Source organism: Athene cunicularia (assembly GCF_003259725.1).
Source record: "Athene cunicularia isolate RWA chromosome 1 unlocalized genomic scaffold, athCun1 chr1_part2, whole genome shotgun sequence".
NCBI classification, from domain to species: Eukaryota; Metazoa; Chordata; class Aves; order Strigiformes; family Strigidae; genus Athene; species Athene cunicularia.
In genome coordinates, this window is record NW_020799092.1 from 54,807,369 (window position 1) to 54,879,457 (window position 72,089).

The window sequence follows — 72,089 nt, forward strand, 5'->3', positions numbered from 1 at the left end:
TTAAAAATACTGGTAGAACTGACTGAGGTTTGGTTTTATGTTTGTTTCTCCTATGATCTGCATTTTACATGTAATACACAAATGATCATTTGATGCTAAGACTTTAGTCCAGTAATTTATATTGATGTCAAAATGAAAAACAGGAGAATATAATCAGGCAATTAAAGAAAATATTGATTATGAAACAGAACAAAGAGGGTAAAAAATTACCTTATGAAATATTTTATTTTAATTAAACTAGAATTCACAGAATTGTTGCAGTACTGTATATTTTTTTCTTTGTGAGTTGTAAAGATATGGGTGAGAAATGTCTTCAAGATGGCACAGCTGTGATTGAGAAGCATGAGAAAATAACTTCTGCTTGTATGTATAGCAATGACTTTTTATCAGAGATTTGATTGTGCATTCAGTATTATGGGCTCATAATATGCAAATGCATTCCGCTGTTAATACACATTCACAGCATACATGTTAGTCGTTCCAAAGGAGCTGTTACAATATATGCTCTGAATATGTATTAGGAATAATACACAATATGTAAGTAAGAGCATTCTATATTATGACAACATAGCATAGAATGCACAATATTTTTGATACTCATTCATAGTGTTCTCTGGCAGCTCAAAAGGAGCAACTGTACTATGTATGATGAACTTATATTGAAGATGCACAAAATTAACTAAATTTTTACAGATCTCCAGATGTGATACCATTAACTCACACAGCAGTATAACATACAGGCTTCTGTTCCACTGCATTATTTATTCTATTTGTAAAATATGCTTGGTTTAGTATTTTTCATTTTAACATTTTTTGGGAAGGATTGACTAGGTATTCTTTTCATATGGAAATAGTTTTATTTTTGTGGAATTCTAGATACCGTATTTTTGCAAACATCATTTGATACTAGCAATTAGTTTGATACTGCTGAGAAAAGGTAATGTAAATTTCATGAATACTCACAATTGTAAGGAATGTGCATAAAATACTAATGTAGAATAATGCCAGATCTAGATACTGCTCAGGTTTCAGAAGCAAAAGGAGCCTTCTTAACCTGAAAAGTAACAGAAATGTTTGGCTTAAAAATTTTTTTCTTGCTATAAATAGAGCCTCTATGATTATTATGACTGATTCAGCTAAATTCATTAAGTTATTCTAAATTTACTGTCTCTATATAGTTCATGTTACAATATTTTGTGTTCAGTTTTTAAGCAATATCCCCTTAAACTTCCTGTCCTGTTAGCTCAAAAGATGCTGTTGTCTATTGCTTATCTTTGCTGGGGTGACCTGTAATGTCAAGACAAATTCCAAATAATCTTGAACACATTAAAAAATCAGTACACAGTTTGAAACATTCATTTTCGCTGAATTTCAAGTTTCTTCTGAAGTCCTAAATAAGTTTTTTTATTAAGTCCAGTATTAACTGCAAAATGAAAAGCTGAATAACTGAAGGAAATATATGCAAATAAATTAACTGTTGCAATCCAGCACACCTAGTTGTAATTGAATACAGAATATTTCTTCTTGACTTATTTGTAGGAATGTAATGAATTACTAGTTGACATTCTGTTGTGATGAAACGTCAGTTTGCACGCCTCAATATATGATCTGTTACTTTTTCATGTGAGATCTATTACCTGCTTGAGTGAGCTACTTGCTTGAGCTTGCTAAGGAATAGCTGAAACTACCATAAACCATGCCATGTGATGTATTTCACACTAAGTGGGATAAAGTTTGTTGAGCTGAATTCATCTTCATGCAACTCCTTGGACTTCATTGGAGTTACATCAGAAATAATTAATCTAAGAATATTTTATTTTGGTTTACTTCATAATTTATCAATTTGAATGCAAATCTTTGCCACTTGTGTTAGAAAATATTTTACAGAAACAAAATATTTCTTATACTATTTTACTTACTATAAACAGAAAAATAAAATGGAGAAAAATATATTTTAATATTTTAAATTCATGTTTAGTTTAATTCTCAGTTGCCAGTTTGAGCGAGCACAAAGAGTCATTAAGCCTCACGTTCATTTTCTCCCCACTGTGGAGTCTATCCTGTATCAGAAAAACCTGGACAAGAATATGTTAGAAAGACTTCTTGCTCCCAGGGCAATGCACAGCGTTACTTGAACCAATTGCTTCTCTAAAAGAGAATGCATTTCTTTATTCCATTTCTGGTTATGGGAGGAGTTAATTTTGCATGTCTCTAATTTCATTTTAGGCATGCTATTGTTTTTTTTTTTTTGTTTTTTTTTTTCTATGTTTGTGCTCTTTAGAGGCGGGTTTCCTTGGACTAGAAGGAGTTTGTTGCCTTGTTAAGACCAGTTGGTGTGTAAAGCAGTGTCAATCGCACAACACTTCAGTGGTTATGTTTTATAGAGTACAAATTCTGATCTACAACACAGCGGCATCCAGCTCCATTCTGGCACATGACAATTTAAATGGCTTTAAACAGGATGTTTTGGAGAAGGGTAGTATACAAGCTAGGCCGTGAACACCAGTAACCAAAAGTTCTCCAAACCAGGCATGGTAGTGACCTTTAAATTCCTTTTTACTGTGTTTTTATGAATATACAGCATGTATTTCTGCTTTTGTTCTAATTAAAGCAAAACAAAGAAACAACAATTAGTAAGCTTCACTTTAAATACTGTTATTTTATAATATAATCTGGTTTTAACTCCAAGACTTTTATTTAGCCCTTTTAACAGTCTTCCCATTTCAATGTTAACCACACTATAAAATATTTAGGACAGTGATCCTGCCATGATCCTAATACTGAAAAGAGCTATGAAGTTTAGAGTAATACACATGTTAAAAAATGCATATTACAAAGTTGAAAATCATGTTCTTAGACATAGCAGAAGGATAACTTGAACTCACAGGTACTAAGGTGCAAGCAATCAATCACAAAAATATTTACTATGTATTTTTGTCCATCTCTCAGAACCATTTAAGTGATCCAGGGTGTTGAGAAGGATGTAAAATGTTTAGTTTCCTCTGTTCCTGCTGATGGAAGGCAGTCAGCATCAGTTAAAGAGTAGCCTTGAGGAGGGAAAGCTGTGTTAGGATGGGGAGAAAATTTGTGTACCTACATCTGCACTGATCCATAAATAATAGTTATTGATCACTTTTTTCCACTGCATAAGCTGTAATATGTTTAATAATATTATTTATTTGAAGAGTTACACATGAATTTTCTACAACCATTTTTGAGACGAGCAACTCTGCTTTCCAAAACTTCCTCCACAAGAAACTAACTGATATCCAAAAAAACCTCAAAGACTAAAAGTCTGCCTTGGAAAATTCAAGCTAGAAATATAGCTTGAGTTTTTAATAACATAAGTAAATAACCTCTGCAGCAGTTAATTTCAGGATATTGTGGGTTTACTTTAAATAAACAACTTGTGTCTTTCTAAAACACTTCCATTCAGACATGTCTATTTTGTCTGGAGGCAGTATCTATCATACGGTTTGTGTAGGAGTTCAGACTAGAAAATGCTGATGACCAATTTTGTCCTGAAGACATATGATTATATGCTGCATATTGTGTACTTTCAATAGGAATATCTTTTACAGAAATTTTTAATCAGGTAAAAAAACCTTGGAGTTTGGGGGGGTTTTCCTTTTTTTTTTTTTTTTTTTTTTTTTCAGGAAAATTTTACCTGACTGTTTACAAGTGATTTGAGCTTCTATTCACATCCATCCAAAATCTGCCATTAACTGTCTAGAAGACCATACCTGAATTTTATGATCTAGCAATGGAAGAGTATATTGGAATACATATGTGCAACAGCCTGTTACTCAGTTGCTATGGTAAGATATAGCATACCTTATGTTTGTAGCCTGCTTGAAAGGTGGCTGATGTTACTGTCTGAACTGCCCACTTCCTGAGAATTTTCAATAACATTTTAGATTGATACATCTTTTAAATAAAAGTAATGAAACAATTATTTTAGATTAGCTGTGTATCTGTTGGAACTATGTTGTACTGTCAGGAAGTGCTGTATGGTTGGCTTATGCCAATGAACTTTGGCTATCTGTGGTATCTCATTAACAATGACCACATCTGGACCCATCTTTTTACAATCATCACAGTCTTTGGTTTGTAATGTATTATGTATTGCACAGTATTTTGAATGTGCTATTTCAGTGAATTGTGCTTTTTTAAATATTGAATTATCTTACCTTTTTTAAATCTGAATTTGCTTGGTTGTAATATCATCTGAAGATCCTCTTCCATTCACTTAGTTGCTTTAAACTCTATATAGGCTGCCACACAGTTGAACCTTGGCAAGGTAAGCTCATCCCATCATTTTTTTTTAAGAAGATAAACTGAACGCCATGGAGTTTACCATGTGGGTTTCATAGATAAGGTTAAAAAACCCCAACCAAACACCAACCCTGGATGGTATCTGCTCTCACAGGCATTTATTATCCAATGAAATATTTTGAAAGCAGGGTGTGGTTAGCCAAATTATTGCTCCTCCCACTGTTCTCTGCTATGTTTCCAGTTTCAGAGGGGAAAACACAAGCTTGTACGATGAGTATGAGTCATAACTTCTCTTCTGCTACTGACTCATTTGTGAGTTTGAGGTAAGTCATTCTACCTTATGTCTCAGTTGCTTTGACCCCAGGACAGCAAGGAGAGAAAGAACCGTGGAAAGTTATGTAATGTTTTCGTAGATAGAAAGTGTAGATATTGAGACCAATATTGTTGTTATGCAGTATAGTAATAATTTTGTGTGCCCCAAAAGGATTTTTTTACAGAGCTTCTTCCCCACATAATTTTTGTTTTTCCATTTTGCCACGAAAAAGTTTAAAGAAAATTTATGTTGTACCAAAGAACATTTTAGGTTACTGAAATACTTAAAATTTATTGTATTTCTCAGAGGAAAGTATATGCATCTTTCATCACACTGTTGTCTTTTGCACCAATAATGACCCATAATAAAGCTATGCATTGGTGCAAAATTATTGGTGGCTTCTGAAGTACGAGGAGGGCCTGAAATGTGAGGAGTCTCACACAGAACTGGCTCATACTCAGGTACTTACACTCCATCCTGGTTGGTTTGCAAGCATTGCAGGGAAATGCTAAACTTTAAAGTGAACTTTTAATACCTGAGCACATTCCTTAGCACTTATGACCATATCACAGTAAATCTGCATCAGTTATAGTCTCTTACATTAGTATGTAGATAGTCTATAGCTTGGCTATTTTGTATTCCTACTTTTGTGTCTCGAAGTGTAATGACACATACCAGTAAAGTTTATTTACTAAGCCATAATAAAAAAATCTGCTTGTAAGTTTAAAGAAAATTAGAGTTTAAACATGGACATACTACATGCAAGGTGAAGCATGTAGTTTACGGACACCAGCACATACATGAGCAATAATTTCAGTACTCCGTGGTGTGGGCAAGAAGTGTGTGAGGCCACTGACCAAATCAGTCTGTGCCATGGGAAAGAAATGTACTTCCTATATAGAGAAAGCACAGGTAGCACTTCTTGGCAGATGATGTTGGAGGAAGTAGTTTGCACTCTAGGGTTTTACTTTTGAAAAATGCTTGTTCTATCTTTCATGTTCCTTTGAATATTTTTCTATGCCCGTTTTAAAGTCCTTTTTTATACACATATCGGTATGTTACCTGTTAAGGTACACGAGAGGGTTAGGATGCGTTAGAACAGATCCTTCAGAGAGGTGGAAGGACCGGGCGGACCGGCGTGGCGGCCTCCGGGGTTCACGTGCCTGGGCACCCCGCTGTTGGGGCGCAACTGGTTGAAGGCGCACGGTAACCGCAGCGGACAACTTCTGAGCCAGCGGTTGCACCACTGAAAGTGCCCCTGCACCGCTGCCAAGCGCTACAGCTGCAAACCCTGTCCAGGCATGAAAGCCTCCCTTTCAGCTTTGCTTTTTTTTTTTTTTTTTTTTTTTTTTTTCTTATTTCTGGTTAAAACAATAAAGAGATGGAAGTGTTACAGAGTTACACCAAAGAGGGGAGGTCGTGGGGAGGGGAAAGAGAAGAGGGGGTGGGGGGGAAGATCCACTGATGTCAGCACGGTTCTCACTACTTGAAAAACTGCAGTCATTCAGAGGCAGATGCTGGTCCTTAAAAATAGCTTTCTTGTTTCTCAGTTTTGTGTTTAGAATCTCTTTCCAGGTCTTGCAGTAAATTGAGAAAGGTTTATACAGGAGCAGCAGCGTTGTTCAGGTTGGAGGTCACTTTACTGTTTGTTTTCTTAGATTACTCTGTGATGCTGCAGCTAAAACCAGTTTCTGAGAGTATTAACTTGTTTCGTATCAGCTGAAGTTTGTTAAAAAGTACATTTATCTTAAAGAGAAATTCTTTAAGTTATGTCCTATTTGCATTTTCACTAACTAAATTTATATTCTGATCACCTTCATGTAGGGAAGTTTGACAAGGTTCATTGCAGGTTATCCTCAAAATAGGGAGGTATGTTTGCCTCCTGAGTCCTGGTCTATGAAGATGAGAATTTTTTTGTTTGTTTGTTTACAGCTACAGCTTTGTTTTTCAGAATTATGACAGGATTTAAAAAAGTCTCTGAAGAACAGACAAATAAGCTTGTTCAAAAACTGTAACTTTATTCATAACTGGTTAACTGGAGCAGAGCCTGGTAACAGTTGTTGCAACTGTGGATTAAAGATGCAGTCTTGTTTTTGTAACTTGGAAAATCAATAGCTATGTGAAATCAAAGTTGAAGACTCATTTGAGAAACCAGAAAGTATCCATAGCTAAGTTAAAAATGTTCTGGCAGGAAGACATATTAAATTGGCTTATAAAAAAAAAAAAAAAAAAAAAAGATTAGATACAGAAGATCAAGCATGCAGAACTGAACTGTTACAATCATGTTTTTGCCAGAAACATCAGTATCTGTGATGCATGTTTGTTTACAGTGTTTTGTTTTTATCTGTCATGTGTTCACTGGTTAAATTCTGCGTGTAGGCCATACATCAAAGCTACTGAAGTTGTAAGTCAGTGAACTAACTGGCCTGGAAAGTGGTCTCATTCTAACAGTGCCACTTTAAACTGAGTTTTCACTATGAAATAAAGTCTTAAGTGATTCCATTTTGTAAGATTTTCAGTACATGCTACTTTTCATGAAAAGTAAGGAAACAAATACTGATCTGTCCACAGACAATCTATGTGCAGAAAATCTGAATGACACAATTACGGCTCATACCTGTTGAGGTGGATTATCAAGTTATTTTTCTTAGGGATCAGTAAGGTACAAACAAGTGTAATATATTGATTCAGGTTTGCTCACTGGCCAATCCTTTCAAGGCACATGCTCAATTTTAAAGCATATGTATAATTCACAGAAAGACAGGGCTGTTTTTTTACAGAATACAGCATTCAAATACATAATTTTTATTCTAATGAACTTAGACTTAAGGATAACTGTGAATATTTGTTGCTTTTTTTCTAGCCTAAGTCTGTTGGGGAAATGGGGGTGGAAAGAGGAAGAGGTGAGTTCATAACATTTCCAGTCTATATTCCAGCATTTCTGTTGTCAGCTTTGCAGTGTGTGGTTACAGGGTAAGGTAGTCCAGATATTCCAGGACTGAAGATCTAAGATAGTATGTCTGGGACTTTAAACACCCTCTACTCTTTCTATACTCCCCCCAGGACATCCAAAAGTACAGTGACTTCTCTAGAGTTCGGTGGTAATTTAAAAGCTGTGTTTGAAATTCATACTATTTCTGGAAATAGGCTAGAGGTATTTGGAAAATCTGCAATAATTTGAAATAATTACTACTTAGAATCACGTCATCATATTTATGTGATGACTCTATATAGTTACAGTGAGATACTTGAAACCTGTGTCCACCTAGGAATAAAGGTTCCTTAATCAGAAAAAAGTGGCTTATGTTATATGTATAATAAAGAATTTTTGATTGGTAAAAGCATACTTTAATATGCTTTCTATATTTGTTTAACTGGTATAGATACCATATATCCTGAGAACAGACTTGTCTTTTCTGTAGTTCTGTGAGGTATTATCAAAATATCGAGTGCTCCTTTTGCTTGCTATCATATACATTCAGTTGCTGAAGCCAAACTGTATTTTTCCATGAATGGAAAAAAAACTTCAACTGTTTTAAATATTCAACAAATAGCTATCCCACAATGTAATTGAAAACCAGACAAAAGCAGTAAAGCTGAGGTGGGTTGCAAGGGTATGTATCAGTTGTGGACATGGTGAAAACTGCACTGAGGCATAATTTGGCCTACAGATATGGCATGCTCTGGCTTTCACAAATTAAAAGAATATTTGTGTGTTAATTTAACCACCATGCTCTTTCAACATCTCCCCCATCACTGTTCTTCCTTGTTAGTTCATTTTTTAATTAATGCATAAATATTAGTGAGATTATTGGACTTTGCCCCTCCACAATTAGTATGCTATGAGAGAGCATATTAAATCATAGTCATCTTTTGTGGCAATGTCAATACTCAATTTCAGTCTTTAAACCATTATCTGTGCCAACGGAGTCTGCTGGTCTAAGGTATAGACTACAGGATGAAAGGTTTAACCTAATTTCTGCAAACATCTAGTTAATTTTTGCCACATCCTTCCAAAAGAGTACCTCTACTTGTTAAAGATCCTAGTCATGCAGTCTCTCTTCTGTAGCTCCACACACCTTGGAATCAAATTATGATCACTTCTACGTGTGTACTGTGTAATGTAGTCAGCGAGTAGTGTCACCTCTATGCTCAGACCCCTTCAGTTTGACTGTGATCAAGTATTTTTTCCACTGGTAGGTAGCAAAATAATGTCCCTAAACAAAGCATGTGACAATTAGTGACCATTAACCACTCTGCTTTAAGGAAAATGTTTCATAGGTTAGAGGTCATGTTGTGAGTAGTGCCTGGACTATGGGTGGACTTTTTTATTAAATCCTCTGCATTTGAATAAACCGTGGAATACAAGAGAGAAATTCAGTGAACATGGAACTATATTTAGAGAATTAGGACACATTTTAGAAAATGTAGGACCATCATCTATAAAATATTTGGAATGCTTTTACCTTTGCTTGTTGGTATCTAAATGTAACTTAGAATAACAAGTGCATAATATTTAGCTTTCTAAATTTAGAAAGAAAGTAAATAAAATAATAATAATAAAAAGGCTTTTATGAAATTTAGATTGATAATTCCACTTCAACTATATGAACTTTCTAATAACTCTGTAGATGATGGAAATCTACTAGAATTTTTTTTTTTTTTTTTTTTTTTTTTTTTTTTTTTTTTTTTTTTTTTTTGGGGGTAGGGGAGGACAATGGAGAAGTTTAGTAGAAGTATTAACGGACAAGCTCTATAAGTGACCGTTCTCTGGTGCAAATCATCACTGTTGCTGGATGGTGATGCAGTTCTGATTTGATGTCTGAAGAAGCCATATTCAGCAACTACTACTTCTGTTCAGAAAAGTACAAAAAGCATGTGCTCCTTTTCAAGAATGTGATTCAACCTCTTCATGTTTTCTGTGCTTAACTGTTCTCATGATGAGGAGCACTAAAGGAATATTCTAGCTAGTTGAGACAGGGTTACAGAAGACCTACTGCTGGGAATGTTTGGACATTCTTGAGGCAATAACGATTACTATCACCATAATTACTACACTTTACCAGCAGTGCCTCAGTGTTATGAGTAATGGATTTTTATTTTAACGGTTAACCAGTGCACTCAGATTGCTCAAATTTACCAAATATTTCCCCCATATTTGTGTTCCCACTTGCAGTCTGACAAAAGTTGAGTGAATCTGTGTAAATTTGTTTCGTTGCTGCCAGTACTGAGGCATTTATTGAATATTACTGACTAAAAAACATTCATGAGTGTCTAACTCTAGTTTGTCATAAAAATGTAGTTCTGCTTTCAGTTTCACGTGTATGCCATTCCAGTAAAGTGATTCATGTCCACATGGGTGTGATAGACTTGTATTTCATAAAGTTGACTGTAAAGATCTTGCATCAAATTTGAAACACTTTTGTTCCATCTCATAGACTAATTTTATGTTAGAATAATTCTTCTCAGATCTGATTCCAGGCCTTCAGAAGTTAGATTTCTTTTTGGTTTAAACACTCATTTTTTACTAATAAGTAGTATCCAGCAATGGGTGTGTTATGCTAGTGTTTTCATTTGGATCAGCAATCCTGTTTTGAAGTGAACCGCCTGTTCAATCCCTCTTTAGTTTGTGTTGTGGAGTGATCCTGGGTAGTGACCTGGACTGGATTCCTTTAGGACAAAGGAATCTAAAAGATGCACTATGGGAATGTGCCTAATGCCCTCCAGCCACTAATAAACCACCAGTCTTTGAAATTAAATGAGAGCTAGGCCAAAGTAGAAAGTCCCTGGAACATGTATAATATGGAACATGTCCTTAATCATCTCTTTCACTGTACAGGTCCACTTCTATTGGCACATGCTGTTGCTAATACAGCCATAGCCACTGAGTATTGCCTAGCACTTTGGTGAAATGAGTTTTGTACTCATGTGAAATATTGTTGGATGAATAACATAAATTTATAACTGACTGCATGACAATTACTGTGATTATTTGCGAAATGAAGTTTTCATGTATTTGAATTTTTTAATGCCTTTAATAGTGCAGAGTACCTATATGCATGTTGCTATTAATTTTTAATTTATCATGACTGAAATCTGTCCAGGGCTGTCAAACTTGTAGTACATTCATGGTTGTTCCGTATCTTGCACCTGGAAAATTCTGTGTAAGAGCTTTCCAAGAAGTTCAGTTGATTTGCTCTAATTTTAAGGGACTAATTTTTTCAGTGGCATCTCTGAGGGCTATTGAAAGTTGTAATGAGACATTTAAATGAAAGCCACTGAAATGAAATAAAAACAAAAGAGTTATTTTAGTTTTAAAAAAATCAACTATCTAAGTGGAGGATTCCAACTCCATAATTTGTGGATAATCAATATTAATTAGATTGTGCAATCAGTCATTAATGAAATGAGATCATTTCAGGCAAATCATGACCTGGAATAGTCATTCTGTTACACAAATAGCATAGCTGAGCTTGTTATGTGAAATGCCTAAAAGTTTTAGGCTTTTCATGAAGTAGCTCATGGGTGTTACCGTTAATGGTTGTGTTGTGAAACCTGGTATTATCGCAGTTCCTTTGTGTTACTGTTGTGAACAGTGGAATTTTTGGTGGGAAATAGTATCCTCACTGGTTCCTTGCCAGCGAGGATATTAATGAACAAAGGAAGTGTTAGAAATGCAGTGTTTGCCACATGGGATTGAAGAATCCCTCCCCGCCACTGCATGCTTGAGACAGAGAACTGTTTTGTTATCTTTCCTTTTGGAAAGATTCTTCAACTTTTTTGTTCTTCACTTCTGTGTTTGTTTTTTGGGTTTTTTTTGTCCATTTTTATAATTCCTCTTTGCTTTGAAGGACAAAATTCCATTTGGGATGGTTTGAGCTTTGCACATGTATGTTTTAATCTGTGTCTGCTTGTTCAGGGATAACTCAGACCTTCTGAGGATTCATGTTTATATCCCAGCAGCTGGGTCAAATTTAGGTATGTAAGTAAACTTTGCCCTGTGCTTCCATCATTCCTCTGCCCTTAAACAATAAAACTCTTGGACTGTTCCCAACTCTGCACATTTGGAGGTCACAATGACTCCGCTGCGCCAGTCCATTCTGCTTGTGTCTCTCTCCTTGATGAGAATGATGCACTCAGGTTTCCAGAAGCCTTACCCAGCAATTGCTTTTGCTTTACTTGTTATTTGGTGCAGCCCACCACACTGCTGGTGAACAGAAAATGAATGTGTCATAGCAGCAAAGCCTTCTATTGTTGCAGCAACAGGATTTTTAACTCATTTTACATCCACAGTGTCCCTGTCTCAATAGAAAAACTCTAAACCTGTTTTTCAAGTCCAGTTTGTCATGTTGCTAGTCAAGCACTGTTACAGTTCACATGCTTGGAAGAGATGTCTGAGTCGGTATATAGGCTTATGTGTCATCTAATGATAGAAATTAGCTGTCAATCACACTCTGAGGACAGCAACTCACTTAATGTGGGCACTTGTTTCCATTTTTTTCACATGTTCAGAGATTGAATATTGCATACTTACTGATGCATTAAGGTATGATGCCATGTTTGAACACACTGAGACCTATTTTTGAGCAAGCTCAAGAGGCAGAGTTTGGGGGCATGGGGGGGCAGCTGGAGTATGAATGTACAAATGAACAAGCACTTGGAGAAGTGAAGTTGGTTATTTGTCAAAGACTTGAGCCCTTTGAGGTGTGTCCTGCAAGTGTACATCCCATTACCTATCTTTTTAAAATTTTCTATCAGTTTTGTGTATTAATTCAGTGTCCACTCAATATGGTTTACATTATCATAGAGAAAGACAGAATTAATATAGCTCTGAAAAGAGGGATACTTCACTGGGATATTGTAAGAAATTTTCAGAAATTAGTTTGATCTATAACCTGGCAACTTTGTAAAGGCATAGAAGACAGCATTGGAGGGAATCTAGAGATATTGCCTTGTATAGCGTTTTTGCCTAACGATACATAGGTCTTTCTTGACAATTCTGGCTATTTGTTAAATTTTGGTTTTAACAGGACTATTGTAATAGTAGCCTTGTTGCTGACCCAGACCGCTGACACAATTCTGTTCATGGCGTTTTGTAAAATGTATTTGTCATGATATATGTAGCCAGAGGCACATACTCCAAACTAAAACAAGAGTTAACAATCAGTGTTACAGTAGTCTCAATGGTGAAACCAAGTTTTGATTCTATGAAATACATGTATTGCTGTGTAATTTAAAAAATAAATGTAACAAGACTGCCGTAAAATGAATGTGTGTACTATAAAAGGGATTTATATATACTTGAATAATTCCAAATGACAAAAAATTAGTTCAACTTGTTCACTTATTTCACGAAACAGTAATTTTGAGATGTGATTAAAATGTTAAAATTTTTCTCAAAGTGGTTTACTAGTTGTCTGTAATATAGATATGATTTGGGCTGTTAACCATCTCAATTCTGTACTTTGCCAACATGTTGTATCTCTTCCTTATTAAAACCTTAAACTTGCATTAATCTCTACACAAGTAGAGTTTGTGCCCATGCTTACCTTCAGGATACCCAGGACAGGGTACTCTGTGTAGGTGTCACTGTCACTCCTGCAGGGCTTTTGGATAGAAGCCCTTCAGCCCAGAGACTGCTGTTAGTTTAGGAGAAGTACATAGCCACACAGGTTGTTGGTCTGGTGTTTGAAATGTCGTAGGTGAGATGGTTGTTGCTTTTGTGACACATTCTAGAGTAACTTACTGTGGTTTTAAAGAGAGATTGGATTTCTGTCTTAGCACTGACAGAATCAGAACATAATGAGTCTTTTCTTTCCGTTATTTGAACTGCTATGAAGAGCGTCTCCTTCTCGGCTGTCAGTTTCGGAGGTTAGTCACGTGAGAATGGAAAGGTGTACTAAAGGAAGCTGAAGCTAAAATATTAAGGAGGTATTACATAAAAATTCTTAAGGTTAAGCTTGATTGAAACAGGGGAGTGTTATAAATTTATTTGAAGATGCAGTAGAAAAAAGCCGTACTTTTCTATGGCCAGATCCAGCTATTAGTATTTGTGCCAGCTGTAAGCTTTATTAAAGCTGCTCTGCCACAAACATGGCACATCAGAGAAGATTAAGGTCTTTGTGTCTATTCTTACTGGACTCATAAATATGTTATCTTTCATAAACTACTCTTATCACTATTCTTATGCACCAAAAAAAATAATGGCATCAGCAAAACACAGACTCAAGAGTGTTCTGAGTGAGTCTTCATGTGTGATAGATTGTAGCTGGTATGTTGTAGTTGCATCTCTAGAATAAGAAGATTAAAATGTTATGATCCCATTATCAGCTGCTTATTATAAGGGAATAATCAAGAAATTAGTTTGTACTGAAAACTGAGGCATGGTGCACATTCAAGAAAAAAGTAATTAATCAGGACACCAGTGTTTGTCTATTTGCAGTGTTCTGATGCATCAGAAGGGATGTATGAAAAAATCTAAAATAAACTTAGTTTAACATCTACTTTTTTTAAAGCCCCATTATACTAAGTATGGCTAGGAGGGAGTTAATTTTATTCACAGCAGCCCCTGTGGTGCTGTGTTTGGGATTTGTGACCAAAACAAGGTTGATAGGACACCAGTGTTTGGCTATTGATAAGCAGCACTTGCACAGTATCAAGGTTTTCTCCTTTCCCACTCTGACACCCAGTGAGTGGACTGGGGGCAGGCAGGGGGTTGGGAGGGTACAGCTGGCTCAGGTTGGCCAGAGGAATATTCCACACCATATAATGTCATGCTCAGCAATAAAAACAAGGGAGGAGGTGGGGGAGGTAGCCATTGCTTAGAGACTGATGAGCATAGCTATACTTGTGGGAGGTAGTGAGTGATTTTTTCATCACTTGTTTTTTCTTCCTCCTTCCTTCACTTATTAAACTATATCTCAACCGACAAGTTTCTTCACTTGTGCTCTTTCTGTTCTCTCTCTTCATCCTGCTGGGGGCTGGGGAGGGAAGCAGTGGCCATGTGTTCCTTAGCTGCTGCCAAGGGTCAGCCCACCACACTCACAGAGTAGCATCTGCCAGGAGATTTGCTGCTCTGGGGGTTATTTCCGGAGAGCAAAGATACCAAATACATGTTTAATGCTGTAGGTTTCTGTTACGCACGTTCATGGAGAAGTCTTCATGTGAATTCAATAGATCAAAGAACAGATCAATTAATGCAAAGTGTTGTAAACTTCCTATCAAAATTGTTCAATGGTAGTGCCTCTTAACTTCTTTCTTGTTAACTGTTAATATCATTTACATTGTTCTGACTGGCAGTTTACCATATCCAGCTAGAATAATAAAAGTAAACATGAGAATTGGTTTTTTCAGCCTTGAGAAAAGAAGCCATGTTCCAGTATTTAAGGGGTGGCTACAAAGAAGATGGAGACTCCCTTTTTACAAGCAGTCACATGGAAAACATAAGGGGTAATGGATACAGGTTGCTCCTTGTAACAAGTGGAAAAATTTTGACAATGAGAAGAATCAACCACTGGAATAATCTTCCCAGGGAACTGGTGGACTCCCAAATATTGGATACTTTTAAGATTCAGCTGGACAGGTTGCTGGGCCATCTTGTCTAGACTCTGCTTTTGCCATGAAAGGTTGGACCAGACAATCCTTGAGGTCCCTTCCAATCTGGTATTCTATGATTCTATGGTATGAAAAATGCACTTACAACCTACATAGTTAAAAAAAAAAAAAAAAAAAAGGCAAAAAGATACTGAACCAAAAATAAGCAGAGCAATGAAAACTAAATCCTTATGGATAATGCTGACTGTGTTATGCACTCCTTCAGATTTCTTACATAAAAATGTAGTCTAGAACACTGAGGGCCCCATAATATTAACATGAATGTTTCTTAGAGCTGCTCATTGTTTACCACATGAAATAGTGGGGCTCTGCAAAATCTACCCTGTACAAGAAAATTGTGTACAGTAACTGCAGTTTTGTACTACCACTGCCAGGTACATATTGTCGTAATCTTGGTGTTGCTACTGCAGTAAAGTAAATTAAGGGCAAAATCTCTTGAAATAGCTCATTTAATCTTACTCTATGTGGGAATCAGAGTGCTTTTACACTAGCTCTCTCCAGGACACTTGTTCTCATTCAGTCTATTTCAGGGCACTTTTCAAACACTTTTGAAACACATTTGTACTTAATACCTAACTGCACAGGCAAAATCATAATACTTGAAAACAGCTGGATTTGTATCTGATACATATCAAGTAGAAATAATTTCTATCTGATGTCTGTCAAAGGGGTTGAAAAAATCTGGGTTTTTTTTTTGGATAGCATGGGTATCTAAGTGAGATTAATTCATCAGGGCAAGAAGCAAAATTGATTGAAGTCAGTGGATATCTTCCCAATCAAACTTTCCAGTAACTTTACTACAGTCCCAGTGAAATGATTCATCTCAGGATGGGCTTGAGAAAATATTGACAAGTTGTTGATGAGATGGTGATGGGAGGGAGGGCTGAGGGAGAAGTGCCATGGAGGTATCTGGATCGGACATTTCAGAAGCGGAAATTAATAGAAGAGGAGTAGCAGTGCTTGAAGGCACGTACTACTATATGTACAATACGGCATATATTATTTTGAGGTGGCTAACAAAGGCAGAATATTAGGATTTAAAATCAAACTGCTGTTGGTTAAATAAAGAAACTAACTTTTAATATGTTGCAGTAGCAATAAGTGATTTTTCTGTGTCTCAGGCCTGGAATCATTGCTTTACTAAAGGATATGGTATCATTACAATGTCCTAAGTGGTTTATAAACACAGTCTTATTTGAAACAAATAGAGCTAACAGAATTCTCAACAGTTGCTCGTTTGGATTTACTGTAAATATTAAATGTTGTACATATACTCAAAAAATACTCAAGACTGAAAATATTTAGTGTTTCAGAGATCCCTTGAGTAAATGATATAAACTGATAATCTGTCACTGTAAATAAAGAATAAAATAATTCCAGATTTGGAAATGTTTCCTTGAATGCCAGTAGGAAAAACCTGTAGCAATCAGGAATAGAAAGATTTTTGTGTGTGAATTTGACTATAACATTAATGACAGCGAAAATGAAAGCTGTCGGTTTGAGAAAATACAGGTCTGCATGCAACTGGCAAAATCATCAAAACAACAAGGTCTTGTGAAATAAGCTTAAGAATCCCTCAAATATACTTACCATGGGTATTTCCCTGCATCTTGTATATACTCGGAGAGAAGGAATAATTTTTCCTTTCATCATAAGCTAAACATTTGATTTTTATTCAGGAATGGCTTTTAAAAGGCACGTTTGTTTGTTTGTTTGTTTGTTTTCCAATGAAAATTAAGGAATTGTGTTATAATAACATTTCTGAATTTCTGTACTAATAATTTTTGAAGTTTCAGAAATATTTGTCTTCAATTATATGTTAAAATGAAGCAAATAGAGAATAGACTTTTGTGGAATTTTTGTGGCTTTTATATGCCAGAGCCACATGTATGTGGGAAAAAAAATATGGGTTTTTGTGTGATGAAACAATTAAAATTTTTATCTGAAAATTTGTGGAAAGTAACTAAATACAAGTAAAATCAACTTTAACTTGTTACAAAAGCTGCTGAGTGTTATTTTGCATGATTAAACACAATATGACTGAGAGACTTTCTTAAAGAGGAATTATTTTGATCTGAACAAATTGAAAATCAAATTTATTAGGAATTATTTCTAAGGAAACTACATGAGATGCTAAGACAAGTTATATTTTATTCTCTTGTTTTTAGTTTTCAAATACGAGTTTTGCTCACATACAGGAAAAATACCATAGAAACTAATATGTTAAAAATTCTTTTGACTTAGATAAAACTGACCAAGAGAACACAGCGGCAGGAGATAAAGACATAAACCAGCCTTCCAGTAACCAGAGTATACAACCAGAGATACAAGACCAGTCCATCTGGGGAAATCGCACTGATGGTGACCTCATCAGAAGTAAGTATTTCCAGAACAAATTGCTGCCATTTAGGCTTGCTTTTGCAGTGTAACGGGATACTGCCTGTTGACTCAGTTAAATGTGTGTCACATGCGATTGTGTTGCAACTATAATGCAGGTCTACTGAATTTATTTCCTGGAATGACTCCTGTCAGGGTGCATAAGTAATGAGTTTAAAGAAAGGTATGATTTGAGTGGTGCAGTATGATATATACCTCTGTGGCATCTACATTTTAAAGCCTTAATGTTATATTTGTCTCATAATGGGACCTGTATATTTAGTAGGCACATGAGCTGCAGTATGCAACTGTGCTAGGTGTCATCACCCTTGATTTCTCAGGTTATACATTTAAGTGGCAGAGTAAACTGTGCTGAGAGCAGTTGCTTCCAGGTGCATTGAGTACTGGTCAAGTGTAAGTTTATAAACAGTTTTGAATCCTAAAGTAGTTATTCCTTTCAAAGCTAGAAGAATGCTGTAAGGCAAGGGTTTAGACCTATGCGATGGAACTGCGGGGTTTTTTCTAATTACTTTTTACAAGTCCACACTCCTCATGTATGTCTTGGATGCTTTAAAACATAAAAAGGTATGCAAGATTATTCACATGTTTCTGTCTTGAATTGAAGATCATATGCTGTCCAAATTGCACCTTCCTGAGGTGAAAACATTTCTGTCAACTGCCAGAGCTAATACTAGTTTAAAATTCTGTGAATGCTTGAACGTTAGTTACTCAAGGGAGGGGCAGCATGAGGAACTGTTCTCTAATTATGGGGTGTATTCAGAAAGCAAATGGACCAAATGCTGAGTGGTGCTCCAGCTCTGAGATTGTTGCCTGACCACACACTTCAGGGTCAGTTTGGCTTGACACTGCCCATGTAGTACATGATACACAGTGGGGCAAAGTCTTATTTCTGAACCTGCTTTTGCTATGACTGGTGATTTTCTCTGGAGTTATCTGTTTCTTTTTAGTTTTGGTTTTTTGTTGTTTTTGTTTTTTTTTTTTTTTTAATCTTATCTATACAATCAACTTCTCCTGGACTTTGTGTTAACAGTTGAAGTTATTTTCAAACTTTAGTTATTACTTTTTTCTATATAATGAGTCCCAGTCAATATTTATATACTTAATATATTGAATAGTTATCTAGATCATTTACAGGAAAATTTTAATTTAGCATGTCAGATATTTATCTGACAATTTAAAAACAAATCTTAGGGGACTATAAAGAGGAAGAATTTTCTTTCACAGTTTGAGAATTTACCTAATTCCAAAAGATCATTATTTTTAAACCTAATTGTCCCTGGATAAGCAATTGCTTTGTGATTGTGTTGAGGACACGGGAAGGTGTGTCGCATCTGCTGCTTTTGGAGTGGCCTCCTCATTCCCTCTTCCTAGAAGTTTCCTTATTTCCAGACCCATGGGAAAGCAGATTTATTTGGTAGCAGTTAGCAGTGTGCCTAAACTATGGAGGAAAGGACCAAGGACAGTAGGGTGGTGCTGTGCTTCCTTTAATCCATTCACCGCAAGAATATACTGTAGTGGCTACACTGAAGAAGTGGGAGAGAAGAAGGTAAATTTTTCGATGTATAGTAGAAATAGCAGCAGATTCTACAAGTCCCTGGTAATGTGACTTGACAGTTATATGCAGTTACATGTCTCTGTGATCGGATGGTTTTCTGTTGCTGAATTAAAAACGTAACAGGGAAAAGATCAAAGATAGGATAAAGTTCTGAGGTATAATGTACTGCCACAGTGTGCATAACTGTGCTTCTCCTGGAATCACTAGTAGTTTTACCTTTGACTTAGTGAAGAGCAAGTTCCGGTTAAAGCTGGAAGTTTCTAAAATTCCTAGTGTTAATAACAGTTTTGTGTCGTAGTGGCTTTATTATGAGACACATTTGAGTAGCTGCTATGATGCAATCCTTTCTTTGTTTCAAATTAATGATTTTTGTTTAAGTTTTAATGTTAAAGTCTTTTAGATGGAAGAAACAAAAATTATGACCTTCAAGCAGCTTTTTCTCTTTTTTTGGGCTGGGGCTATGTGTAGGGAAGTCTGTTCTAAAAAAGATTGAGAAACAGTTTGGCTCAATTACAAGTACTTCTTGTAGGTTGCAGAAGTTTTACAACTTGATCTACACAGTAACTAAAGTTTGAAAAATAGAACAAGTAGAGCAAAGAGAAGCTTGTTTATCACAAACATGATTTAAGTATTTAGTCTTAAATAATAAGTATCGTAACTCAGAATGGCTGTGTTTCAATCGAATCTGTTACCCCACTAGACTAAAGTTTGCGGAATATTGCATATTGAAAGAAACTTGAGGTTAGAAATAAGTGTTTTGATCATTACAGTGTATTTTTAAACTGTTTCTTTAAAAGTTTTAGACAGGACATACCTCAGTTTTCTCAGGTATTAACAATCATTCGCCGCTATCCTAATGATTCAGTTACTTTTTTTCCCATACAGATTGTTTTCCACTCCCACATCTGATACATACTCCAATTGTATTAACCTTAGTTTTCAGTTATAAATGTTTCCAGTGTTTAATTTCCAACATTTTCCTTGTTTGCAGATGTTTTATCCTGCTGTTATATGGAAGTAGATTAATCAGTCAGTTTTATTGGCACACAAACAACGCAGTCTAGTGTTAGAGACTGTAATGACTTCATTATGTATGATTTCTCATTTGTACTTGTGAACTCAGTTTACCAAGCAACATCAGTAAACTAAAATGCTGCCCCCATTTTCCACAGTAAGACATTTTCACTTCACCTTGCCCTGCCCTTGCAGTTCTTTTCTCAAGCCCCCTTCTTTAATCTTTAGATTATGAGATTTCCCCCACCTCCTTTGGACCATCCCTTCTGCTCAGGAATGAAAACGTTCATAATATCCCGGGTAAATGGGTAATCTTACGGGAAGCTTCCACCAAGGAATTAATCATTTTTGAAGAGAGCTTGAGAGTCAAAAGGTTACTGTATACTGACATAAACAGGGAAGAGCTAAATAAGAAGAAAATGGTTATATTACCTTTTTGTTAATAAGCTTGCGTAACTGTAACTGCAATACTGTGTTCAGTTGGAGAAGGGTCAGGGGAGAACCGCAAATATCTCAGGAATGACTGGACTAGTTGAAAACATGCCTTATTGTGGAAAAACTCCTGGAATTCAATCTGTTTATTGTTAACAAGGGGGTAAAGAGGGGCTTGCCTAATCCCTAAGAAGCATAATACCACAACAAAACCAGAACTTTCGTAAGACAATTCTTCCACTGTAGCAGACAAAGGGACAACTAGGTGTAATGTCTGGAAGTTAATTTAGACTAGAAATAAGGTGTACGTTTTTTAACAAAATATATGAGAACAGGAAGAACTGCCTAATATTTGATGATTTTAGGTGTGTTACATTGGCTTTATTGTTCACAAGGTGGCCATTGCTATCCATATACTACAAGTATACTGAGTAAGGGAGAATCTCTTTGCCATAGCGGTTCCCCCAAATTGGAATAACCTTAATATTTTTTAAGCTCAGGTATTCTTCAAGGCAATGTTAAGACCTATTCCTTTCCCTTCAAAGATGCACACATATTTTGTGTTTTATTTCAGTCTGTAAAGGTTCTGCTTTTCAAAAGAGCTTAGCCTTAGAATAGCTCCATCTGCTTTTCCTTCTTCTTCGGCAGTACATTTTAAATATCTGCAAACACCTTCTGCTTATTTTCATTGTATGATCTGGTGGCCTGTAATGGAGATGTTCTGCTTCTGTTACTGCTCACCTTTGGCAAGTCAGGAAGAGTGGATGTTAAAGCATGCAGCACAGTAACCCGTAGCTATAGGAATGAAGCCATGGGAGTTTTTGCTTCTCCATATTACCACAATGCCTTGCTTTGTTCTTTGGGAAAAGTTGGGCCCCCCCCCCCCCCCCTTAAAAAAAGGCTATAAAGGTGGATTTCAGAATATTTAGGCAGAATTTTTACAGAAGGTACTAGGTTATCATCAATGTGTGCTGTTACGTGTAGGAAGGAATGTTTAGGGGGAAAGAAAATGCCAGTCTTGAACACTATTTGCTTGTGAGGATTTAATCTCCTTTCCAGTTCTCAAGCAGGACCTTAGCTATGTGATATTTAAGAAAACAAAAAACATCTACCATAGATTCAAATTGTCATGAATAATTGATTAATAATAATCCAATTCTCAAGATTAAATACCTAAAATATGCCCATGTTTTACAGATAGAAAGGTCATTGCTATCCATCATTTCCTAGCTTCAATTGCCTCTTTCCCCTCCATGAAACACCCTCCTGATAAGAGTGGTTCTTCAGAGAAAGGAATGCTTCATTCAGCTCTGTGAGGATTAAACAATTTTACATATTCTTGGGTCCGCTATTTTATTTACTACATTCTTTATTGCATTTTGTTTTATTGTGATATAAACCTGGATCTTTTTATCTTTTTGTTTTCTATACTTTTATGTTGACATTTTTACTTTACATGACTATTTAATTTTAACATACGGAGATTCCCTTTTTCTTCTGGTTGAGTAATTTCTGTAGTTTAATTTATGCAGTTTGGGTTTGGGACTTTTTTCCCAACAAGAAGAAGATAATCTGCCATTAGAACTGTTCCTTTTGTTTGATATTAATCCCAATATCTTTTCTTGGCTAATTTATGGTGCACAGTCACCTTACAGTTACTGTGACTTCAGATGATTCTGTTTATTCTGTCTAAAAATAATTCAAAGTGCTTGAGATAATGTAAATAGTTCTTTTCAAAGCGAGAAATTATGATAGCTACAGTCTTCTTGAAGCATAACTCTGTGTGTGAGTACAGAAATCATGCAGAATAGATTAATGGAAATTGTTCAAAATATATTGCTGAGTCTGAAAGGTATATTCTTTTAGTTAAAGAAGAGATTTATGTACAATGTTCCAAATATACACAGGTATAAAAAAGTGTGAGCCTGTGAACGAACAAAACTTTAATCAGTTCAGTACTTAAATACAGGAATGCAATATTTGACATTTAGATCCGTCTTTAAAGATGACAAATCTTTGAGGAATCTGGCCAGTAGGAGTAATAGAGGTATGAAGGTCCTCCCTGAGAACTTCTTTCCCAGGGAGATTTTCTAATCCTGTCCCCAACAGAGAACTAGCCTGTTACTTCTGTTCCTCCCCCGACCTGGCAGATCTCTTACTAATTCTGTTCCAAAAGTCCTCAAAAAACCTTGTCTCATGCCTGTTGAGGAGCCTGATGGGTTTTTAACTTCTTCTCAACTAGCTGTAAGATGGCTGACAACACATGCATTTTAAAAAAAATATTCTTTAAAAATACTGTGTATCACCTAGTTCCCTTAGCATAACATAGGAGGTAAAATGTGATCTTTTATAATAGTTTTGTACTGGTTTTGTCTGGGAAAGAGTTTATTTTCTACATAGCTGCTTACCGGGGTTACACTGTGACAAGTTTTCAGTCACTAATCAGTGAAATATTATTTTGATTTAGAGACACTGGAAGAAAGCTAACTAAGTATGTTGTACAACATATTTGTAGTATTCATGAAAGTCAAGATAATGCATCTCATAAAGGTGGTAGTGAAACTTAAGCTGTTAACAAAGTTTTGGAATTTAGTTGGCATACAGGCAGGCCAGTGTGTTGTTCACCAGAGGTATTAGGTCCTGTGAAGGACCCATGGATTTATTCCTACTGATGACTCACCAGTTGAAGCTGAGAAGAAGAATGAATAATGGTGTTCTTGCAGTAGGCTGAGAAATACAACTGAGAACTTGAAAGCCAGTGCTATCAGGATACCACGGGACCAAAAATTTTCATTATTCTAAATAAACTAATCAGAGTTTGCAGATGGTGCACACATATGCAACTGGAACTCATGTCCGCTACTATTTACCCAAGTCCTGATGATTCTGAAGTTGTTTAGATTTCCTCTCTCCTTTTTTTTTTTTTTTTAATGGATAAATATGGTGCACTCTTTCCAGTCTTTACCTGGAAGACTTCAGCAGAAAGTTAGGCCTTTTCTTGCTGAAAATCCATCTTCTCACCATTTTGATTTCCCCTAGGAATTTCTGGGATCAAACCTCTCAGCCAAGAGAATTTTACATCCAGGGAATTTCACACCTCATCGTTGCACAACCATAGCATTTTCATTTAATTTTCATTTCACCCTCTCCTGGGCAGAGAGGCATTTTCACAGATAGTTGTATCCTTACAGTTGCAGTCTTCAGAGTTTTAGACTGGGTCTTGGGTGTTTACAGAAGTCACCTGTGGAAGGACCTGAGGGCTGCTCAAGTCCCTTACTTGTAGACAGAGCTGCTGTGGGATGCAGATGTGTAGTCTCTTCCCTTTGACTTTAGGCTGAATGTTTTGAAGCAATGCAGTTAATGATAGACTGCAGCAGGTGAGGGATTTGTATACGCTGTGGTGACTCCATGTGGAGAAATAAACTTCTTGCTGTTGTTGCTCCATTTACAGAACAGTAGTCAAACTTCAAAAACTTCAGTGAGAACTTTAAACTGCACCAGATGACCATAAGATAGATGTATGTATTCTGCATATCACTAGTAGCCAGAATTACCTGGAGCCTTTCATTTCCTGTTTTACCTTACTTCTGACTCAGAATATCATCTGAATTTATGGTCTGAGGCTGGGGAAGGTTGGATGGCAGTAATCATCAGTAACAGACAAAGGTGAAATTCTTCAAGTAACATGAAGATTACTGTGCTTGCTGTGTTTGAGCCTGAAGTAAATTGTATCTTAATTTCAGAATATTTTCCTTTGTTGTATTGGTACTGTCTCAGAATTAATGTGCTGTTATGCCTAGATGGGAAAGAATATTTATATTCTTTTCTTGATTAGCTTCTCATATAGGGGAAAAAGCACAATATATTTGTAGTGGTTCCTTAAAGAGGAAGAGTAATAAAACTCTGTGTTCTACATGAAATATCATACTACAAAACCAATGAGTCAGTGTGGTTTCAGTCTGCTATTTTCAGTACTAACGGTATTCAGTTAGCCATTTTTAGCAAAGACACCAAATTACAAAGTGCATGAAAGTATCGTCATTCAAGTTGTACTTTTAGGAACCTGTTTTCTGGAAAAAATGTCTTGAACTTAAACCATAGCAAAAATTCTCATAGTTTTTCTCTTTTTAAATTGTATTTTATATTTGCTTTTGTTTGTGGAATGCTTGGAGTCAGTTTATACACCTGAAAAGTAGTACTGTGTACTGTGTGTACCTTAAAATAGCTAAATGAATTCTTCAAAATTAATTCTTCAAAATTTTAATCTTTTAAATTTTTTATTTACTGATAAAAAAGTGAAAGATGAAGAGGGGCTTATGGTCATAGCAGAAGGCTTAGCTAAGTAAATGGTTAAACATTTTTCTTCTTTAAATAGCTATCCAGAGGAAAGAAAGGTCTGAATACTACTTAATTGTTCTGCATTCTGGTAATATCCACAGTGCAAAAGTACCCACAAGTACCTTTCCCTGAAGGTATTATTGTAAAGGACAAGGAAAAACAGGAGTCCGTGACCTATTTTCGTGTTGTTGTGGTGGTGTTTTTTTGTTTTCCCTTAAAAAAAATCATCTTCATCGTCCAAACCCAAGGGATCCCTTTGAAAAACATTCAAATGTCAAACAGCTGTGGTCACTCAGGCTATTTCTAATACCTGTTTTTTCACTTATTATACTGATGAGGTAGACCTCCAGAAATATTGAGGCTTGATTTAAGAAAATGATGAATTATTTGCCACCTAAGCCATAAATATTTTTAAATTAACTGTAGTGTTTTGACATGTGAAAAACGTGGTTTTGTATGGAGACTGTTCTTGAAATTTGTGATCATGAAATGCAAATCCATGGCATTCTAACACAAGAGCTTTCAAATTCTGAGTCTAGACCCATGAAAATAAAAGGCTTAGCTTTTAAACCTGCTTCCCTCAAATTCTTTGCAGTATCTTGGTTATCATGTTTTTACTCTAATCCAAAGCTATAAATATTATGACACTTCATTGGAGAAAATTGTAAGATTTATCAATGTTAATATTAATTACGGCAGAATTTCAACTAAGAGACTATTTCCTGTTGCAGAGGTTCCTCAAGCTTAAGTGAGTTTTATTGATTTACAGCTCAGATTTAAGGTGGTATAATGTTTGCATAAAATGTTATGAAGTTTGCTTTTGAGACAAGTCAAGTAGAGCAAACTCTTAGGCAAGCCTATAAAATATGTGGCCTATGAGTCAGATTTGACCTTCAGGGCAAGTTTTTGCCCCTGAGACAGCATAAGCCATTTGCCCATTCCTTGGCAGAGCTGGAACAAGCCTGCCTTCAAGTATGGGTAGCTCTGAAATACATCTTTCTTGTAAAAAAAATGTTTTTAAATGTAAAAATGGGCACTTTTCAGTATTGTGAATAAAGTTGACATAGCACAGATTTCACTGCTGTATCTGCACTCCATTTAAAAAAATGTAAATTACATTAGAAGGATTTTAATTTTCTCTTCAAATAAAGGGATGTCTTCTAAATAAGACAAACCAAAAGGTTTTCAGAGGAAAGAGTTGCAAGTAGCACTGATTCAAAGCGTGGGCCTCGTCCAAATTTATATGTTACTTAAAAGCATTTTTAAGCAAAAGGTGAACTAAATAAATTTCAGTGAGCTAAATTACCTAGTTTTATAAGTTGAAAGAAATATTTTTGGTATTTTTAATAGAGAATGAAAATGATTCAATATGTAATGTTGAATGCCTTTAAACATGTTGAAATAAGAATACTCCCTTTCTGTATGTTAGAGATAAAAAACATTGTTCTGCTGCTATTCAGTCAGTTCTGCAGTATAAGGACTTGCAGGTGCTACTGGCCTCTACTATATTGAAATAATTTGGGCACAATAATTTAATACAGATTTATATCTTGTTTCATGAGCAGAGTGGAGAATAAGAATTTTAGCTCAGTTGTGGGATGAAAGAAAAAAGTTTTACAAGTAATTTCATCTCATTAAAACAATTTACCTGTTTCTTCAGATAATCTGGTGCTTTCTTCTTTGTGTTAATGCAGTTGTCTCTCTGAATTTTTGTGCTTGTAGCTGTTGGTCACTGATGTGACACTGTATGTTTCTAGAAGGACAGATTTGTAACTGTGTGGTTCAGAGATCAGAGATTTCTTGTGAATTGTTTGAGCAGCTTATGCTTTGCTTCCTTTCAGGAAACTAAGTGGATCTTTTTTAGAGGAAGTTTGATCTTCACCAGGCACAGTCAGCAATCTGACTTATGCAATGCTGTAAGGGATGTGTGCATGAGCAGCTGGCAAAAACTCATTTAGCTTTTTTTTTATTATTATTATATTGAATTCATATAATGGAGGTTGTGTATGAAAGCTTGGCCAAGCCGGGTTTGTCCAGCTGAGTCAGAAGGAGGACTTCCTAGATCATTTTGGTAGAATACAGTAAATAAGAAGTAAAAAACATTTTCCTTTGTGCTAAGTATTGTGTGTTAAGAATATTCATCTTTGAACTGAACACACAAATCTCTTAGTTGATAAATTTTTACATTCTGAAATATAACATTGCCTTTCCCTTCAGCATAGGAAACTACCATTTTCGTGTAAAGCAAAGTTAAACTGCCTGTGGATTGGGGAAGGGAAAGGGCAGTGAGATGCAGCATTTAGTCCATGATTCCTTGTGGTTTTGAGAAGGAAAAAAGGAGAATTTGGGTTTGTCAAGGACTCTGATAGGAGGATTTTTCAAGGTGTATTCTCAAGAATCTGATTGGTAAAGTGGCACAAAAACATTTTGGGTGGGATTGTGCCATATCTCTTCAAGGCACATGAAAACAGTTAGTTCAAAAAAGGAAAAAGAGCTCTCATTTCTGGGTCATCCTGATGCTGAGCTAGGGCATTAGTGGCATAAAGCGGCCCAAGAGCCACCCACTTTTGGTTATGGTAGCTCTGTCTGGACTTTCTGTGAGTGACTCAAAATCCTTTGGTGACCTGGGGTCCCTGGAGTGCTTTGGGATGGGGAAGCCCTGCTTCTCCAGCCCATGGGCATAGCAGCCAGATGGATTGGTGACCAGGGACCTTTGCCCATCTCCTAGACCCTGCTGCCCATAAGGGAATTCCCATAGCTGAAGGATATCCATAGCAGAGACTAACCCATCTCTATGTTTAATGTCTGTGTGGATACATGTTGCTTCTCTCTCTCCTCACGTTTTGCTTTTTCAGGATCAGGAAATAGATGGACACTTACTGCACTCTCTGCTACCTTTCCACATCTTTTTTATCCTGCTGACAATCATGCTATTAACTATCCAGTCTGTATTAATGACAACCTGGGTCATGAAGAGTTATTGTTGTGGACCTTAAGCCCTCGCCCTACTTTCTGACACAGAATTTCCATTTTCCATCATGCTGCTATTGCTGAATGTGGCTGATTTTTGGCGTGGGCTCCAGAAGCCTCTCTGACCTTGAGTAGAAGGGGAACTATTGCTTCAATGCTAGATCACTGTATAAGTATGATGTGCTTATCTTAATTTTATTTCATTGCTTATCAACTAGTGCTTTGTCATTTAATTCTCTTCTTACTTGTAAAATTTGTAGCAAATACTTCGGCTCTAGTGGGATTTTACTTGTGAATTTTTTTGTTTCTCCTTCCCTATTCTTCTCTGCCCTCACAGACTGAAGTGGCTCAGATCACTATGTATTTTTTGCCTTTCTGTCTCCTTCCCCTCCAGTGCTGTCTTCTGCTTCTATGTGGTTGCTATCTGCTCTTTTTTCTTTTGATGTTTTTGCCCTACTATTGTTTTAATAATGTAAAATCCCCAGTTTTAGCCTGTTCCTCATAGTTACTGCCCATTTGTTTCTCCTGTTCCATTTTCCTTGCAGCTGTACTTTCTCTCTTTCTTCCTTTGGATTTCTGGTTCTTGATATTAGCTGATGCCAAACTTAGCATCAGCTCTAGGTTGGAAGAAAGAATAGCGGAGAGAAAATAAGTGCAGCAAAGGGCTCAGAAACTCAGTTATCATTGTGTATGTTACTGGTTTTGTACTGATATTTTGTTTTCCTGAAATCTTTTTACATTACCCTCTCATAGTTGCTTTCATTCTGATTTTGCTTCTAGTTTTTATTTCTGCATATGATTAGTTTTGTTAATAGTAGCATTGGGTCTGTCACTTAATGTGAGTGGAGGTCTAAGAAATCAAGGCAGCAGTGAACATTAAGGGAATTGCTCATTCCAGACATTTGCCTTCATGTTCTTTTCAAAACCAAGAACAGCTAGTTTTTATGTATATTTATGAGTTTAACTGAACACTCAGACTCGTCTGAAAACTCAGTATATATGACCAGCAGAGAATAAACCTGACCTTTGAGTATTTTCTCACTCAGAGGCAAATGGTGAAATGGTGAACGGGCTGAGCTGAGCAGCTGTTTGACTCACCATCCCACATTCTTTTCTGCAGTGAAATAGTGTCCAGTTTGTCAGTGTTCACTGGGGTTTTGAGGAAGGCAGCAGGAGATACTGAAGCCAAGAGGACCTGTTTGTGCACTTGCCCAGGTTACGGCTGTTAATGACATTGAGGTTATCTCTCCTGGTCGGTACATCCTGCTGTGCTGCTTACACAGCAATACCCAGCAAGTGATATCCTGTTGTTTGTAGCTTCTCTTTGATGTTTATTATTTGATTTGGGAACAAGTAACACAATGGTGAGGGGCATCAAAACTGTTCCAAATATTTGACTTAATGTCTTAAATTCCATGGGACACCAGTGTGTCTTTATGCAGTGGTATAACCATATGTTGTAATAAGTATTAATTACATAACTGCTGTAATTGTCATGCCAACAGCTTGGATTTTTTTTTTTTTTTTTTTTTTTTTTGCGTCAAGTGGTTAATTAACCTTCCTTTTAAAATTAGAGCTCCAAAAGCAAAGCTTTCTGTTTCTCAGTGAGATGGGATTGTATTGGTTTATACCCTTTGTATCCTTTATGGTTTGGGGGACTGTCTTCACATTTATTAAATCACTGACTATTTGTGTTGAAGAAATAGACCACTTTTAGCACTTTAGAAATTAACAAAAAGCCTAATTCTCTGATTAGTAATGCATTTATTATTTTGTTCTCAAATTCAATTTATAAGCCACTGTGCATTATAAAGCAATATTTAACAAAAAAAAATCAAGTAGGTTAAGGTGCCTCTTAATAACTTACCTATGTAGAAAACATAGGACGAAATAACTAGACAGTTCACCTTAAATAGAAAAAAACTAGCTTCAGCAGTAATTAATGAATGTGTAAAAAAAAAAAAAAACAAAAACACCAAAACAACCTAAAACAACCCTTAAGTATGCCCATGGAGCCGTGCCCATGAGTTAACCTGCCTTTCACATGTCTCTAAGTCATTGTACCACTGCTGTAAATTAGTTGTAATGCTATGAAACGTAAGAGCAACTAGACTGCAATTGTTGTCCAGTCCTCTAGCAGAATGTATAAAGAGGAAAATGAATAGATAAATGTTGTATGTGGAGAGCTTGCAGTAAAATTTCCTACTTTTGAACACAGCTTTATATAGAAATTTATTCCACAAGTGTCTGGACTCCTGTTACCTGTAATGTCCTGTTTTGTGTTTGGCTCTTTTCTTGGATTTTTCATGGTGAGCTACTGCTGTTCGTTCTCAAGAAGTAAAAAACTGTAAGCTACTTCATGTGGCTTAACAATCATTGCATTATGTGAATCATCTTTCTTTCTAACTATATTGTGATCTAGCAAGAATTTCCAAATCATATGCAAAGTTGACCATAGATGCCAATATTTGCAGTCTCACCAAAAATTGGCAAGATTTGTGTATGATAAAGAAGGAGAATTTACCGATAATCTAATAGTAATTAGAAGACAAAAGGATATTTGGATTTTGAGAAAATTGTTAAAAGATAGGTAATTAAAAATGTTAAGGATTTACTCAGTTCAGCAATGATTAAAAATTTGCTGTTGCAATCATTAAAAAAAAAAATCAGCAAGCATTTCTTCATTTTGCAAAAACACATCAGGAAAGAGGATTTGTAAATAAAGAATTTCAGTCGACATTTTCAGTAAGCATGCCTATCAACTTTGTAAACCTCTGGCTACCAGCCCTATTCATGCTTCCCTGTGGTAACTGCTTCATTCTGGCTATGTCAAAGACATCTTTTTACAATTCCTGCAACCCTTCAAACACTGTGTAAGGTCCTGCAGTGCCTTCCTTTGGAAGCACTGCAGGCGTCTTTGCACAGATTTAAGAGTACTCTTGGCACCTTCTCGTGCACTTGTTTCGCCTTCTCAGCCCATAAACACACATGCACACATGCGTTTGCCATTCTCGTCAGACCTTCCTCGACTGAGAGCTGATGGGATAAAACGTCTTTTCCCTTTGTCCCCTGCCAGTCCCATTTCTGTTATACCTGGTGTTCCCTGGATGTGTTCTCACATGTATTTTAACAAAGTGTTCTCAGTGTGGGTCCTGTAAAAGTCATACCAGCAATTTTACTACAGTATTTTCATTACAAAGGGCATCCTGTTTCATAATAATATATTGTATTCATTTTGAAGATGTCCTCATGTCTTACAAGAAGCAATTCTAAAAGGTGGTTGATGCTGTTAGTTGGTACTTTGTTTTCCTTGTAAAGTCAGCATGGTATAAAAAATTCAGTGTAAAAAATTGATTTTAAAAGATAGATTGTACCTTGATGGTACCTTGTTATTTAGTTAATGTATGCTTTCTGTGATATGGAAGCTGCAGTATATGCTATTTATGTCCTAGAAAATATTCAAAAATAATTGCTGACAAAAGCCACTTCACAGGTTGACTCAGAGGTACATCTTGTAATCTGAATGTTAATATTCTGGATAGCTAGGCAGAGAAAACTATTGATGTAGTTTGAAGATCGTGTAGAGACTAGTCAGGATTTTAGTTAGAAAAGTGGGAAGGGAGAGAGATTGAAATATTTGAGGTCTCCCAGCTTCACTGAAATTTTGTGCTTATTGAGCATATGCATGCATACAATTTGTAATATTTTTGAAAAGGTAAGATTTTTTGCTAGTCAGTTGGAAATGTTGCCTTTTATATCTCAGGAATTTATGTCTTTTCCAGAAGCAATTTGGAATCACCTTAATTTTACTCTAGAATCCAGGCAGCCCCTGATTTACTGTGAAATCTATGACTATCTGTCATCTGCTTTATTTTTCCCCTCAAGCTCAGGTCTATGTTATGAAGAAGCATTGATAAAAAACAGAGGCCTGATCCTTACCTCCCTTACATATGGTCTCATCTGTGTGATCCATACAGAGGGAGCAGGAACAGAGATCAAACAATTTCCTCAGCTCAAATTAGCATGTAGATCTTGGCTTTCCACATTAATGGACCCAAGCAGGACCTCTGTATTTCCTAAAAAGAGCTCATCTTACTGTGGTTGCAGCTGTTCTGGGGACAGAGAAGTGTTGAGGGTACTTTGTATTTTCTCAATATGTGAAAATACCAAAGGTTACAATTTTTACACAGAGGAGTTACCCATTTTATTCCTCCCTAGTCCACCTGCAAAAATATTGCTTCTGTAGCCTGATCTGATGTCATAAACTATTATGTCATGAATGAAGATAAACAACATTCTTACCTCTCTGGGTATGCAGTCAGATGACCCAGGCTGTAAACTAGAAAGTATTTTTTCCATCAGTGGCATTGGCCAGCCTAGCAAACTCCACGGGCATCTGTATCAGCTGCTTTGGAATTGCTTTTGATGTGATTAGGCTACTAATTAGCTGTTTCAATTCTTCTCCCTCCTGATGTTTTCTTTTGATTCACTTTGACTCCGAGGAGTCTGTATTCTATGTTTGGTTTTGTGTTTTGTCTAAAATCCCTAATGATAGCTTAGACTGTCCTCTTTTGGTTGAGTTTCCCTGTGTTGACATATATTTTTCTGTTAAATGCATGCATCAGGATTTTTCTCTTGGAATAGTTGTTATTTTGCAAGCTGTAAACAATGTATTGTCAGCGTGCATCTATACATGCATATTCATTTAAACCGTTCTAATGATTTTACAGTCTGAATGAGAATGTGCATAGTTACTTCAAAACCATGAAATCCATAGTAAATGTTTAGTACTTGAATATTTATTCACTAGATAGTAACCTCACAATTAAATTATTATGTAAAGTCAGTTAAATAACAGCAGAAGTTACTGCATTAAGGCTCACTTTGCAAGGAAACCAATGACAAGGAAGCAGTGAAACACGCTAATAGATTATATGCTATAGCAATATATTGCCTTTTTATTGCTTTTCCACAGGCAGCAGATTCATGTATAGTTATTACTAGCTACATTATCTGCTACTTTTCTATCAAAAAAGATTCAGTCTGTTGAATCATTAATCCAATATTTATCATTCTTATTGAAAATCCACTAGTGTTAGCGCTGTATAAAATATTGACTTAAATCTACTAGTTTTGCTAAAGATTAAAAACATATTAACCTAAAATGCGCAGTATTTCTTAGGACATTTGAAACTATTCATTGTGGATGTTTGAAATGACAATATTTCTATGTTGTATGAGGAATTTTTTTTTTTTTTAATCTTTAACATATAGTAAGTGACCAGTGCCATCCTGATTTGAAGATGCTGAATGTTCATCCAGCTCATATGTGAAATTTTGATGTGTATTGCATTAGTTACTGAATATCAAGAATAAAATTTTTGCTCATACATAGAGTGTAAAATGGGATCTTTTGTAGCAGCACACGGCCTGTTTAGAATGATATAACAGGCGCTGAATGTTCACATATCAAACAAAATGCCATCTTTCTGTAGAAAAGAGGTGTCAAAAAGTTTCTTTGTACCTTTAACGCATGTGATTATGTAGTACAAAATGCAGAGTTTGTAAAATTTCTTGAATATACAGGCAAAAAATGAATAATTCAAAACAACTCATAAGTTCTACATTCTATTGTATCTTTTATAACGCAGGCAGAAGATAGCATTGTGTTCCCAGTAGAGCTGAATTTGCACAAGTTACACCTCTGAAAATGCCAGATGGTCTATGGTCTACTTTTGAGAGCTGTCACATATGTAAAGATTTGAAAAAAGAAAGACAGCTGAATGAGAGCAGTGGATCATTAAAGAGAGAGTGAGAGTCCCTGGGTATCACTGTGTTTTAAGAAGCATTGTGTCGTTCCCCATATTACACCTTTTTTTTTTAAGATATACACAACCTTTAAAAAATAAGGTAAAAATATTTCTGTTTTAAACTGAGTGGTTGTGGCTTAGTCTTGGAATTGTCAATTGCTTTTGTTCTTTATGCTAGAATGCGGTCATATGGTTCCTAATTGGTTTCAAGTGTGTTTTAACCATAAGATTCAGGTCTCCCTAGTGCAAAATTATCAATAAAGTTAAAATAAATTTAAATTGAGATAACTAATCCATTTGGGGTTTTATTCCATTTTGATTTGACCTGCGTATCACATGTGAATACTGTAAAGCCAGTCAGCTAAAAAGTTGTATGTTAATGCTAAAAGGCTGAAGTAAGACTACTTTGGGAACTGGATTATTTAATAAAAAAATAAAAAAAATAAAACCAAAACAAAACTCCAAAAACCCATAGTAAAAATAATAATAAAAGCAAAAACTGTAAGTGTTTAGATTCTTCAAGACTTCCCATTCACCCACAGTTTGACAGAAACACACCTAATTTTGAAGACTGAATTTCAGAAAATTTGTCAAGTTACTGTGTTGTAGCAAAGCACCAAAAATATACAAACAATTGTAAGCTGCCACCACCAATTTAGCTGGCTTGGAAAAGGTCATAACTGTCAGTTTTAGAAACTTGCATGTCCAGACATACAGAATTTTTAGTATAGTCTAGTGCTTTTATCTATTGAGGAAGGTTAACCCCTCCCCCAGTAATTCTAGGTTACTGGTACAACTCTACCAGTCCACACTTGGGAATCATAGGCAGCTCAATGTAAGGAAATACCACTACATGGAATGTGAAAACCACTGTTCATTAATAGTACAATTTATGTTTGAGTGGGGTAATGAAAATAAAGCTATGGGGAGCTATGGCAAAGAAACTGAATTCTAGAGAGTAAAATTGTGATTCCTGATGTTGCCAAAGATTTTATTTTTCACTGTGGTTAGGTCTACACTGACTGTTTTTAAAATGGAAGAAATACCTTTTGATTTTTAACAAAATTAGTTTTGCACATACATGGAAGGATGATCTACACAAAGGTTCCTGGTAGTATACTTCTAATGAATCCTATTCAGGTAAGAGTAAGCTCCCGAAAAATTTGGTTTGGGGCCTTTACGAAAGTCTGTAGATGTTAACAGGATATATGCTACAGAGAGTTGAAAGAAAAAGAAAAAAAAATGAAAGAATTTGAAAGTGCCATGTTTATGCTTCTGTTCATAGGTTTTGCAAACACTAATACATTGAAAGGAGAAGCAGTTTCAATATTGCCAGTGAAAATTTTTTTGGGCAGTGGTTAGTTCTTCAGGTGTAAGGTATCATTGTTCTAATGTTCTGTTCACTTGGAGGTTCGAGAGCAGTTATTGCTGGTGATGGAAGGAAATTATCTTTGTTTTCCCTGCAACATCTCTGGGGAGGCTAAAGCATAAATGTTTCCCCCAACCCTCCCTTTCTTTCCTGCAACACAAAATTATCACTTTTGCCAAGCAGATTTAATCAGGGTCACTCTGACATAGACAGATGCAGGCAGTCTAGGTCTTAAGATCTTCTTAAAATCTTAGTTGCTGTGAATAAAAAATTCAGATGGCAAGAAAAAACAAATTGGTTCATATTTAAACTGTTATGAAAAATATCCCATTTTGCCTTTGAATGTGACCAGGACTTAAAGTTTAAGATTTGTCTGAACTTTAATCTGGACAGGTGTCATGGGTTAACCCCAGCTGTCAACTAGCACCACCCAGCTGCTTGCTCACTCCTCCCCCCAGTGGGATGGGGGAAAGAATTGGAAGGGTAAAAGTGAGAAAATTTGTGGGTTGAGATAAAGACAGTTTAATAGGGAAAGCAAAAGCTGTGTATACAAGCAGAGAAAAACAAGGCATTTATTCACCACTTCCCATCGGCAGGCAGGTGTTCAGACATCTCCAGGAAAGCAGGGCTCCAGCACACGTAACAGTTACTTGGGAAGACAAATACCATTGCTCCGAACATCCCCCCTTCCTTCTTCCCTCAGTTTTACATGGTGAGTGTGATGTCATATGGTATGAAATATCCCTTTAGTCAGTTGGAGTCAGCTGTCCTGGCTGTGTCCCCTCCCAACTCCTCCTACTCACTGGTGGGGTGGGGTGAGAGGCAGAAAAGGCCTTGACTCTGTCCAAGCACTGCTCAGCAGTACTGAAAACACCCCTGTGTTATCAACACTGTTTTCAGCACAAATCCAAAATAAAGCCCCATACTACCTACCTAGAAGAAAAATAACCCTATTTGTCCAAAAGTTTGGTCCCTTGTACCTGAAGTGATCAGTGGAGATGTTTCTTTTATGGGAAGCTAACTATAATTATCTATACATACTGTTATCTCCGGCATGAAGCTATACCGTGAAATCATCTGAAAATGGATGTGAATCATCTGAAAAGAGAATGAACTGCAGCATTGTTTTTCTTTACTGCTGGCAATGTCTGATCTCTCTTCAATTGAGTGTTCAGTAGAATCTGGGCTTTTTACTTGACATTAGATTTATAAATAGTTGAAGATTGGACTGTCTGAAAACCTCTTTATGTCCAAGCATGATACAGCAGTGTTTTGATTAGGAGAGGTGATTGGGCTGATGCTTTTTGATTATGAAATCTTGTTGTGTTACTATGTGTGTAGTTTAATTAGTTTTTGAATGAAGTCTGCATTTTTTTTTTTTTTTTAAATAAGAATCTTTAATTGGAAACCACTTTTTTCATTACAGAGCTTTACATAAAAAATCTTGCATCTTATCTTTTTTTTTTTTTTTTTTAGATACAGACTTTAAATACATAGACAGTGTATTTTCCATGTTATTAAAAATATGCTCCTTTATGATACAGTAGCTCAGCAAAGAATGGTCAAGGTTTTTGACCCTCTCATTAGAATTGGTTTATATCATGTACTCTGGGAGTCTTAACCAGGCCTCTGCAGATTCCTGCCTCGATAGTTTTGCATTTTTGTTCTTGTGACAATTTCAGTTTGTTTCCATTAAAGTCCTAACTGGCCCATTACAGCCATTTTAAAAATGGTGATTCTGAATTGAGGAATATGTAGCGGGGGGGCTCTGACTTGCCACAGCTGTGCAGTATTTGGATGCATGTTCCACCTAGTTGCTGGGTCACCTCCTCCACAAAACCAGATTTGGTTGGTTTTGTTCTTCCCAGCAATCCATGATCTTTATGAATTAAAGCTCAAAGTGTTGTTAGTTACCTGGATACTCCTATTCTTCTCTAATATACTGGTGTGTGGTGGCTGAGTGTTGAGGGGCCCCTAACATGTCACTCAGGTTATTTTCTGAAGACTGGCAGGTTGGCCAACCTACAGCTTCACATGTGTTACTTCAGTCTGTATCTTCCCTCCCATGCCTTTTTCTCTCATTCTGTTACATTTCTCCCATTCATTTGGCTCCCTTACCTAAGTTTATCTCCGTTTTGCTACTTTTTCTCCCATTCTTGATCTTCTCCTTCAAATTGCTTGCCTTATTCTTTCAGAGCCTTGCAAACCTTCTGTGTAGTGCCAAATGGGGAATCTAGGCCTCATGCACTCATAAGGCACTTTCTGAATGAATATTTTTGATCTGGAAATATGTTTTGCTGTCTTGTTTTGATGAGGGAATGTTAACTTTTCAAGCTATTCTTTCAAGCTATTCTCCAGTCTGGCTTAAAGTTTTTAGTTATGAATTTACAATTTAAATTAACCCTTTCTTTCCTTTTAAGCACAACCTCAACGTTTGCCTCAGCCAAATACTTCATCACTGGAAAGGGGTGAGGAAGAAAGTGACAAAATCCAAAATGGCCATGCAGGTCTGAGGAATGGAAGTGGAATTCACAATGGGATCAAACACGTGCCTGCAGACAGCAGAAAACTTTCGGCTCCTGTTTCAGAAAAAATGCACAGAAAAATTCAGTCCACCTTTTCTGTCAACAGCAACAGCAGCAAGAAGAGTAAAATAAGCTCTGCATTTTCTCAAAAGCCAGGTACTTCACCTGAAGGTAAGCAGAAATTCTTATTAAAAACCCCCAAACTGAATAAAGACTAGCCAAACCCCATTCTCACTAATAATTACACAATCAACTGAAAATAATTGAAGGGCATGACTCATGCTCCCGAAGCAAATAGAAATCATTGCGATAAAACACAAGTTACTTCCCCAAAGCAAAATATTAAGTATTTGAACGAAATTGAAGAAACTGGAGATTTCTTGCTTTCAAACATTTGACCAACACTCTGATAATGTTTTAGTCTCTCTAGTTAGCATTCTGAACTAATAGAAACTCCTGTCAACATTGTCACGTATAAACCAGAAAACCATGTTAAAGCATAATAAATACTTAAATCCAGTAATGGCAGGCTCCATTGAAAATATTCTGATAGTAGATATTCTGACTAGAAATGAGGACTGAACACTAGATAATAAAATTTGGCACAGTGCTTCAATGTTAAACATGCCTCATGCTACATTTGGGCTGTAAATAATTTGCATGAAAAAGCTTCATACTCCCTATGCACAGCTTAAATAAGCAAAAGTAAATAATTTACCTTATGTTTTACCTATGTGTGTGTTTTCACTGCTTGCAATTATGCTAATGGTCCTAGAGTTCTCAAGCCTCTCCTCAATCCGCTGTCTTCCCATTAGCACTAGTATACTCAATGGGCTTTGCTCCTGCCTGTTACAAGGGTGCAGAGGCTCTATAATTTTTATTGGTTTGAGGCAGGTGTGGATGTGACTGGTTGAAAAAAACTTGGAGGGGTGGATACAGACACAGATTCTTAGAGAAATGTGAAACAGTACTGTTCAGTGAAATGGGGAGGATTCTCAGCCTAGATGAAAGGAAGAGGGATCAGAAGGACTGCACGTAGTGGCCTGAATGAAGCCTACTGATGTCAGTGGAGTGATTTCTCTTGACTTCAACTACTTCAGTCAAACATACTCAGTGAATCTGTATAGTAATATCAAGAACAGTTTCACTTGGACTGTGCCAAGGGCTGGTCCTCCTTGCTGTGGTTTATTTTCATATTTATCTTCAAGAACCTACTGTTATTTTTCTGTTGCACTTTTATCTCTTTCTGTTATGTGAAATCCAGTTCACACTCCAGCCTGATATTTTTCTTATATATTGTTCCTTTGTGCAGTATCAAAAAACTAAATCGAGAGACCTAGATCTCTTCATATGACTGGTGCAAAGCTCAGGCATCTGAATTTAAGAAATTCAACCTCTTAAAAAAAATGAAAGGGTTCTAAAGAGATGGTGCCTGCCTTGTTCATGCACCTTTACAATTGTTTATGGCAAACATTCATTTTTACTTCTAAAATTATATTGTAGTTTTTTGTAGAATATGGATAATTCTGTTGTCACACTGTCTAACTTACATATTTTCAAAGTTCAGAAATACAGGGTGATCCTTACTATCACATGTCGTTTCTTGAGTCATATATATTATTCATTATATATATTCAGTATACACATCTAACCTTGTAATGTTCTCATTTTGAATATGGGAATTTGGATAAGTGCTCTGAATAGCTTTACCCACACTGCTGATGTCTTCTGCTCTGTTTTCTGTTAACCAGTCTGGGTGAAACACAAGTTTTATTGTGGAATGATTGAAGTATATCTAGGTTATTGTGGTATACCTACAAGGGAATATTTGTTTTTAAAAATAATTTTATATTTTTGAAATTTATTTTGCTTTACAGTTCTCTGGTAGACATATTTAATATTTGTGTCTACTCAGCTTCATGCACACGTATACAAGTCTTATGACAGTTTCTTCAGCATTTCAGTAATTTACCCCATGGGGCTGCATAGGGGAACTATAGGCTATACATAATACTCTAATCAAGTTGTTACCTTGCAGGAATTATCAATATATACTTAAGTTGTTCTATCATCCCTTAGTGTTTTTATAAGATGCAGAATCAGACACACTGGCAATGGTCAGTTGAAATATCTAAAATAACACAAAGAAGAGATCACTATATCTCTATTACAGCTCTGGCACCCCTCAGTGCAAGGACATGGACCTGTTGGAGTGGGTCCAGAGGAGGGCCACAAAGATGATGAGGGGGCTGGAGCAGCTCCTGTATGAGGACAGGCTGAGAGAGTTGGGATTGCTCATCCTAGAGGAGAGGAGGGGAGTGGAGGGGGCAAGCTCTGGGGAGATCTTATAGGGGCCTTCCAGTGCTTAAAGGGAACTTATGGGAAAGATGGGGAGGGAGTTTTTATCAGGGAATGTAGTGATAGAATGAGGGGTAATGGCTTTAATCTGAAAGAGGTGAGATTTAGAATAGGTATGAGGAAGAAGTTCTTCACTGTGAGGGTGGTGAGGCACTGGCACAGGTTGCCCAGAGAAGCTGTGGCTGCCCCCTCCCTGGCAGTGTTCAAGGCCAGGCTGGACGGGGCTGTGAGCAACCTGATCCAGTGGAAGGTGTCCCTGCCCATGGCAGGAGGGTGGAACTAAATGATCTTTAAGGTCCCTTCTAACCCAAACCATTCGATTCTATGATTTAAGGAAAAAATGATTTATCCATAACTTAAAATTAATTGTGTTTATTAATTTAAGAAATGTTAACTCCTTATGACTACTTCTGGAAGGCTACACTTTAAAAACTTGATGTAATTAGCCAGGTTATTGTTCAAAGGAGTTTAATTGCATTTAAACCAGCAATATATATACTTGATGAATACATCTAACTATATAAAGCCAGAAGAATACATTAGTAAGCCTTGTGAGTGAGAATTGAATAGACACTTTCAAAATGGTATACAGAAATTAATTTTAACCAACTTCTACAGCTTCTTTGTATTATGAATCATATTTTTGTGGGCAAAGAGGCATTTTTGTGAGCAGTTGTATCTTCTGATTCAGTGGCATTTCTGTAGAAACTATTGAAAAGGTTTACAGGAAGATGGAAAAGATAGGAAATAGTTGGAAATTATTTACAACATTGCTTGACTACTTGGCTTTGCTTTAACTTGTACTATATTAACCTCATAAGCCATTGGTTACTGCTGAAAAGCTGCTGGGTTTAACTTTACTTGAAGGTATGCCTTTGTGTTTGTGCACATCTATACAGTAATAATCTAACTTGTATGCAGTTTCTTACGCACCCTTATGAAGAAAGAGACAAATTATATTAATTTTTGTACTGTGAGTATTGCATAATCAATCATCTGAATTAACTCAGCTACTTCAATTTATTATATCATCCAGATAATTGTAGTAGAAATAAATACAGGTAAACTCATATGCTTTCAGATATTCCAGTTCACTTTAATTTTGCTATTCCTTATGGAAAACCTTGGAGTTTATAATCTAATTTATAGCTTTCTTTTTTGTTTTTAAACCTGAAAATATATGCCAATGTATTTTTACTTTATCTGCCTTGTCTTCCACTATGAGTGCTCAGCTCTATTGCCAGTCAGGAGAATAACTGGTTTTAAGTGAAGCAAAGTGGCCAGAGAAAATAAATAGATTATGTCCTCAGAAGGAAGAAAAGTGAAAATTCTTGTCATCAAGCTGCATTCAGACTATAGAAAAGAGAAAATATTTTTCACTTTTTCTTATTTCCTCCCAAAAGCTGCATTCTTGTTTCTTCTTAAAGATGTGAACATTTCTGGAGCACCACACCTATTTGTAATGCCAAATAAGTGCTGATCTGATAGATATTTTGCTTTAGAACATCTTATCTATTGACAGAACAGAAAAGTAGTGCTGGAGGTGGGATAGAATCAAGAAACTTTCAGGTTTGCCACCCATTCTGCACCAGAGAATATTTGGGTTCATGCTTACTTAAAAGGTTAGTAAATGAAGCATACTGCTTCATATACTACAGACTTTAGTATATATACCAGAAAGCTAAATGAAGTCCAGTATTATTTTACTCAGAATAGCACATCTTCCCATGAAGGTTAGTACTGCTCCTGTTAGTATCCAAAGTACTGGACAGCCCTAATGCAAGCTATAAAGCCCCCCAGTCCCCCACCCCACCAAAATCCGCCCCCCCATATTTAACAACTCTTTTATTGATTGTTCCAGCTGTAAACTCCATTTGTGCTGTAGGTCACATCTTGTGAGTTTTTGGAATTTAAATTTTATTGGAAGTACTTAAAAAGTAACAGACATTTTGGTAGTAGTAGTATAAAAGCTTTAAAAACTGCCTTTTAAAATGAGCTTGTAGTGTATGGAGACACGTCAGCATTCCAGAATATGCTGTTTAGAAACTCTTTCACATCCAGTGAGGCTTAGGAGGGTGTGAGTGCACTCACCAGCTCTGCTCTTCCTCTGCATCTATTATTAATCCATATTGTCCCTGAAGAAATCTTACTCAGCTCCGTGACTTACACTACAAAAAAAGCCAAAGGAATTATGAAATAGTAGGAATGTCTCTCTTAAAAAGCAGTTTTAAAACACTATTTCAGTTCTAAAGATTTTTCAGGAGGACTGGATAGGTTTCAGTGCATACTGGGATTAAAAGATTTTGTTTTAATTCAAATAAATTTTAATAATATTTTAAATTATTGATGTCAGAGGTGTCACGGTTCTTCTAAAACTCTGGTATGTAAACCACTAGCAAAGAGAATTGTCACTCTCTTGCACCTGTTATGTGTAGTGCAGAGAAATATCCTGGAAACCTGAAAAAGCAATTGTAAATGAGTAAAAAGAAGGCAGTCTAGTTGCTGTGTTTGGAAGCAGTGGTGCCTTTCCAAAGAAACTTAAAGAGGAGAGGTGGTCTAAATGAGGTAACAATGAGTCAGCTGAACACTAAATCTAGATGTTAAGAAATGAAGAAAAATGGGTAACTGAATTACATACGTATGTGTATCAGAGTAGTGGACAGTAAGTAATAATGACATATGCAGAGTTGGTAGAGGAAAGGGAACAAGAAGCTGGGCAGTGGGAGGAATGGAAGAGGTAAGAGGGTGGAGGGGACAAAATGAAGTAGGCACTAATTCCTTTGTAAAAGCCAAACCAAATTTTCCTACCAAAACCTTATGATGCTTGGATGTTATGCATTTTTTTAAATCAAAGCAATTGTTTATAAAAAGTTTATGGTGGAGAGAGGAAATAATAGGTTTTAAATACAGTTTCGAAATGGAGCTCTTGCTTCTGGTCAGGTTCTTGTGACCTCGCCTGCATTTGTCAGGGTAGTTCCCACAACTCCATTAGCTTGTGATAATTAGAGTTTAGGGTGGTACTTTATGTATTCAAAAGTCTGAGAGCATACACATTTGCTGTATCCATCTGGAAATGGTAGATTGTTAAACTAGGGTGAGCAGATCATGAGCCTACGCTCCTATAAGTACCGTGAGACTTCACTTTATTCCTTCCCAGGGTCTCTAAACCAGAGAGACACTAGAAGGCATCTTCTTTCCAAGGATTCTTTTCAAAGCTAGGTTTTAGGAAGTGTAATAAGGCTAGATGCAGGAGCGAGGTTGTTAAAGAAGTTCTGCATCATGGGGGTGAAACTCTGGGGAAGGACAAGCAATGTAGACTTGCTGCCAGATTTAAGTTACCACTTGTGCTTTTCCCAGAGCAAGGCCTGAAGTAACCTTCCTCAGCCTTCTGGACTGTGTATCTTGTGCTACTGAGCTTAGAGGTGTGGTGAACAATGTAACCCAAGGTATAGGGTTTTTTAAAACCCAGTGTTTAAAATCTAACATTTCAGGGTGCATTTGAATGAGACTTTTTTCCCCTTTCTTTTTAGTATAATGCAACTTCATCTGTTCTAGATGTTGAAATAAGCATGGGGTTGGTGAGCACTATTTAACTCATGCTGCTGACTACATTAATTTATTAGAGTATCCCAAGTGATATTGATGGCTTAACTGAAGACAAAGCAAGTCTACCAAATAGCCTTTGTGTTAAACCAGGGTCTTAAGAACCACTAGGTGCATATACATAGAAAGTAATGAGTAGTTCTCTTAGCAGGGTAGCAGGCCTCTGTTTGAAGTAGGAGCATCTTCCTTTGGTTTAGACAATTCTGTATAAACTGAAAAAATAGTTTTCAAGTCAAAGTCACTTTCCTTTTGGGCATATGATTTTGTATAGAATTTTTAAATTATTATTTTTTTCCTTTTGAGTGCCCCAAGAGCAGCAGTAAATTTTCTTTTATATACTTTTCTGTCATTGGATTGGTATTATTTACTGAAATTTGGTGTGAGTGTGCATTATACCATGAATAGCCTAACACTGCAGAAATATCTGCCAGCCATGTGTCTCTCTCTCTTTTTTTTTTAAAATACATACACTTCTGCAATCTATCCCATAACATTAAGTAGCATTTAGGCAGCTACTTAGATAGTATCCTGAATATTTCTCTACGTGGGACAAAATTTCCATTGTTATCTTTTAGAAATTGTTTCAAAGTGGATTTGTGTCTGAGCACAAATGTCAATAAGGCAGTGGGCAAATAACATTCTCAAATGGTCAAACGTCTGATTTTTAAGAAGGCATTTTTAAGAGTAGCGTGTTCTAAGCATATGTTATATTTTTATTTGCATAGAAGTCTTGGGAGGTGATTTACATGTTATGGAACAGGAGTGGAAAACAGGGCCTGTAATGAAAAAAATATCCATTTTCTAAGCTCGTGGTCTAACTATCACCTAACTAGTCTCAGTATTTGCAGTGATGAGCAGTGGCAATGAAAGCTTTATATTCTAAGGAAGCCTTAGATATTGGAAATTGGCACATTTCTTAGTATATCTGTATGTTTGAACTCATTTTACTCCTGAGGTTATATCTGTATCGAGTTCAGAATATAAGCAGTGTAATTTGCCTGTTCAGGCAACATTTTAATTTCCTTGTTCAACAGAGATGATAGCTTTCTATTTTAAAATGCTGAAGTATTACATATACTATGCTTTGTAACTATTTTCCCCTGTCTAAATAAATGTAGCTCTGTTATCTAGAGATACGTATGCTCCATGTGACATGTTAGTTTGTTCTTTCTGCGTTTCTTATTTTTCCGTGAGTGTTTTCCCGGGTGCAGCAGAGACTGCAGATGAACATTGCAGGAGGGGTGGTGTGATGGTGTGCATGCCACTGCTCAGTCAGTTTATGCCTCATCTTTGGTGCAATGCACACTTTTAAGAAACTTGTGCTGAGGTGGTTTCTCGCCGTCTGGCTGTGACGCTCTGGCTGTGGGCTGTCTCTGTTGCTGGTGCTGCGTGTTGCTCCCCATCGCTGCCGGCCCTGTGCCGCCAGGCTGCGGGACGCCTGTAGCGCCTGCTGGGGCTTCTGTTCAGGGCTCTGCAGGGGCCTGAATAAACCCCCACAGAGGACCTCAGCTGCCACTTTGATTGAGGTTTTGCCCTTTCTGATTCTTGCTGTGAGACAGCAGAGTGCCTGGAGATTTGTTTTGAGTGTCTGAACTCGGTGAATATAGTTAGTAAGAAGCTGACCAAGGTCACCATCCTGTAAGTGAGCTTATTTACCATTGCAGACATGAAAACCTTTTATCATATGTGACCTGCCTGTTTGGTATGAAAGCTTATTGGGTCAGTTTGTGACGTGTTAGTGTCAAATATTACAAAAACATCACAGATCAGCCTGTGTGTGTGTGTTTCTCTGTACATTTTTCAGTTTAACTTCTGCGTCCCTTCCACAGCTTTGATGGTTGATAGTTCCCTTAAAAGTCTGTTTCTTAAGTAGAGCTGCACCTTTTCATAAAAATAAAGAGTAGGTGATAAAAAGAGAAGTTGAAATAAAATAAATACATATTTCAGTATTTAAAAGGAGTTGGATATCAGGGTAATACCTGTATGCAAAGGTTTTAGAAATAAAAAGTGGTGTGAACATGCAAGTGTTTAAAGACATGAACAAAAATTAAAGTTGTTTTATTCTTGATGCTCTTTCCCTTAAATGAGCATAGCTGTTACAAGTGGGATAAGGTATAGAGTGGGGCCTTCTGAGCTTTGAATAACAGTGTGTAAACAGTTTTAAGGGATTTTAGACTATTTCTGTCTGGATATTGTCTGTGTTAACATTTATAACCCAGTTAAAGTAGATATATACATATACTGTATACACTTATAGTTAAATCAGCACAAAGTAGCTGTATGTGTATGTATGATATAAGCAGCAAAAACTTGGATGAGTTGGTTGGGTTTCTGTTTGCCTTGGCATTGTTTAACAGTTTTGATGAAGTTCCCTAACAAATCTGTAACTTTTGGGGATGTGCCAAAGGACTAAGGAAACAGCTTGACTTCCATCGGTATTTAAAAATGCTGCATGGGATGACCCTTTAAAATTCAGGTCTAACTTTCACCCCAGGCAAAATGAAAGGATCATTGAAGAGGAGGTTGGGTGTCTGAAATGTCATCTTTTTTCCACAACTGTGAATTGATCTGATAAAATACACTGTAACTGCCTACAGATCAATCAAGACTGTCATAATTTATGCCATTCAGCATAGCTTTTGGGAGCTTGGGTCATAGTCAACAAACATGGTACTGTGCTTTGGTTAAGTCAAATGCATTTCATAAAGGAACTAAGGCAGATGTACTGTTTGGGGTTTTTTTGGGGTATAAAGTCTACTTCTGTACAGTGTTGGATATCCAACATCCTCACTTTTGTCTACTGCTGCATTTGTAAATGCATAATTTCTCATTTAATTAGAGAAAAGTGTAATAGAAGAATTGAAAAGCAATGGAAATTTGAGACTGTTGTGGTGTAGTGTAGAAGTCCTAAGGAAAAGCTTATCTTCATTAATGTTGGGCTTATATAATGAGACATAGACTAATTTCATCTTTCTTTGTGAAAGTATTTGATGAAAACTTAAATCCCAAGAAACTTGGGAGTTAACTATTTATCAACAGTACTGCATCATGAGCATCAAGGCAGATGGACTTTGGTCCTTGATAAAGGCACACCCCTAATTCTTAATTGCATTAGTATATCTAATGGGAAAAGAAGAATGAGAAAACATCTAATTCTCAAACAAAAATAATGAATGTAAAGAAATGGATCATTTTAATTTAGCATCTCTGTACTGTAATACAGTGTCATAACTGATATTATTATATAATCTCTTTATCGGAAAAGACTAAAATATATTCAGAGTTTCCAGAAAACATGTTGTCAGACATTAAGATTATCACGTTTACTTTTTTCCCCAAATTCTTCCCAAATAATAAATTTAGTTCCAGCAGGATTAGTGCATTCCACTACTCACTCATCTGCAAAATCCATTAGGATCTTGATATGGTAGGGTCAAAGTGTGGAAGTTTAGTCTTTATTCTTAACATGTTAAAATAATTCTGAAATTTAAACTAATCAGTAATTTAAAATAGCCTTTTTGGTCTTGGAAGCAGGAAAGAATTTGTAGAGAGTCTTGTGGAAGCAATGAATGCATTTTAGTGGTCTCCAACATGGTAATGAAAAACCTGAGGTCATCTCTTTTGGAGTGAGTTTTATATAGTATCTTCTTCACAGCTGGATTCCACTGATCATTACACCCTGCAACAGCAACCAAAGAAAGTGGGTTTTAGCTATATTTTTTTTTTTTTCCTGTGGAATTGACAGGTTGCTGTAGGAATGTGGGTACTAGAGAAGGGAGTGTGAGTTTTGTGTAGCATGTAGATTTGTTATTACAAAAAAACCCCACTGTGACTGTATCTTTTCCTTTTCCTTATAATTACAACTGTAGATAAGAAACTAAGAAGTTAAGAAGTAGGAGTCATACATGGAAGAAATGATTCTTCCACCCATTTTATCCAAATGTATCACAGACCTTTAGAGCAAGTTAGAGCAATACATTAGAGCAAGTTAGGTAGGACTAGGTAGCAGCATGCTTTGTCAGGTGTTAAATAATTGCTGCCTGGATAGCTATTAAAAGTCAGTAACAGGAAGAATGTAAAAGCATTTTTATTTCAGGTTCGTCCTTGAAATGTGGATCAAAGTTTATGTTCATTGTACAAATGAGTCATTGCAAGAATGAAGGGAGCAGTAAAAGGTATCTCTATGTTAAGTGTTTGTGTAGGTTAAGTAAAATAGTTATATAAAGATTTTCTGAATGGTGAGTTTTGCCATCCTGAGAGAAGGAGATAAACAGTAGGTAAATAAATCCTTTTAGTATTTCAGTTAATGAAAAAAAGATGGAAAGAAAGACAGGGTTTCCATCATAGCACTAATGGCCAAAATTTCTTTCTATGACTTGGACCATTTTTGATAGTTTTTACCTTTGAAACACCTTTTATTTTTTTTTTTAAATCAACACAGCCTCTTCTTGTAAGCATTGATTCATTATATTTTTAGATTAGGGGGAAAAAAGTTCTTGTGGCTCTAGAAAGTGCTTTCTGAGTGCCATCCCTTTTGTTTAACCTATGAGCCCTGTCTCTTGCCCATCAACAAATATGTACACTATAATTTCTGTGAATTATTATTTCTCTCCCTGCATGATGCAGGGAAGATTTATTTGAGCATCTTATTTTCAATATTGATACACATAAAGTTTTATTGCAGTGTTTTGTTTAAAAAAATTTGTAAGACAAAATTTATTGTGGTATTAGGTTCCTGCAGCTGTGTTTTAAAGATGCAAAATAATAAAAACTTTGGTTCCTCAAATATGAACACTTCTTAGAACTCTTGGCTTCTTTATCTTTTTCTTCCATATTAAAAGAAAATCTGAAAGGAGATTGTACCTGAACAATTTTAAACACCATCTCCATGACAACCAGCTAATTAATCGCTATTGGTCTGGCTTTGGTCCTCGTCAGTGAACTGATACTCCCAGCTTTATTTCACATATCTTCTGGGTTTTCTATGAAGGTCATTTATTTAGCGATAGTATTTCTTTGGGAAAAGCAGCCGTTTAATACAAGTAACATCTTCCTTTAAAAACAGCTCAGTCTTACCTGTGATTCCCTCCCAGTTTGCCTTGCTGAACAGTAGTAGGGAGTTTCTGAGGTGGGTTTTTTTTTTTTCCCTTCTTGTTTTTCCTGATATTTCCATTTTTTTCTTTTCAGCTTAAGCGTTCATTATGCATATCATGACCACAGTGCAGTACAGGTATTACGAAGCTAAGTTTGGATTTTAGTGTAGTAAGTAGGAGAAATCAATCCCCAGCAGTGTGATGTTTTAGAGTGGGCTCAGAGCTCAGGTAGTTGCTTTGCTTCTTGGGACAGATTTGCAGGTCTGAACCTCTGTCGCTACATTGCTGTAAGTGTTTGTGCTTGCTCATGTAAAGTCAATGCTACACTATCCTGAAAAGTTTCTGCAATGTTAGGTACTTTGAGTCAAACAAGATACTTGTCATAATTATTGCATCATCTTTTACATTTACAAATATGTTTAGGAGGCTTAGCAATGTATTACTGTTGCAATTAATGGTGAGCTTTCCCCTGTGATAACCGTTTCCAGCCTGTGAACTGTAAGAACATAATGTCTGTAGATGGTCAAACCAGTTGCCCATATAGCTCAATGTCTTGTTTTTCCTACCAGCCTCTCATAGGAGATACCTGTGATAAACTGTGGGGACAGGGAAAGGATGAGATGGTGCAGGATATTTTCCCCAGAACACTTTCCCAATCTTCAGATGTCTGTGGCTGTGGAATAACTGTTTGAAGTTATTCCATATATTTACTCTTTGGGTGCCATATTTTTGCAGGCAGTCTGTGGGACACCTCAATTATCTCATGTAATTTAGTAGTACTTATGGGAGATGAATATTGATGTTCAGGTGTAGGTATGAACTCTGTTGAAGATTTAAGTAGGAGACTAAAAGGTTTGCCAAGAGATTTGTGTAGAAAAGCAATAGAAAAACCTGTGTTTTGACTGAATGTGTTATATATTGTCGAAAATATGGATATAACTTACTGTTATGCTTGTTTTAAGGTGTGCCTAAAACTATAAAGAAAGCAAAAATGTGGCAACTCCCTTAGTTTTCTTCATAATTGGCAAGTCAACAAAACAGATTCAGAAGTGCAAGATGCACTGGGAGAGACTGGAAATAGTTTTATATAGTTGCTTTCATAAGCTGATTTTAAATTATATTTTTTATTGACTTTGTGGACCTGCTGGAATAAGTTACAATTGAAGATAATAGATACGGATATTTTACATAATAAATTACTGGAGAAGTGGATCCAAGCAGATGTTTAGTACTTGGCATTTGCATGAAGTAGGGAAAGGAAACTTGCACAAAAACCAATACCGAACTGGAGACAAGTTAGGCTGCAAAAATGACCGTGAAAATGGGAAACATGTTCTTTATGGTGTTAGATTATGTCTATTCTGAATCATTGTCTTTCAGCTACTTATTTAACAATGTGATATATTTAGAATAACGTACTAATTATTTCTTCTTTCTTCTTTTTTTGTTTGTTTTGTTTGTTCATACATGACGTGCTACTGAACTGGTATGTATGAAGATTGCTGTGTTCACTGTATCCTGGCTTGCTTGTTCTGTGAATTTCTCACCCTCTGTAACATTGTTTTGGGACAAGCATCCTGTGGCATCTGCACATCGGAGGCCTGCTGCTGTTGCTGTGGGGATGAGATGGGGGATGATTGTAACTGCCCGTGTGATATGGACTGTGGCATAATGGACGCATGTTGTGAATCTTCAGATTGCTTGGAGATCTGCATGGAATGCTGTGGGATCTGCTTCCCATCATGAAATATTTATCCCTTTTTAATAAAACTGGAGAGATTTTCTTTAAATACATTTGAAGAAGGACAAGGTAGGATTTTCATACAACCAACTGGTATTGCACTGTTAATTCTCTCTATATAATTTTTTTTAAAAAAAAGCAATCCTCAGATCTGTATTCTAACACAAATTGTGTAGTTTTGTATGTGAATTTTAAGCTACATTCCAGCTTCCTTTTGACTTTGCAAATGGAAGACTTTATTGAAACCGAATTATAGGCCAGATACCACAGGCTATATGAGGGCAAAATTGCCATTTCAACTGAGTAACAGGTTTTGGTCAGAGAAGAGACTACAGGACAAAGCCTTAAGTATTTGCCTTTACCTACTTTAATTTTAAACATTTCAATTCTGCCATGCATAACATGCCCTTACAGGCATTCTGAAAAGCAAAATCTCTTTATTTCATTTTCTTTGGCTTGAAAGCAACTTTGCTCTATTGTAAACTTCATTCAAAAATCAACATTGGGAATCTACTGTTGGTTTTGCTACAGTGGTCGCATTGGCAATAGTTCTTTTGTTTTGAATATCTCATTGGTGTGAGAGAGATTCCTGGTATTTTCCATTGTCAGTATTGATTCTATGGGAAGATTTGGCAAACTAAAGTCAGTTTAAGTTTTGCCATGGACTACAGTACCAAGATTTTGTTATCAATCAAGACAGAGTAGAAAACTTATATTTTATTGCAATACTAATATTACTTGAAATGCTTCGTTTTAGAAAGAGACTTTGGAAATTTGTGTAGACATGAAATATATCCTTAGACTAAGAGACTTACAAATCTTCAAAATTTGTCTATAAAAGTGAAATTATCAGAAGTTAAGAAGCTAAACCTGTCAGTATTCGTGGCTTTAGAGCCACTGTCATATAACTTACATAATATTTATTTCTTCATAGTGTGAAAAACTTCCACAGAGGATAGCAGGATATAAAACCAAATTAAAACTCACTTGTTGAGGGAATTCTGTCATTGAATGCAAAAAGCAAATGCAAAAAAATTTTGTCTCAGATACGTTTTAAGCATTATTTTAAAATAACTGTGTAAAGAAAGAACATTTTAAAAATTTATGCTTTTCTTTAAAAATAAAGGGATTGGGATTTAAAATGTTTGAAAAATACAGTTAGGATCCAGTGGGCAACTTTATTCCTATTATACCATGAAGGTTTTCTGAGAAATATCTCTCTCTGTCATTGTAATTGTGAAATTAATTTGGTCCAGCACATAAAGAGGTCTATGGAATTCCCAGATTTAAGGAATAATGGTACCCATTTTCTTTACCATCTGCTAGTTTATGTCTGTAGCTCATTAACTTTTCTGTGTAAACCACCTACACATCTTGATCTAACAAACTTTCCTACCTACTTTCCAGATTTCCCATTTGTAGATTGTTGGATATTGTAAATTTAAGCCTTGTTACAGGAGTCATCAATAGCCAATTGTATATTTCTTCTGAGTGAATTGACCATAAATGTCTCTTTCCGCTGTAGTGAATTCAGTTTATGCAAATGTGACAAGCTAAAGATCACAGGATTGTGAAGCTGTCAACAAATGGTCTGATATTAACTAAAGCTTCTCCCTGTGAACACTGACTAGTAGTGCCTACTACTGCAAGTTATCACTGAAGGTAACATAGCCAAATCCTCAACTATACTAGACATTTTGCCTTAACATCTGCAATATTGTGGTCTATTCTGATGCAATGCAGATTTACTCAGAGGGTTTCTTATCTGTTTTTTGATAGTTACTACAAGAATTGATTCTTACCATGTTTTGGGGTTTTTTTTTCCATATATTGGGCCAGATTCAGATCTGTGTTGCATAAACTAAATGCATTTAAGTGCATTTCCATTAATGTCAGAATTTTCCATTGGTTTAGCTCTATCTAGAGAGCACAAAGATATTATGGTAATAGGCAGGCTAATAAGGAATCATATAGTTAAATTGATAAATTCCCTGAGCTCAGAATCAGGCCCATGGGGCTCAATTATGACTCCTAAAAGTCTGAACCACAATGGGAAGGGGGAAGAGGTGCCTTGGTTGAGTGGCAGTGCCTGGAGGCATTTTGCCTTTGTAAGGCATAATGCCTCTGGGGAAATTGGGGGCATCACAGTGAGCACTGGGACTTGATGCACCTTGGAAAAAGTCTAGATAGTGCTTCACCCATTGCAGGTCTATGGTTGACACCATGGTGTTGGGGACATGCTCTCTGGGGCTAGGCAGCACCATGAAATATTCTTCCTCATGTTCTTTTGGTCACGGAGAGGTGAATTATGGCTGTTTCTTGTCTGATTGTGTTGTTGGGACAGGGAAGAGGACTTACAGTCTCTTGTCCTACCCCGATGTCCATGCCCTGCTGGAGAAGTTCCAGTTTTGTGCTCAGAAAACTGCATATTTTCATATCAATCTTTGTGGGAACACTGAATGTTAGTAAAAATTACTTTTACCACAGGATGATATAGTTTTACAAAAAAGAAAATACCAATCTAGGGAGTCCTTTTTCTGTATAAAAGTTTATCTATACAGTTTGCTCTGCACAGACCCTTATTTCTACTTATAGGAACTCAGAGGTTTTTTTGATTTACTGAAATTGTGAAAACCTGGGAAATGTATTTACTATTAAGCATTTACTTCCAGTACTGTTAAAATACAATTAATAATTACAAGAACTTTGTTCATGCATATATGTGTATGTGTACAGACCCTCTCTCATACACATGCACATAAATATGCAGATATATTCTATCTTTTCCCATTTGATTTGTGAAATATTAGGAAGTGAAAATAGTGTTTATTAACCCTCATAGTGATTAGAAGTATCAATATATTACAGACAATTGAAAAAAATTTAAAAATTGTGTGATTTGTTTTACATTTAAATGTAATCTGCTACTGTTTGTCATAGAGATATTAGCACTTTTGTAAAATATATCTTTGTAGCAGAGACTATTAGTATGTAGTTTAAGGAATTCCTTTCTATATTTATATTCTTAAATTCTGTTTTGTAATTTTCACTCTATAGGCAATCTTGTAAGCACCTTGTGTAATTAAAACATGCAGAATTAGAAGGAGTTAAATGTGAAAATATAGTTTAAATAAAATTAAGACATCAGAACTCAACTGTCTATTTTATAATAGTTCTTGTGAATTTGTACAGTGTTTCTGTATGTAGTTCTGCAAACTGGCCCATTTGAAAAAATGGTAACTTGCTATTTGTATTTTATATCAACTGGATGTGCTATTCTCAAACACTATTTTGAAATAAAAGATCTTTATTTTGAAACTTTGGGATATCTTCCTTTTATACTCTTGCCCTGTTACTTTGCTGAATGATAATTTCATGTCTGATTTATCATATTTTTCTGGTACATTTCCTGACGGCCTTGACCTTGGGGTGATTTGCACAGGGGTTGAGCCAGTACATGTGAATTCTTTTACAGGTGGAGCTAAACCAACCCAGGCACTAGAAGCTGTGTTAGAATGAATCTCCAGCAGTAGACAAGTTTGTCATTAAGAGGGGAAATTCATTCCTTAGTGAAATTATGTTAATGGCACGAAATTCTAATAATCATTAAATTTGATCAAAATGAAAATTATTTTAATACATATGCAGCAACAGTCTTCAGTTTACTAAAAACAAGGTGAACAAGTAGTTGATTTGTAGCATTGCAGTAGACATATTAAGGACTAGTGGCCTATGTGGTCTGTGAAACGAAGGCGTACACACAGTACCGCTATTTTAAAGTAAGGTATGTTTTTAAAATCAATTAGTTTAAACACAGATAGACTATTTCAACTGTGATTTAAGCAAAGATTTATTTTCATGTTGGCTTAAGTGTGAACATGCTCATGATACTTTAAAACTGCAGAAACTGCATGTCTACAGTAATTAGCACTATTTTTTCTATGTCCATATTAAATTTATTGAATGTTCTACCATGTCTGTGTATACATAGGCCCTTAGAGGGTCTTAAAAACTCCTGATATGTCTCTTCTGGACGTTGCAGAGGTAAGATGTTAAAACTGACAGAAACTGTGCTTGAATGTCTACCATGAAGTCTTGCCATTGAGACCATTGAGGCCAAAAGAATTGTGTAAGAGAACTAATAAATGCATATACAAATAGCATCATTTGAGACTTATTCTAGGTATTTAGCTAGTATTCTAGATAGTTGTTTCTAGAAACAAATGGCTTCTGTGAAGTATCAGGAACATTTGGGAACTTTAGGATTGAATATTGACTCTATTTCAGTCATAGTACTCATGTTAAGAACTGCTTCTTGAGATTAGTGAATAATTATTTTTATAATCTTCTAAATGAGAAAATTTTCTGAGCTATTCACAGGTTTTTAAAAAATTGTCTCAATGATCACAATATTTGATGTATATTCTCGGAGAGCAGTGCTAATTGTATTGATGTATTTCCAGAGTAAAGCTTTTGTCAGCAGTCTTGTAAGTTTCTGAAAGGCAACAGATATATGATAGAATGAATCATATATCTGAAATCTTACTCTCGGCCCCAAAAATAAATTAAAGATTAGAGAAATATCTCTCTGGTATCTTGTCTGTCTCTCTCTCTTTGTCTATATGTGAGTGTGTACACCATGTGTTGGAAGACTTCAGGTAGTGTTGATTGGTGACAATAGTAGCTCTAGAATCCTACAGGCATTAGTCTTACTTTTTTCCCAACCTTCTAACCCTTCTGTCAATTCTTACTACTTCTAAAGAGAGCAGGGGGACTTTAACTTGATTTTAGCATCAGGATATTGAAAGAAGCTCAATAAAAATAATACCCTGCACCCACTTCCATGATGCACTTGTTCACTCTGCTCAGTATACTCAAATGTGAAGTTGATTGCTTGTACAAAATTGAACCTCTTTATAAGCACTTGCTTATGCTATTTACCATTGATGTGGTGCTAGTGACATAAGAGGCCTTTCTTTTCTTTAGAAGTCTTTGATATGATGGGCTATTTCCACTATAGTTGGAAAGAGAAATTTCTCTAAATTACCATTAGCAAAACAGGCAGATGTTGAGTTGGAGTAGGTGATCTTAATCTCTGTATTTTTTTAGTATATCAGTTCACCTCACTTAATTTAGTAAAACACTACATACAATCCTGCTTGCCTCCTTTATGTATGTATATTATAGCAATTGTTAGTACATTACCATTTAATATTCATAAAAATGGGATGTTAGATGAAAGATTGTATGCTACCTTTTATACCTTATTTTACTAATTTTTATTCTGATATGCATATGCTATTTTAACTGACAAAATACTCCACTATAATTGAGGCTCTTTATATCATCTCAGTAGGGTATGTAATTGGTGCCCAAGCACTATACAATTCCTCTTCAATCAGTGGTGTAGGCTTCTGCAATTTGTCTCATCTCCAAGCTGCACGAAGTGACCACACTGTGAATATGCTGTACTTCAACTTGCCTGTGTTTCACATTACAATCTTTTTCCACAGTGATACCTTTGTTTCTTTAGCTTTATCATAAGGTGATTTGTTTGTTTTTGTTGCTTTTTTTTTTTTTTAATCTTTATTGTTCAAAGACAACAGAAAGGGGTTTTATTATGGAGGTCTAGGACAATACCAAGACGTATGTTATATTGTAAGTTATTTCTTCATCTTTTCTGTGTTCACTGCTATATAAAACTCCTAGTTGAACAGGCTAGTGGAAGTGATATCTTTGGAACTTTGGAATATATCTAAGTAACTGTAGCTCAACAGTGGTTTATATTTGCATATATGCAGTTCAAAATGTATTGATTCTGTCTTGCTGATTGATATAAAGAATCAAAAGTTCTGTCAAGATGGACTCTGCAGAGTCTTGCAAAGTGGCAATCTTCAAAATAGTTCTACTCCAAGAATAATACCAGTACATTAGTTTCATACATTTCACCAGTGGCATATATATCTGCTAGTTTTTAGATTCAGTGCTCCTTTCAGTTACTGAAGACCAATAAGAACAATTTGGAAAAAAAAAATTATTCAACAACATGGGTTTGCTTTCCTCCCTAGGAAATGCAACTCCATTTGTATGTTTCTTCATGGGAGGAGGAGACACCATGATTATATATTTAATGTAGACTACAGCAATAGTTTAGAATCCACAATAACGTCAAGGTCATTACAAGTAGAATGTGAAGGATAAAGGGAAACATGGTGCAAGGATTTCACTAGTGTTGACAACTGCTGTCTCTGCATCAGTAATCTGCTTTGCAACTACAAAGTTTTCATGGGGTTAAGTTTAAGAAAATTAAGGTATCCATGACTGAAATTTTATATTCAGCCATGTTTCTTCAAAAGGAATAATTAGACGTATTTACACAATTACATTTTGGTAAACTATTATGCCAGCTTTACTGTAACATATTCTGGTACAAGTACATTAAACAGCAATCCAAAAGCAATTTAGCTGCTGAAGGCATTATTTTCTATCTAATTATTCACAAATTAATGAATAAAATTAAATTCCAATCACTGAAAAAATGAAGCAATGGTAAGAATCAGAACTACAGATTAGTTAAAGCTATGCAGTGCATAACAGAATTAAAGCTTTCTTTTATTCAAATTCAATGCTTAAAAAAGAACAAATCCATCATCTTGAAATTTGACTTGTAGCTTGACATTAAAAATAATATGAGTAGAATTTTCAGTGGGGTAAGCACAAAACTAGTTCAAGTAGTGTCACTCTCAATTAATGTACTCAGGTGGTGTGCCCATTAAAATTCCCACTTGTGGGTTCAGCTCTCTATGCAAATGGGGTCATTACCTGGAGAATTTAATTGGGTATGACACTGGGAGTAGGAATTTTTCTTTCAAAATAAACCTACTTGCACACATTTTCACTATAAATTTGATTGTTGCATATACTTCATATTGTTTGGCTCTATAAATATTTACCAAAATTGAGAATGTCTTCACTTATTTATTTTTTTACAGGTGATTCATAATGCATCAAAATGATTTTTAAATTGTTCCATGTATTGCATAGGCAAGTCTTGTTACAAAAACCTGTGGTGAAAATGTATTTTTTGGTGTTAAAATGATATTATTACATGTTTCACATCCTTTTATAGCATCTGAAATCAGAGCTGTAGTATTTTTGTAGTATATGTACACGTAAATGAAAAAAAGGCTATATCATACTGAACTTTTATCTCACACATTGGAAAGGACAAAAATATACTGTGTTTCTGAGTAATACTAACTTCCAACTTTTGCTGGAAATTTACTTTGTAGAAACCTGTGTATAAGTAAGTCTAATACTGAAAAATATTAGTTCCAAAATGCACACACAAATATTGTGGAAACACAGAAGTACATGGTTGGAGGGAGCTTCTAGAGAACTTCTAGTTCAGCAGTCAAAGCTGAAACAGCATCTAAAAACATTTTCTCGAAAACCTATGATGAAGGGAAGTTAGGACACTCTGGAGATAGTTGGCCCAAGTGCTACAGATAGAAATCTTTTTTCTAACATCTCATTTAATCTTATTTTCATTTCTGCAAGTAATATTGATGTATCCATGTTCTATTCCCAGTGGATGTGTAGAACAATCACCATTTTCTTGTCATAATCTCATATATTATCCTTTCATATAGCTTGTGTTCTTCTGCCTAGTTTTCTTTTACCTAATCCAAAGAAATCGAGTCTGGTTTCTTCAACCTGTCTTCTTCAGTACTACATTCATTTCAGGTATTATAGAGTGTATGAGCTGTGCTTCTCATTCCGAAGTATCACAAGACTGTGGGAAAAACTTGTGAAGGGACTTTCTCTGGTAATGAGAAACATAGGTGTTGAATGGTATATTGAGGTAAGAAATATGTTCATGTCAGTAACATGCCTGAATTTCTGTGACAGGAAAGTTGACAGTATTTTAGTTGCGCAACTTCTATAAACAAAACAGTCCAAAGAATCAACATTATGATCTTCTACATGAACACTTGAAAGACTTTGATGGGATTTGTAGAACACTTTAAAATTTCGAGGATTGAGACCTCCAAGTATTATTTTAGTAAACAAACAGAAAATGAATCTACCATGTCATCATGTCAACTTATCTCCCTTTGTTACTTCCGTATTTTTGCTCCATCTCAGCTTTCAGCTTCTTGCCATTTCTGTTCATCACTCGGTTTATTAATCCAGCATTCTCCATGTTTTCACTGTCTTCCTATCCAGTTCCTTTGGCTGTCATTGCTGCTTTGATGCCCAATCCATATTTATCTATGAAAAGAACAGCTGCTCCTGAAGATCATTGTTTTGCTTATTAAACTTACCTGCAAATTTGTGGTAGCCTTACAATATCATTTGAAGACCTTAGGCAAGAGTGGATTTTCACATAAACTGAATTCCAAAAAGTTGATGCTACCTTGCTACTCTTTATGTTCAAAAATGGTAATTAGAATTTGGGGAAAACTAATTTTATTCTCAGGGAAAATCATCGGAAGCTTGATCTGGAAATAATGAGAAATTAAATTATGGAAAAAGTACTAATGCATGTCAATATAGTTTTATTGGAAATGCATCTCGATTATTATTCACTAATGAGAATAAAAGTTTGGTTGATAAAAATAATTGTATAGCCATAATATACTGGAGTTCTTAATACATTTAACTTAGGATTTATATGACATCCTGATTTGCAAGATTATACTTTAATATGTGCAGATGATGTAGATTGAAACTGAGTAACTGATAGGTCTCAAACAGTAGTTGTCAAATAAAATAATTTTTAAAAGGAGGATTTTAGGTTCTGCAGCAATTGGTACTCTGCCTGCCACTATTCAACATTTTCATCAATGACCTGGAAGAATTCCTAGCAGAATTTGTAGATGAATCAATAGCTGATGGAATGGTAAATTAAATATGTACCTTGTTACAAGCTTTTTATTTAGAGAAATCTGGACCTGGTAGGATGGACTTCTCCTGAGAAAATTTTTTCCATGCTATGAAAGGGAAAGGAAATATTTAGAATTTACTTCACAGAAAAAGGATTAAACACTTTGAAAAGACCTGAGGATCATGATGAAGAAGGTACTGAACAGTGGTTTTCAACTGAAATGCTGTGGCCTTTCATGGTGACCTTTCGATTTTTAAATGGGTAATGCAGTGAGTGGAAGCAGGGAAGAGTGTGTACTTATGAAACCAGTTTCAGAACACTGCTTTCTGACCTTTCTGTTTTGAAAAACAGAAATAGTCCAAAGCTGAGCCACAGAAATGACTTAGAGACATACAATTGCTTTAAATTGCAGAGCTTATTCTACTCAGTTTATCCATCAGAAGACTGAGATGTGACTTCATCACAGTGTACCAGTATCTTCACAGGCACAAATTACTGAGTTCTGAAGCTTTTCTTATTCCACCAGAGATGCAGAAGGAGCTAAAATCTAAAGCCAAACAAAAATTGTCCAATTTCTTACCTGAATGTAATTGTGAAGATAGTAATGAGTAGAACAAACTAGCAAAACCAGCATTTGATTACCCACCTCCTGATAGTCTTAGCTCACAACTTGATGCTTTTCTGAAAGATAAATTTACCTTTAAAATGCTGTGTGTGTGTATGCATACATACAGCATATATAGAGAAAAAAATATATAAAATCAATAAACGAACTGGATGGAATTTTATTTCCTTTCATATCAGAGAGGTTAGATGAGCTGGTGCAGTTATACCTCATGGATTTGTCTAGTGGCAGTAATAAATTATTTTAATCATTTGAAAGGGGTTTATAGAATTCTTGTGTCAAACCTTAAAAATAATAGAAGGAAATGTTTCTCCATAAAAATTTAATTGGCATAACATCTCTGTATATTCTAGGTGTACAGGAAAAGTGGCAGTATTCTAGGCAGTTTATCTTCTGTGTTCAGAGAGATTATCTAATGAAGAAGTGAGGTTTTCTGACCATGCTCTGAAAGTAAGATATGTGTATCAGATAAAGCAGGAACAGGTCTCCTGGATCTACAAGGTGGTTTGCTCCTTGACTTGTTTTCCTATTACAGGTTCTACAACATCTCTGTGGGTTAAGGTTTTACTTGGTGAGTTGTTTTTTTTTTCCTTACCCTTACTGGTGGGAGCATGAGAAGTACTAGTATATGTGTCTAATCTATTGAAATGGTCTTGAAATGGTGCTTTCTTTTGCTAGTGCAGGATCTCCACAACACAAAAATATATGTCCTCTCTCATGATAGCTGTCTGGGATAACATGGCAATCACAGGTGTTTTCCATACCAGCATTCAAATATGGTGAATGTAGGTTATAGTTCTGGACTAATAATTCAAATAAAGATTAATTTCTATTGCAAAAATGTAAAACACATTAAATGTTAATTTCAAGGGCAAAGCTAAATTGAAGTCCCTAAGAAAATACTTTAAATTAGATGAATTACCTGTAAAACAAACATCATAGATAAAAAGTGAATTTACTTAATATAACAAAGTTAATAAAATGGGCTGTGAAAGGAAGATGAGCAGCAGTGTTAAGATAAATAGTCCACTCACATTGAAATAAAGCATGAAAGTTCATCTATGATATAGAATTCTACGGAAAATTTAAAAGCATTCTGGTGTATTAAACAAAGGACCACTGGGAATTATGTGTGGTAAGATATCAGTAGGCTCATCATAACCTGTACTGGGTCTGGCTGAGCTGGAATTGGTTTTCCCCTATAGCAGCCCTCATGGTGCTGTGTTTTATGCTGGGAGCTGGCAGGGTGTTGATGGCACCCTGGTGTTTTGGCTACTGCTGAGCAGCACTTACACAGCACCGAGGCTCTTTCTGACATTCCCCCCCTCAGTGGGACGGGGTGGGCAAGATCTTGGGAGGGGACACAGCCAGGACAGGTGACCCGAACTGACCAAAGGGATATTCCAGACCATGTGACGTCTGCTCAGTATAAAGCTGGGAGAAAGGAGGAAGGGGTTGAGGTCACCCTTGGTCCTCTGAGGCAACCACTACGGGTATGGGAGCCCTGCTCCTGAGAAGGCCCAACATCACCTCTTCATGGGAAGGAGAGAATTTCTTATTTTTCTGTTTTCTTTTTTTGCTTCACTTTGTTTATATTAAAACTGCTTTTGTTTTACCCACAAGGGTTGGTCTATCTTATTTTCTTTCCCCTCTTTGCCCTGTTGAGAAAACAAGGGGAAAGGGAGGGAAGTGATAGAGCAGTGACTTGGTGGGTACCTGGCATTTAGCCAAGATCAAACCACGACATAACCATTACAAATCTACTCTGAAATGTTAAAAGAGCAAAAATGTAGAGCTAGAAGGTCCAATTCCTCTGGGTCAGGGAAAAAAAGTGGGTACTGGCTGTTTTTTTGTACACTATCCTTCCACATGTTGTGATGGAGGAAATTATAGAGCAGGTGGAAAGGTCAGGTGTGTGTAGAGACTTTACTGCATATTTCACTTCCCTGCTCCTTAGTTAGAGGTTAATACAATGCTGTGTTACGTTGATTCAGCAATAGTTTTGCATTCCCCTACTCTAGGAGATATTTAACTCACAAACTATATAATTAGGTTTATTTATTTATTTATTTCCCTCAGGCTACTTCCTTGGTTCTGTAGTGTTCTTGAGGGACTCAAATGACAAAACGAAAATTGACCCCTATGGAAAACATAAGTAGTTTGTTAGACTGTATTGTGAGACATATGGGGATTTCTCCAATGACAGAAATGAATTTTCCCCTTTTCTTGGCCTGGTTTCTAGAGAGAAAAGGTCATAATAATCCACTGTGATATACATACTTGCATGTGTGTTTGTCCATTTTCTTATTCCCTACTAATAACTTTAAAGCCTGTTGGTCCCATTTAAACCAAGTGAAAAATGAGTCCCATTAAAAATAAAAAAACTAACAAAGGAGAGTGGGTCTATTCTTACCCCACTGAGAGGGCACTTGCAGAACTTGCTCAGCTCTCATAAGTTGTCAGAGAATCCACAGAAGGGAGACTTACTAAAAATGTTTAATTGTGCAAAAACCTACAGCTGAAGTTCACGTTTTATTAAATGGAAGGGAAACAAGCTGAGAGACTAAAATCACACAAATGAAAATTAATTCTGCTACTCAGGGAATGAGTTGTTTTGCGTTATTTAAGTTTGACTTCTGTAAGTATGAATACTTTAAATGTCTTTCAAAATAAGTCCTACTTCTTTGTCTCCTGTTCTGTAATGTTTGTTTTTGGTAAAGTTATGGTATTCCTCTTTAGTGATTTAGGGATTTTTCCTACCAAACAGCTTTCTAAATCTGTTGTTCTAGGGTAGTCTTCAGGAAGAAAACTAGAAATTACTATTAAAATAATTTGATAGTGACTAAGAAAAAAAGTCTGAAGGGTTGAAAAAGAAACTGTGTTTTATTAGCACATAGACTTGTTTATTTTCTTTTTGCCAATAACTTAATTTCTTAGATTTTAATTCCATCTAACATACTGAATCAACTTTTCTTAATAAAAAACTTTCTAATGAAAAAATAAATCATATCTTGCATAATTGGGCTCCAGTTAGCATTAATAAAGTATTATATGTGTAATTTTTACAACTAGAAGTAGCACTGTGGTTGTCACATTTTACTGTACACATAGCTTGATTGTTGCAGAGTAGACATCTGCCAGAAACATTTCAGTTTAGCATGATGAATTTACTGTAACCCTGTCAAAAATCACGTAACGATGCCAAAGTATCGCTTTGAATATAGGTTGGAAAACAGAAATAAGTGTGTTGAAGAAGTATTTCAAATTCTCTCAGAATCCAGTCATTACTGGTGTTATGGCCAGGCACGTAGGAACTCTGCTGCTCCGTGGGGGATTCCTGGGAAGTGAACATTACTTACTTAATCAGGGTAGTGAAAAGCAAGAGCCTGTTGACTGTAGGTGCCCTGAGTAGGCTATCAGCACCCCAGCGAGGATATCTGGCGCACAAAGGGCAGGTAATTTACACAAAAGTGTAAAGACTTATAGAAGCCTTTTGTTGAAATTAAATGGGACAAGCACAATTTGTTTGCGATGTCTTCTGTACTGTATTTCAGATGCTTCATATTTTACTAATTATCTGTGAAGCACTGTATGCTGCTTTGGCTAATATTGTTTTGAAGCCTTGTGTCTGAATTATTATATTTGGGCCCAATTCTAATCTCATAAACAACAGAAGAGACAGTCAGGGAAAGCACATGCTGTCTGGAGGCTTAAAGGTAATTCTCTAGGATCCTGACATTTCAAAAAATAGTGTATCAGGAAAGGTAAGTACTCCTACATCTTTGGTAAAAGATTCTTCAGTGTAGTATGTTTAAATAAATGTAGGATATCTCACTTTTTTCTCAGGTTAGACCATTTTGTATTTTCAGTAGAGGCTAAAGGTGTTCTAGCATATTTCAAATAGATGATAAGATATGATCTTGGGATGTAACTCAAACATCACATTTGTATATTTTATATAAAACTATTATTTATGAAAAAGAATTACAAATGTGCATCTGCATAGGCCTGCTGTCTGCCTACCTATATGAATATTGCCATAGCCTTCAGGTAAATCCTGGAATTAAGGGGATTGTATCAATACATAGTCTTCTTTAATGGACTTTTAAACCATAAACAATGGAACTGATAGCTCACATGTAGATACAATTACTGTAAATGATTATTTCCTGACAATATATTAAACAACAGATATGCATTGTTTGTTCTATTATAATTTCCTATTGTTAAACTGATTTAAAACACTGCATAGAAAGATCTGATTGCAGAGTAGCAGTCTGCTGTGGCATGGGAACTTCTGCCTTTCCTGATTTGTGTAAAAAATCGTCACCATTGAAACAAATGTTAAATGGAGGAACCTGCATCTGCCTCTTCCTTTCCTTTCTCAGAAATGTTCCTCAGAGAGCTGGAACATAAGGTGTCAGGCAGTTTGAGAGCTCAAAACCTCCTGAGAGGTGATATCCTGGAAAAACTGGAAACTGTGTTCAAAAACAGCCAAAGGGAGAATTTTTTTGTTCCTTCAGAGAGCTTTGATGAGGTATCTGGGAAAGTGCCTGTCCTGTGAACTTTCAGTATCTGCAATCACTGAATTTATCTCTATAAAATGTATTGCTGTGTGACTGTGAATGTTAATATTTGTACATGCACGTGAGTTCCTCTCTAAATATTCTTGCTTGAAGTGCTTATGGCTGACATCCTCCTGTGCCGTGCTCCTGTGAATAGCCCAATGTGCTGACGGACTGACATGACACCCTATTCTGCTACAGCTGAATTAGGGCCGATACACACATTACACACAGTGCTGCCTGACAAATTGAATCAGCTACTGTAAGTGATTTTGCCTGTTTCAGAGTACTGGGAAACTCAAAGGGCATCAAGTCAAATTACACATTGATCGCAGTTTGCCCTGTAGCTTTTGCACACAGAGGGAATCACATACAACACTTAGAAGATTAGTGGAAGAGACTGCATCAGAGGGATATCACATGCGAGCATGTGGAAGTTGGACTTCTCTGGATGGTAGTAGTGGTGCAAGCCTAGCCATCCAGGAAAGCGCAAAATTTATATTGATGTGCGCTTCCCAAATGACATAGTCATAAGTCTTCGTCTTCCCTTCTGTAAACCTTGTAATTAGCAGTTTAGCCATACCATAATTCATGTTTGGATTGGGGTTATTTTGCCTTGTTCAAATAAACAAAATGTCAGAACATCACAAATTAGAGTGATGTCTAGATTTGTTTTATATAGAAATACAAATCCATATGTACTAATGTTTATGAACTGCTATGTATTCGAATATCTTTAACCATGGAGATCACCGATCTACTGTGTGATCCAGCGTTTGGATGGCAGACCAGTCATCAGATGCCTGAAAATAAAATTTCCATTTTCAAGCCTTTCTTTGGAACCACAGAGGCTAAATGCTTCCTTAAAAAAGCAGTAGCAAAAATAAAAGAAAAAGTTGGAAAAAAAAGATTCTCATATGAACTGCCTATTCCAATAGCTGATATTTAAAAGACAATACAACATACAGAACAACTTACAATGATACGCCAGGAATGAACACAAAGGCTGATCTTTATTTCATTAGCAATGCTTGTGCTAGCTGAGGCCTCCTCCTCCTTTTTATGCTGATGAGCAAATTTTACACCAACTCACAGCATGGTTCTCAGGAGTGTCCTAAGTATTACTAAAATAATTTAAATAAGTCTCTGTGTACTGGATCTCAGTTTATTGATCAGTAATGTATGTAGAGTAGGATCAGATCTAGCACAGATGTCTGTGTTTCAGCTTTTCTGAATATTGTTCCAAGTCATTTAGTCCGCTAAATGATCCTGAAGATTTCTAATTTCTGTCTGTTGTCAAGTAGATTTTTTATTTGTTCCATGTTTTCTTACAGTTAGTTATTAAAAGCACTAATGCCATCTTTCTCAATTTCATTGCTATTTCTAAGAAACCAGTTGCTTGCTTTCTGTTCTTGGTGTTCTCTCTTACAGTCATAGACCTAGTAAACACACCAAGGAAACATGTTCTATCACTTCTCTTAGCAAAGGTTGCCAGTCAATGAGAAGTGATAGCAAATGAAACAGGGATTTGTGTTGTTGTGTATGTATAAACTTAAGGGTTGCTTCCTGTTACATTCTGTGTTTTGGACACAGCCTCTCAAATAAAGCTTACTACTCAGTCACCATAAATATTTTGGGATGAATATGCTGCTCCAAACTCTTCCTAACACAATTTCTGTTTGTTTGCTTAGGCTGAAAGCTTTTTTTGTTTGGTTGATTGTTTCGGTGAATTCCTTCCACAGAGGAAATAAAATATACATTTTTAATATTACATATTTTAATTTATGCATTTTCTTCATCATATATGGAGGTGGTTGGATTCAAGGACTGATAGTCTTTTGTCTGGACTTAAAAATCTACTGTATCTGTTGTTTAAGGTCAAATGTCTCAATAAAATTTTTCCATGGAAGTGACTTGTTAGCTTGCACTTTTGTCAGATCCCTTCTGCAATTTTTTTCCCCAGCTTTCTTGATTTCAGAAATGACAATGATGGTATTTGAGTTTTCTGGGAATTTCTGCACTGCAATGCATGTTGCGAACAGAGTTTTTTTTCAAGTTCTGCTTCTGGGCTCCCTCTGATCTTTGTAATATACAGTGCAGTGCTGTCTTCCCTAGGCACTTCTCTTATCATTTTCTTAACTTGTTCTTCTGTTCTTCATACAAGGGTGGCTTGTGGAGCTATGCAAGGGAATCATTCACAATGCTAGCTAAACTGCAGAAAAACATTTCTAAGGATTCCACAGAAGAATTATGAACATTTGTATTTTAAATCTCAAAAAGAGAAAAATTGAAGATCCCACAAGCCTCCGAAAACCCTTCCACCTTGACCTGTCAATCCAACACATAAGTTTCACCCATTATAAATGCATCATTTTTCTGTAGGAACTGCTTTGCTTAGGATAGTATTAAGGTCGTAATGAGTAAACAGGAAGACTATGGGACCAAAGCCAAGCATTTGTTAATAAACATGTATTTTAAAAACTTGAACACTTTTCCTTTTTTCCCCCTCCCTGCACACACCAGCAAATCACCACCCTTCATGCAAAACAAATACAAAGCAGCAGTAAATTGCTCTTCTCCCTGGAACAAGATATACTTGAATAAACATCTGATTATGATTTTTTTATTCAGTTTTTCAGTTATTGGTGCTGTATGAATTGCTGAATTTGATCCTCTTGTTTAAAGTTGTTTGGTGTTTTGCTCCCTGCCTCAAATCAGACTTGTGGATGTTGGAGGTCATGTGGGCCAGGTGACCTGCCTTCTCATGGGACTTAGAGCATGCATCCTACCAGCTGGCACTGAGAGAAAATCTACTGCTGCTTTTCTTCTCTCACATCATCTTCCTTGGTACTTGTGTTTGTAACTACTTACTTTTCATGCTGCTTTGATTTCTTGTAGCTACTTTGAGCTCGTGTGTGTTCAGTAGCAAAGCAAGAAAGAGGTATTCAAAGAGATTACCAAAGAGATAATATTTCATCTTGAAAATTAACCAGTGTTCATCCTGAAGTATTTGAATCATGTCCTTGGGGACACAAAAGATTGTGTGCAGAACCAGCTTGTGCTTCTACATCTGTCTGCAGGTCTGCTTCTATAAGCTTGATCATAAAGTGATTATTCACTTCTGCTTAAAAACTTACCATGAAATTAATAGATCCTAATACTACACCTGCAACTTTGCTTTGCTGTTTATGTTACGGAGTGTTGTGTTTACATATTAGACTGCCCTAACTTGGTAGGACCAAATTGGATGATACTTTCAGAAGCATTTTTAACCTGCTAACTGGTGATTTGTTATGTCTCAAGATGGAGATTTACATTCTAGAAGTACTGTAAGAGGTAGCCAAACTAAGAATCCATCAAAACCTGGGAAATTGTCCCAATTCTCCTTTCATTTTGCTGGTGATTTTAACAGGAATGTTGGTGCTATTTTTAAACCAGAGAAATTACAAGACTTGTGGGGCAGCCATGTATACCTTTCCCCATCGTATGAAAAGCACGTTTTACCCACAGATGGTTTAACAGTGATTTTGGTTTTGCTTTTTCCAGTGTAGCTTGGCTGTGTCTCTTTATCTTACTTGTCTTTATTTATTTATTTATTTATTTATTTTCCTTTCCCCTTTATCACACTGTGAAGTGTTTTGGCCTGTCTTTTTCATGGCTGTTCATGACAGTATCTTGTGTATTTGTACAGAGCTTCTGCCCTTGTTCTTTTTATCACAGCATGGCCGGTCAGCCAGTCTCGCTAGCAGGAGTTAACTGGAACTTGTGTCCTTTACCAGTTGAAGGGTAAAACTGTTCTTCCTGCAACCTATATTTCAACAATGAGTAAAGAAAAGTTTTGTAGTCAACATTAAATCAAACTACATGGTTTCCTGCAGCTGGAGTATTAATCTTGCATTAGGCTTCCCACAGCCAGTGCTGCAAGTGGCAGCTTTTAGAAGCTGGTGGTACTGCAGCTCTTGGTTTTGCAATTGCAAAACTTTCCTTTCAGTTAAACTGGAATTCATGGCTACTCATCACAAAGCTACCAAAAGAGAAAGAGCTTTTGCAGCTTCTTGCTTTTAGAATTGCTGCTGGGAAATTATCGGAGCCCAATCCTATTATTTTATGATAAACTGCAGTTTCTGTACTGAAGGCAGAAAACTATTCTAGACTTTATTTAGCAGCATTGCTCTCCATTTAATTAGACCTTCCATCCCTTTGTCCTTGATTATCTTCCTTTCTGGAATTAGCTGAGTTCTCTAATTATGGAGTTATATAGCTTGTAAAAATTATGCTAATCTTGTTGTTTTAACAGCTGCATATTTTGGTGTTTACTTCCTCTGTTCTTGAAGAAGGTGCCATAATCTTAAATCCTCATCTGAAAATGTGATGAGCCTGTCACTTTTTTTCTCTTGACTCACATTTCAAAGAGATCTGCTTCTTTTTATCATCCTGTCTGCCTTCCCATTACAATTTTACACTATGATATTGAAGCAGTCTTTGTTTTGTAGTTTGTGTAGGTTCTGTGTAATATGTTCACTTGCATGTCTAGAACACTGCATGTCAGTGGGACAACCTGCACATGCCTAATCTTATCTGCCTTGGTTTTTTGAATAGCTGGCATATTTTGTCTGATGTGCTATATAAATTGTCTGAGTGTTTGGCTGAGCCCTTTTTGCTAATTAATATACTATTCACCAGGGATTTTTATAAATACATTTCCTCCAACTTTCTCTTCTTTCTTTTTCTGAATAATAAGAATTGCATATGCACAAGGCACTCTCACTACATCTTCCCAGTTGCTCCCCACCCCCTTCACTGGCATGATTTTACCACATTGGTAGATAATGTAATGGGTTTTATGCTACCAATAATTAGCATATGATAGTGAAAATTATTTTACTTTTGTCAACACTATTCACTCTCTTTAAGCACTTGTGTTAAGATTTGGCATCCTTTTGCAATGATTGTTACAGATCTTTTGAAACAGAAAGTGTGCTTGCTATACCAGCAGAGGTCAATTAACACTTAAGTTTTAAGTTTCACCGAAATGAAGGTGGCTAACGAGTGAGGAACAAGTGTGAGTGGCAGAATCTATTTCACTGTGTTTATGGGTGACTGCCAAGGATTCTCTCCTCCTTGCACTCATTAAACTGAGTCTTAAGGGTTGAAGACTGGTAAAGTTTATTCTTGATCACAAAGACTGATGATTTTGGGACTTGTTTTTTATCAGGTATCTGTGAATTATTAAAATATTTAAAGTGAATTTAAATGTATTTGCTTGGGTATTCAGAAGGAATTTAATGATAACAGAAATAAGAAACAAGTGTCCAGGAATATATTTTTTATTTTATTTTATTTTTTCTATTCTATTCTATTTTCCTTTCTTTTTGGTTTTATGGTATTGCCTTAAAAAACAGAGGGCAGAATTTCTGGTTGCTCTGTAATCCTTGGGACTACTGATGGGAAACAGGGAACAGCCAACAAAGTTCCTGTAGGGAGAGGAAGGGGGAGGAAAGGGACCTAAACTTTCGATTTGGCTGCATTCTGCATAGCCTGAAAGCCTCAGGGAAACTTCCAAGTGTTACTGTAGGTAGGCTACAATATACTGATCCAGTCTGAAGATAACCAAAGCACAGCTGAGGGTGGGGAGTCTTGAAACTGATTAAAAGTAATCACAACCCTGTGGCCTGAGGCATGCAGAAAACAGAACCACTAATGCTATCCGGGAATCCGTATAATGTCCTACATAGCAATTGCCAGTAAAGAGAAGAATAAATTTCTCTAACACTTCTTGAAGCCAGGGAATTTCTTATTTCTGCCTGTGCGGTGAATAAGAGCGTTATCCTGAAGTGTCTCAAGTGTCAGCCCTGATGCTGGTGGGGAGGTGAGGTCTCTGCCGCACAGAGTGAGCTTTCTATATCCAAGGGGTGCCTTGACTTTTTGTGTTTCTTAATTTACAATCCAATTTATATCCATCTTAATTCATAATCCAATAGCAGCTATACTGAAAGATGCCAACATCTTATTTTGTGTTCAATGTATTGTAATATATAGAATAACAGTGGGAGGAAATTGCTGAAAAATAATTGCAATGAGATATTTCAGTAGTGGCTTATATGGAACCTGCTGGGAATGCCTCATGTACTGTTGGTTTCAATAAGACTATTAGCTGTAATAAACACAGTAGAGCTCTATTTTTAGTTTAATATAAAGATTTGTGTAAAAAAAATTAATTAGTTGTATCTCTTGAATTATCTTAACCATATGTGGTTGCTCTTAAAATTAACTGATTTATTATTTTCTGAAGATGAGCTGGGGAACTATTTAATATATAAAACCAAAAGCAATGTAATTACAGAAGGGCAGAAGCAATATTATGTAGACACAGTTTAGCAACTGATCTTTGAGTATCTTAACATATGCCTACCTAAGTGATTAGTATTAGTTTGTTTTAGCTCTTATCTCAATGGGATGTTTTTGCTGTAGCATGTTTATTCTGCCTGTTGGTAAACCAGTAAAACACCTCACTGACATTTCTTCTGTGATTTTTTTTTTCCTTCTCATTTGTACAAGTTTCAGCTTGTTTTAGATAAATTCCTTATTTTCATGCATGCATAAAAAAAGATCAAATCACAAAGGAAGATGAGAGCATTTGGAAGAGAGTTTAAGAAATGTAATAATTAAAAAAAAAAAAAAAGACATTTCAGGAAATTTGAAAGTACAGTTGTTTATGTATGCATTTAAAATGATAAAGCTCAGTTAGTCCTTGTGAAAGATGTTTCAACAGTGAAAGATGTATGTGTGTACTCTCTGCATAGGTCTATGACTTCTGTGCTTGGTACACAAAGTAATTATGTGCATGCTGGGTCATGATGCAACCATTGCTGCTGGGTCTAACTGACCTCCATAGATGCTGTATATAGTATCTACCCGTGTATTGGTAAGCGTTAAAATTATAGAAAATGATATCTTTTTACCCGAGGTGACCACGGTTTTTAAAAATAATGGTCGTAGTTTTAGAAGTCAGAGTTTATTCACACTTCTCAGCAGACATAATTCTGTACAATGTCACAAATTGTTACTCTTTTGCATTATTTAGGGTAGCTCAGATAGTATGCTTTGAACTAGAGGATTTTTTTCTCACTTTCTTAAAAATACTGAATTTTTCTTATTTTTTCAGTGTTGTACATTTTATAGTGCTTCCTTATAAATGCCTTTGTTTTAAAAATGGGGCAGAGAGACTCCTGATCTCAGCAAATATCTTAGTGAGTATACTTTTGCTTTGGGGCAAGCACAACTTAATATTCATAAATCTTGGAATGCAGAGGCGGAACGTGAAGAGAATCAATGTAGATTCTCAAGCATTAGGTATTGGGGCTAAATATCTGATGTGAACAACTTATCAGAGGATTGGCAACATTATTAAAGTATCATGTAAGGGCCAAGATATTTCTAAGTTTAAAAAAAAACATGGAAAGATCCCTAGTACAAGTTGACATTTCAATAAAATATGGCTAAGAAGAAAATACCTCATATAAAGACACCTCAACAGACTAACATAAAATGAAACAATAAAGTAGAAGCCAGTGCAATAAAATAAAAATAGATCCTTGTAGT

The 72,089-nt window shown here is 36.0% G+C and overlaps 1 protein-coding gene across 2 annotated transcripts; it reads left to right on the top strand.

Moving 5' to 3' along the window:
• Window positions 1-7,452: 7,452 nt before the first annotated feature.
• MDFIC (MyoD family inhibitor domain containing) lies at window positions 7,453-53,720 on the top strand. Of its 2 annotated transcripts, none has more exons than XM_026868425.1 (4): window positions 7,453-7,491; window positions 17,447-17,578; window positions 37,508-37,783; window positions 50,165-53,720. In XM_026868425.1, the coding sequence occupies exons 1-4, from the start codon at window positions 7,470-7,472 to the stop codon at window positions 50,410-50,412; spliced, it is 678 nt and encodes a 225-aa protein (XP_026724226.1). In that variant the 5' UTR covers window positions 7,453-7,469; the 3' UTR covers window positions 50,413-53,720. The 2 variants fall into 2 exon arrangements, with proteins under 2 accessions (XP_026724226.1, XP_026724225.1); XM_026868424.1 differs by lacking the exon at window positions 7,453-7,491 and adding an exon at window positions 14,952-15,037.
• Window positions 53,721-72,089: the final 18,369 nt, after the last annotated feature.

Excerpts from the sequence above, each read along its gene's own strand:
- MDFIC (XM_026868424.1), top strand. The coding sequence starts at position 14,959 with ATGTTCCAGTATTTAAGGGGTGGCTACAAAGAAGATGGAGACTCCCTT. Across the intron at positions 15,038-17,446 it reads TCACATGGAAAACATAAGGG|ATAAAACTGACCAAGAGAAC; the intron begins GTAATGGATACA and ends CTTTTGACTTAG. Across the intron at positions 17,579-37,507 it reads TGATGGTGACCTCATCAGAA|CACAACCTCAACGTTTGCCT; the intron begins GTAAGTATTTCC and ends TTTCCTTTTAAG.